The sequence below is a fragment of the Tachysurus vachellii genome, chromosome 14, assembly GCF_030014155.1.
Source record: "Tachysurus vachellii isolate PV-2020 chromosome 14, HZAU_Pvac_v1, whole genome shotgun sequence".
In the NCBI taxonomy this organism is placed as follows: Eukaryota; Metazoa; Chordata; class Actinopteri; order Siluriformes; family Bagridae; genus Tachysurus; species Tachysurus vachellii.
Window position 1 is genome coordinate 16760669 of NC_083473.1, and position 71695 is coordinate 16832363.

The 71695-nt window shown below is 37.1% G+C and overlaps 5 protein-coding genes across 17 annotated transcripts in view; all 5 read left to right on the forward strand.

The window, feature by feature from the left end:
- The window catches only part of myrf (myelin regulatory factor), a 21071-nt gene extending 16347 nt beyond the window's left edge, over positions 1-4724 (forward strand). For all 4 annotated transcript variants that reach the window (XM_060886556.1, XM_060886557.1, XM_060886558.1 and 1 more), the window contains 8 exons: positions 235-302; positions 430-549; positions 944-1162; positions 1255-1348; positions 1507-1569; positions 2158-2263; positions 2483-2557; positions 2631-4724. In XM_060886556.1, coding sequence (XP_060742539.1) covers positions 235-302; positions 430-549; positions 944-1162; positions 1255-1348; positions 1507-1569; positions 2158-2263; positions 2483-2557; positions 2631-2726 — 841 coding nt within the window. In that variant the 3' untranslated portion in view covers positions 2727-4724. The remainder of the gene's footprint in view (positions 1-234; positions 303-429; positions 550-943; positions 1163-1254; positions 1349-1506; positions 1570-2157; positions 2264-2482; positions 2558-2630) is intronic.
- Positions 4725-8284: 3560 nt separating this feature from the next.
- On the forward strand, positions 8285-22633 carry LOC132856725 (von Willebrand factor A domain-containing protein 5A-like). 3 transcript variants are annotated; one of them, XM_060886442.1, is made up of 25 exons: positions 8285-8419; positions 9140-9210; positions 9293-9495; positions 9616-9838; positions 10027-10193; positions 10706-10820; positions 11035-11204; positions 11300-11388; positions 11486-11630; positions 12192-12271; positions 12781-12895; positions 13146-13295; positions 13446-13555; positions 13966-14183; positions 14356-14415; positions 15393-15428; positions 15645-15659; positions 15810-15860; positions 16954-17001; positions 17378-17404; positions 18151-18198; positions 19182-19208; positions 19359-19498; positions 20582-20705; positions 20883-22633. In XM_060886442.1, exons 2-25 carry the CDS (start codon positions 9171-9173, stop codon positions 20960-20962), a joined length of 2481 nt encoding a protein of 826 aa, XP_060742425.1. In that variant the 5' UTR covers positions 8285-8419; positions 9140-9170; the 3' UTR covers positions 20963-22633. The 3 variants fall into 3 exon arrangements, with proteins under 3 accessions (XP_060742425.1, XP_060742426.1, XP_060742427.1); XM_060886443.1 differs by lacking the exon at positions 18151-18198; XM_060886444.1 differs by lacking the exons at positions 18151-18198; positions 19182-19208.
- Positions 22634-27377: 4744 nt separating this feature from the next.
- Positions 27378-51094, forward strand: LOC132857547 (von Willebrand factor A domain-containing protein 5A-like). 3 transcript variants are annotated; one of them, XM_060887547.1, is made up of 21 exons: positions 27378-27702; positions 30256-30458; positions 30579-30801; positions 30985-31151; positions 36516-36630; positions 36842-37017; positions 37117-37205; positions 37472-37616; positions 37694-37773; positions 38606-38720; positions 38938-39087; positions 39238-39347; positions 40044-40261; positions 40434-40466; positions 42398-42445; positions 43141-43191; positions 43565-43612; positions 47794-47820; positions 47912-48051; positions 49076-49199; positions 49374-51094. In XM_060887547.1, exons 1-21 carry the CDS (start codon positions 27666-27668, stop codon positions 49451-49453), a joined length of 2379 nt encoding a protein of 792 aa, XP_060743530.1. In that variant the 5' UTR covers positions 27378-27665; the 3' UTR covers positions 49454-51094. The 3 variants fall into 3 exon arrangements, with proteins under 3 accessions (XP_060743530.1, XP_060743531.1, XP_060743532.1); XM_060887548.1 differs by lacking the exon at positions 47794-47820; XM_060887549.1 differs by lacking the exons at positions 43565-43612; positions 47794-47820; positions 47912-48051; positions 49076-49199; positions 49374-51094 and adding an exon at positions 43336-43382 and having other exon boundaries at positions 27380-27702.
- A 1394-nt stretch (positions 51095-52488) lies between these two features.
- LOC132856595 (von Willebrand factor A domain-containing protein 5A-like) lies at positions 52489-70560 on the forward strand. The gene is made up of 24 exons (XM_060886218.1): positions 52489-52820; positions 55251-55453; positions 55574-55796; positions 56640-56806; positions 58499-58613; positions 58843-59018; positions 59118-59206; positions 59602-59746; positions 59823-59902; positions 60753-60867; positions 61085-61234; positions 61385-61494; positions 61907-62124; positions 62297-62353; positions 63087-63110; positions 63221-63250; positions 64547-64582; positions 64799-64813; positions 64964-65014; positions 66136-66183; positions 67123-67149; positions 67272-67411; positions 68485-68608; positions 68799-70560. The coding sequence occupies exons 1-24, from the start codon at positions 52784-52786 to the stop codon at positions 68876-68878; spliced, it is 2460 nt and encodes an 819-aa protein (XP_060742201.1). The 5' UTR covers positions 52489-52783; the 3' UTR covers positions 68879-70560.
- A 672-nt stretch (positions 70561-71232) lies between these two features.
- The window catches only part of LOC132857544 (von Willebrand factor A domain-containing protein 5A-like), a 24631-nt gene continuing 24168 nt past the window's right edge, over positions 71233-71695 (forward strand). For 3 of the 6 annotated variants that reach the window (XR_009649556.1, XM_060887541.1, XM_060887542.1), the window contains exon 1: positions 71234-71559. Coding sequence is in view for 4 of the 6 variants with exons in the window: in XM_060887541.1 (XP_060743524.1) it covers positions 71523-71559 (37 nt within the window). In the remaining 2 variants the exon portion in view is untranslated. Of the gene's footprint in view, positions 71560-71695 lie in introns of all 6 variants that reach the window. The other 3 variants (XR_009649555.1, XM_060887540.1, XM_060887543.1) reach the window with 2 other exon arrangements.

A 71695-nucleotide genomic window follows, 5' to 3' on the forward strand; every position in this document is an offset into this window, starting at 1 on the left:
CCAGCTTGTCTGGCACCCACATCCAGGCCAAGGTCAAAGTCACGAAGATCAGAATTTCCTCATTCTCTTGTTTGGTGTGAACACTGAAGCACGTGATTGGCTGTTTAGATGCATGTGTCAGTGTACCTAATAAAGTGGACAGTGAGTGTACGTACACATGTGACATGCAGGACATGCTGCAGATATTCTTAGCAGATATTGAGTGACTGCTCTCTTTTTCTTTTTGTCACTCAGGACTCGCTCTGCTCTGGGCTCATCTAGCAGAGCGGTTTTTTCACCCTCCATCTCTACAATCGCTTCAGGTGCCAATTAATTATAGTAAATATGCAGTTTTAGATGCATATAATGTGAGATACATATATAATTTAGGAGTTGAAAGATTATGCCTATGAAAAATGAAAATAAAATGCCTGTAACTGTCTCTTATAGACATATACTCCACCTCTCCAGCTCTGCCTAATCGTCTTATATGCTGCCCTCCAACAAGCGCCATGAACAACCAATCAGCTGCGGGCAGCCTGCAGCCGAGCACCAACCGATCCATGTCAGGTAAAGCATTTTCCTTATCTGTAAACCAAACTAAATGACTGAAATCTAAATATTTATTCCAAATACTTCAAATTTAACTGTATTTCACTGTAACAGAATGAAAAAATGGAGCTCACACCCCAGCTTTGCCCTCGGTGGGGGTTTAGTGCTGTATTCAGCTTGTCTGGCTCACGCTTGTTCTCTGTCTTACACTAAACTGCTTGTGTAATGAGGAAACTCATTCATGCTTTCATACCATCAGTCTTTCATTACATATCCCCTACGTAATTAGCTCCTACACAAAAACATCATTCTCAAAAGGACTGAAAACATTCATTATCAGTGTATGTGAAAGTGAGCTTAATTTCTCTGTGTTTCTCTCCCTCTCTCTCTTACTCACTCACTTTACTCTCAGACTATAGTAGTCCTGCTCCCACCATGGCCAGTATAAACAGGAAAGCAAAGTCTCGTGGATTGGATAAAGACAGTAGGAGTAGAAACAGGCTGAGCCACACTTCATCCCCTCTCTCTTTTAGCAAGTCCAAGAAAATGCCTCTACCCTCAGACATGGACACGGGAGGCAACAGTAACCGCCTGCCTGGGCCACGCAGGCAACGCAGCACACACACTCAGGGTATCTTTGATAATTAAACACACACACAAACACAAACATATATAGAAATAATGCACTTTATAAACTGTATCAACTGTTTTTTTCTCCCACAGGTGGACATTTCCTGCCTTCCCTAAATGAACTTTATATTATTGAAACTAATCAGGAATTGAAGACACTGAGCTGTGCCTCATCACACAGTTGCAGGTTTGTACATACATTTGTCAGATGTTCATTTAATTGATTATTTGATTGATTGGTTAATGTTTCGTAATTTCACTGCAATATCTCATGAAATATAGTCAATATTGAGATATTATTACCAACAGTCTCTCATTACTCCTGAATATGTCATTTGTCCACAGCTACACTTTATTTCTGCACAGGAGTCAAAATTCATCTATGAATCACGTCACTCTACATATGAGGTCAGTGCGTTTTGTTGTTTAAATGCAATGTGTGCTAGGGGTTTCCATGAGCACTGTTATTTACTAGCTGAACAGTCATTCAAAAAAGTAGTCGCCTTGTCATCTTTTGCATCGTTAAAAACTGTTTAAGGTCGTCACTATTTTTGGAAGGTTTCATTTGTGGAACAAAAAACACAACAAGCTACAGTTTGTTAACAGCAACACATAAAGACTACATATGAAATGTCTAGCTTTAAGCTTTTTAAGGACAAAGTGCTGTTGAAGAACGTGTATGAACGCACTGAACAACTCTTTAATAATTCTTAAAATGCGTTCACGTGGATGAGCTTGCAGTTCTATCGAGTTCAAAAACAACTGGATCAGACTCTCTGATCTGTCACTAAATTCACTGAGTGCAAATGAATACTGTCGTGCATTACAGGCTCTGAAAGTGCTCTTTCATACAGCTCTAGAACTGATTAAACACATTACAAGGATTTTATTTACATTTTATTTAGCTTTAAACTGTGGGAGAAATGTCCATTAAAGTCTCTGTGACTCCTAGTGTGCAGAGCCAAGTGTATTCACAGATGTTTACTTTTTGTTTAGGTTCTCTGAAATGGTGTGGGTGTGGCAGTGTGCTGTCACTAGAGGGCGTCTTTGCCCAAACCACACGGAGACTGACTTTTCTGCAAGCAAGAGTTCCTTCACAAAGGTAAAAAGCTTATTCATTTATTTATGATGTGTATTCCAATTAAAAATCAGTTGAATTTCTCTTTGGGAAAATATGAACATTTCTATTTTTATTATAATTATTATTATTATTATTTATATTATTATAATATATTGTATATTATTAAATATTTGTATTACTATTAAATATTTGTATTAATCTACGATTATAAAATATTATGTTGTATACTTTACTTTCCAGGCGATCAGTCACTTGTGGTCCATTCCATTGGCATCAGTCCAAGATGCCACCTATCATTTCCGGGTGTCAATCTATGTAAGCATTATATAATCACTGTCTCTGTCACGTTAAAGAAACGTGCTGCTGACCCACTCTCTCATTTCCACAGGGTGAGACGGGCTGCTCCTGGACAGAAAAACAGACGATGCAGGACACCGTTCCATTCATCGATTACTATTTTCTCATCCAAAGAAGATGCACTTAAAGGGGAGTGTCTATAATACCAAATATTGGTTTTCTCCCATACACACTTTCAACCATTTTCATTACTGCTTCTTTTCATTTGCAGTGTTGTAGCATGGGAAAAGAAGAATGTGATAGAAACTCTATTGTCAACACAAATATGACCATTACCTCAAAGAAAAATCTGACTCCATGACAGGAATACCCCTGTCCCATTGATTACTGACACTGCAAACACTAATATATATATTTAAAAAGATACTATAGCATTCCTTGTCCCATGGGTACATCTGCTGATACCTTCACCAGAAAATGTTGTAGGTTGCAAAATTAAAGACCATTACTGACCCTTATGCATAAGATCTTCCCAGTTATGAGATAAAGACTAGATGTACAAAAGATGTGTAAAGATGTATAAAAATGTGTAAAAAAGTGTACCCCATTGAAACCTTTACCCCATTTAATAACTTCTTTTCCTTGAGTGCAGATCATTGTATAATACACTGATGATTTGCACTGCTCTCTTATACAAGTGTAACACCATCTAATGTTGAAGAAAGTGACACACAATGGACAAACTACCTGGATGACTGGACCCTTATTTCAATGATTTTTCTAATCATGATTTAACTCTGTTTTGGCAATACCTAGTTTCTCAAAAGACATATTTTTTTTGTGTGTGTAAAAAATGCATCAGTATCATATCCTGAAGAAGTCAGTCTCTGACATTTAGTAATGAAGAATAATAACGGTGACCAATTAATACAGCATAATTAGTCAGCTGCTATTATTATTATTATTATTATTATTATTATTATTATTATTATTTTATGGTAGGTCTAAGCCACTGAAGCCATGCTCTTTAAGTATAGAATGAATCACTGGACCTTGAAGGAAATCACTGGATTTAATAAATTTATCCAAAAAAAAAAATGTTAAAAAAACTGGAACAGATTTTGCATAAACACTGGAACAAACCCATTCAATGTCTACTGACTCAGAAACACTGGATTATACTGGTATATGGTTGAATTCTTTGTTAAAAGAATAGAACGTATTGCCTTCATTTTCTAAAAATGTAAGTATTGTAAGTATTATTCATTTCTTAAGATTTCTTATACATTTCTAAATTGGTTTGTAGATGTAACCACCTTTTTTCTCACTTCTTTTTTTATATCATTTTACCATTTTTTAATCAACAGTTTCATTTCTAAAAAAAAAAAACAACAAAAAAAAAAAAACGGCATTTAGAACAAAGACCTTTCCTTTAATTAAGCACTATTTCCATCTAGACTTTTGTTCCTGTTTTTTTTTTTCTTGCTCTACGTGCATTAATAAATGTGTTCTACAGATTCTCAAGATATGTATGCAATACTTTTAAGCAATAAACTAAGCCATAGTAGTCTGTCATGGGATAAGCATGAAATAAGTCTTGAAATAAATGATGCCTATTGGATGACCACAATGAAACGACACTATGAATATGTGATGACAAATGTATTTTTCTAATCCTGAATATTTACTTAACTAACAGAATGTCTGAAATGTAATCACTATTGATCATTTTCAAATGCATATTATAAATATGCGATAAATAAAATAGGCAGCTTCAGACTATGCACTGTGCATTATATTATTATTCTAATGTCTTCATGTACACTCGACTGCTTCTAATGTTCTAGTGAGAATGCAGTGTGATCGTTTTAGTAACAGAGTTGTGTAGTAATCAACATTCATTACTGTCCATTGTCCCACGTACGTTTTGTCTTTTTACCCATCATTTAATGTTGTAATAATATGTAACTCAAATTCAATATATTAAATATAATGACACTGGATTTGTGTGTCTATAGTAAATATAAAAAAAAAATGTATTGTTCTTTCTGGTTTTAAAGCCCAGTGTGCACTAAAGTGTAACCAAAACTGCTTGTTGGAGCACTTCCTGCGTTCTTATGATGAAAGTGTACTGACTCAATGTAATGAATGCATGAAAATATGATTAAATGTTTCTGAAATTGTTTATTTATTTGTCTATTTATATTCTGTATTAGATTTTGCTTTTATTTCAACTTTTGTGAACCTCCATGGTTTGTGTTTGTGTGTAGAACAGCAGTGATGTAGAATTTACATATACGTAAGTCTGTCTCACAATCGAGGACAACTGTGGTGTTAAAAAAAAAACAGAAATAGGAAACAGGAAACGTTTATAATATAATAGAAAACTTTGAAAAATCAGAATAGAATCTAAATGATATTTCATAATAAACCAAATTAATGAACCAATTTCTAGACAGTTTCTATGTTAAGCTTGTCTTATTCTAATGACAGATCCTTTGTATGTACTTTATATACATATACACTGTATGACCAAAAGTATGTGGACACCCGAACATCACACTTTGTTCATGTGTTGTTGTTTTCTCCAAACTGCTGAGACAAAGTTGGAAGCACAGAAGGGTCTTGAAAGAAAAAAGGGCAAAAACATAGGCAATGCCAAAAAACATTAGAAAACACAAGACAAAGTTTATAGTCCAAAATCCTAACAGGTCCTGCAGTGTTGAACAATTCCTATTCCTTTATAAAAAATCTTCCTACATTTATACAAGGGACAAGTACGTCAGTATAATTACATCAGTCCATGTTTCCTCAAAAATTATTCACGGTCTTTCTGGATTTATTGTTGCATTGATTGTTTGTATTTACTCCTTCATTAATTAATTCCTTCATTCACCATGATAAATGGAGGGAGAATACAGGCTCTTGCTTTTACTCTCCTTTACTGGAGACGCCAAAGAAAACATTGCAAATCAGTGTGTATAAAACACCACCTGACTCGGAGAAAAAGTCTCTGTGAGTATCACCGTTTGGTGGAAGAGTTGCGCCTCAATGGAGAAGATTTTTGTCACGATCATCTAGTAATGGGTTTTCCGAGACCGCGAGAATTAACTTCTCTCCCATGTTGACGTCTACACGATCATATTGCATATTCCGTGCGACTGTCACTAGGGGGCGAAATCCGACAGTCGTGTCCGTTTGTCGTGTGCAGTGTGAAGGCGGCTTTAGCCTTATACTACTAATGGTAGTAGAACAAGTGGTAATAATAATAATAATAATAATAATAATAATAATAATAATAATAATAATAATAATAATTTCTTTTCAATAATTTACTGACCTTCCACAGTATTACAGCTTATCAACCCAGGACTGCTCTGGGTCTGTGATAAACACACTGCAGTCATGACATTGACTCAGAAACCCAGCTTTATGGTGTGACACGTTTGACTTGGGGTCAACACAAGTACACAAAATCACTTCCCACATTTATAAATAACTCGGATTTTATTACAAGTCAAGTCATGAAGCCTTTATTATGTTGGCTTTGTAGAAGCCAACATTCTGATTTCCTTTATAAGCTTATTATTATTATTATTATTATTATTATTATTATTATTATTATTATTCTTAGCCACAAATTTATCAAGAGTAACTCGTCCTAGGGCTTTCGAGCCACATGCACCAAATTCGGATATGTCGTAGACCCTGGTCTGAAGTTTGTTGCTACTACTTTTCTAAGCGATCGGAATTCCGGCATTCCCGGTACGGAAGCTCAAAGTGGCCTTTTTTCGTATCCGCTTCCATTATAAACTTTGGAGGTTTATAACTCGGCAAGTTTTCGAGCGATTTACACCAAACTCGGACAGGTTCTTTAGGACGTTACTCCGGACAAAGTTCCGGACTCGGCGTTCCGACGGAACTTTCGGTTTTCCCGTAGTCGACGATGGAACGTCCCATAGACTTGAATGGGGAATTCCTAAAATTCCTCTAAGCTTTCACACACGCAGCGTGCGCAGAGCTCAGGCACGGCTTCTCTCCTGTGTTCTATGCAGTATAATAATAAGTAGAATCCCATAATGACTGCAGTATTGACATGAAATGTCCAAACCCTCAGTAGCCACTTTTTGCCAAAAGTATTGGCACCCCACCGGGTATACTGGTGACGTCACGTGTAGCCCCGCCCCCAGAATAAGCGAAATCAAAAATGAGCACAATATGGACATGTCATATATCAAAACACTCAGCACAATGAGGGGAACTGCCCCACGTGTATTTTGGTAACGTCACGTGACGTCACGTGTAGCCCCGCCCCCAAAATAAGCGAAATCAAAAATTTGCACAACATGGACATGTCATATATCAAAACACTCAGCACAATGAGGGGAACTGCCCCACGTGTATTTTGGTAACGTCACGTGTAGCCCCGCCCCAAAATAAGCGAAATCAAAAATTTGCACAACATGGACATGTGACATATCAAAACACTCAGCACAATGAGGGGAACTGCCCCACGTGTATTTTGGTCACGTCACGTGACGTCACGTGTAGCCCCGCCCCCAAAATAAGCGAAATCAAAAATTAGCACAACATGGACATGTGACATATCAAAACACTCAGCACAATGAGGGGAACTGCCCCACGTGTATTTTGGTCACGTCACGTCACGTGTCGTCACGTGTCATCACGTGAAAATAAAAAATTTGCACAACATGGACATGTGACATATCAAAACACTCAGCACAATGAGGGGAACTGCCTCATGGGTATTCGGATCATGTCACATGCTCATGTCCGCTCGCCTCCAAAAGTATTGGCACCCTAGCGGTCCAGTAGCTTTCACAATCTTTCTGTCCACTTGCCTCCAAAAGTAACACTAACCCTTATGTCCACTCGCCTCCAAAAAGCACCGGCCTTTGCGAATACTTGCACCGTCAAAGCCAACATCAAAGTTTGTCTCGACGAACTTTACAAATCTAGTTGTCATTGCAGCCATATACTGTATAGCTGACGCAGTTCATGGTTGAAATGACAATAAAATTGTCCTGGTAAGCTTCCAAGCTCATTCATTTGCCTTACTCAATTACAAGCCACTGAATCAGCATAATAGCTAAATATTTAAGTTACCTGCAGGCACTATTAATAAACAGAGTGCTATAATGATGTCGTTTATAAGCTCTATCAGAGTCTGACTCCTCATTTTGTTTTAAATGTAGGACTAGTGAGCAGCGGCAAAAGAGTTGTTAATGTCGTAATGGAAATATGTATTATTATGAATTATGAATATGTAATATAGGGTTCTGTTTATAACATACATATTGTTATCATTTGCTTACTCTGGATCATGATCATGACTGTTTATACTGCTTTTACTCCTCTACTCTGTGCACCTTACTTTTCTAACAACCGTGTTGCTTGTCATTTGTAATTCGCTTTGGATAAAAGCATCTGCTAAATGACTAAATGTAAATTAAAATATCCCATATTCCAGTTTAATTTAGATTAAAGACATATCTCTTTAGTCAGGCGTACACATAATACTTCCCATAAGCTTGTGCTCTAGTACATGCACCATTAAGTGCTTGCTAATATTATAAACAGCAGATACGCTAATTCCTCTCCACTGCTTCTCTCTCTTTGTGTGTGTGTGTGTGTGTGACCTAATTAAACAGACAAGGAAGTAAACTTTGTGTGTGTGACCTAATTAAACAGACAAGGGAGTAAACTCGTGAGGTGAAACGAGAGAGAGAGAGAGAGAGAGAGAGAGAGAGAGAGAGAGAGAGAGAGAGAGAAGCATCTGTGACTAACAGAGTCAATCTATTGCTGCAACAAGTGGACATTTAACTCAACATTTAATTTTCCTTGAAGATCTTTCATTTGGTATGAACCGATTGTATGAATAAACATTTTTAATTGATTTATTCTAACCTGTAATTATATTATAATATGTAATTATTATATATTTTATATATTATATATACTAAAATTATATTGTAATATGGTATTACATATTATATATATTATAATTACATATTATAATACTGTATATAAAAATTATATTTGCTTACTGTTTATAGACACTCTGTTCATAAGCCTTAACAGTGTAAATAAAATAATAGCTTTTTAACAAACAAACAAAAAACTAAGACTAATAAATATGCTAATGAGACTACAATTGCAATACTTATGTCTAAATGAGACTAGAATTGTAATAAACCAAGTTTAAAAGAATTCAGAACAGATGAACAAAGGTCAGGTCAGACAGGCAAATTTAGAGCAAAAAACACAGAGAATTAAACCTCAAAAAAAGGGTAAGGGACTAAATAATATATAAGAGGAAAGACAACAGACAGAGGATTCATACTTCGTTCAGTTTTATTCTTTTTATTTATTGTGGTCTTTTTGAGAAGGGTTTATTCCTTGGTTACAAACCCAACCTGGTGTTTGGGGGACAAATAATTATGTTTTATTACTAGTTTTTACACTTTTTTGTTTTACACTAGCTTTACATGGGAGCTGACTTGATACTGTTGTTGGAGGAGTTTGTTACTTTCACTTTGTGTGTGGTTTTTACACCGCTGACTGTCTTTTCCTTTCAAGATTTTTTTCAAAGCTTCTCACAAAGAGCAAAATGGTGAACTGTGGTCTGTTGACAAACATGAATGAGCCAGGTAAGATTTTGTGCTTCTTCTTGTGAGTGTGTGTGTGTGTGTGTGTGCAGGTAAACATTAATATAAGGTCTTTTCTGTTCAGTTCCACTAAAGAACATCGAGGTGGATCTGCAGGTTCAGGGGCATGTAGCGACAGTGACCTCCACCCTGAAGTATATAAATGAGGAAGATAACACCCTGGAAGCAGTGTTTGTCTTCCCCATGCCTTCAGGAGCTGCTCTTTGCCATTTCAGTGCCAAGATTGCAGATCAGGAGATAGTGGCTGAGGTGCAGGAGAAACAGGAGGTGAGTAAAACAATAGTTTTACCTGTAGATGGGTTAACAGTAATAATGAATGTAGGTGGACAACATGGCTGATGCTCGGTGGGAATGTAACTTTAACACATGTATGTTGTCCTGGGTCAGGCGCGGGAGCAGTACGATGATGCACTGAGTTCAGGTGAACAGGCGTTTCTGCTGGAGGAGAGTGAGGAGTCTGCGGACGTGTTCAGGCTCAGTGTGGGCTCTCTGCCTCCACACCAGAGTGCCGCTGTCACCTTCATCTATATCATTGAACTGAGTGTGCAGGCTGACCATTCACTGCAGTTCTGTCTGCCTGCAGTACTCAACCCTCGCTACACACCAGCTGGTATTAAACACACAAATACACACACAGCCAGCAGAACACAACTTACTGTCACTTACTAAACATACCTTACTGAAATACATCTGACACACTTTACTGTCACATCTCAGTGTAACGATACAAATACCTAGCTAAATGGATCATCCTTCATGTGAATGAATCATATAATCTGTTGTGTGTTTTATTTTCAGGTACAGGGGGTGGTATAGTGTCAGAGATAACATCAAGTTCTACTGGTATCCCCTACTCCCTCTCTTTTACTGCACATATAAACTCTCCAAACCCCATTACTAAAGTGGAGTCCAAATGTCCTCTAGAGCCTCTGATGTTCGTCAACACAGACCACACCAAGGCAAAGGTGTGTGTATATGTGTGTGTGTGTGTGTGTGTGTGTGTGTGTGTGTGTGTGTGTTTGTTTGTGTGTGTGTGTGTGTGTGTGTGTGTGTTTGTTTGTGTGTGTGTGCGCATGCATGCGTGCGTGCATGTGTGTGTGAAAGAGGAACACAGAGAGGGGGAGAGAGAGAGAGAGAGAGAGAGAGAGAGAGAGAGAGAGAGAGAGAGAGAGAGAGCATCTTTAAACCAGCAGGTGTTGTGGTGTGTTTCTGGTATCTTGTGGTTAGTACTTACCAAAATTCTTCAAGGAAAAACAAGCAGTGAAGTAGTGAAGGCTAGCATGTCTGGTCCAAATCCACTTAAGAGCTACTGTAGTACAAATTGCTAAAAATCTAAATGTTGGCTCTGATAGAAGGACACCAAAGGAGGTCTTGCTGATTACTGACTTACTAGTGTGTTCAAACCTTGTCAGATGCCACATTTACTCTAATTTATGTTTATGAAATATGAAGTGCATTATATTGTGTGCGTGTTTAGGTAAGTCTTGGTGCAGGTCACATGTTTGATCGAGATGTCGAGCTGTATCTATATTATCAGAATCCCCATCAGCTCACTGCTATAGTGGAGGCTGGAGCTCCTGCAGCAGAGTCAGGTACAATTTCACAAATCTGTTCCCTAAACTATAATACAAGGAAAAACACACTGTTTATGGATTCAGACAATTTTGAGCCTCTTTGGAAAAGTACTACTGCTAAAACAATAAACACTAGAATAAACACTAACCTATTTTGGTTGGTCATGTGTTAGTTTCTTCTTTTCTTACTTTTGTTTCATTACAATTCTGTTGATTTTTTTTCTCTTTTTAGGATCTCTCATGGGAGATCCAGTGGTCATGGTCAGTTTCTATCCAGAGTTCCCTGAGTCAGTGATGTCCTCCATGTCGAAGTGTGGTGAGTTTGTGTTTGTTATGGACAGATCTGGCAGTATGTCCTGTAATATGCATAATGGACCAGGTGAACGCATCGACTGTGCTAGGGTAAGACAACACTTTACTGAACTGTAACACTTCTTTCTTTCTTTTTTGCCGTGTGAACTAAGAATAACACTGACTGTGTGTAATGATGTGTTTAGGACACTCTTCTCCTGCTACTGAAGAGTCTCCCCATGGACTGTTACTTCAACATCTATGGCTTTGGCTCTCATTATAGTTCCTTCTTCCCGTGAGTTCAAATCATATGAAGCAGTATATAGTTCTTATTTCTGTTACTAATCAGACAAACCAATGGATGAAATGAAAGAATGTTTCTCTGATTTTAGTAAAAGTGTGCAGTACAATCAGGACACAATGGAGAAGGCGATGCAGAAGGTAAAGGAGATGCAAGCAGACATGGGGGGCACAGAGATTCTGCCTGCTTTGAAACACATTTACAAGCAACCTTGCATCTCCAACCACCCAAGACAGGTAACATTATTTTTGCTGTGGTTTATCAGTGACACACACTGGCGTTCATTTTAATGACTTGTTTAGATTTAAATACATTTAGGCATGGCCAGTAGAGCCTCACTATACTATACTATACTACAGTATACAATACTATACTATACTATACTATACTATACTATACTATACTATACTATACTATACTATACTATTTAAAGCTCCATGCTTCACAGTAAGAAATCTGAAGGGTGCTCTTACATTTACATTTACATTTACAGCATTTGACAGACGCCCTTATCCAGAGCGACGTACATGTGCTTAAAGTCCTGCACTTACTGTAAAGTGCTTAAATCTCTAACAATGAATACATTAATGCTGGATCACTAAGTTACATACTTAAGATACCATGAGTTTAAAACATTTGTTCAAAGTTACAATGAAAAAGTGTCAAAGGTGTTTTTTATCAAAAGTGTTTTTTCTTCTATATTCTTAGAAAGAATAAGATTGTTTGTGGCTTGATTATTATTATTTTTTTGTAGGATTATTGTCCTGGATGTTTAATTATTCTCTATCTCTTTTCAGCTCTTCATATTTACAGATGGTGAAGTAGGAAACACCAAAGATGTTCTTCACTGTGTCAAGAGCAATGCTAAATTCCACAGGCATGTGCTGTTTATATCTTAAAACCTTCATAATGCAGACAGTTTATTTCCTGAAGTAGTAGCACTTAGTACCAGTTTTCCTTTCCCCACTTGTGTGTATGTATGAATGTGTGTCCTTGTGTGCACGTGTGCACACGTGCATGAGAGTGTGTGTGGGTGTTAGTTAGCATCTTCTAGTTTAACTCATTTTTGTACATCTGAGAGTTTAAGAGTAATCTTTTCTAGACTAACAGCTAAATTCTAGGGACTTGTATCACAGAAGCAAATATTATTCAGGCTCAAAAATTATTGGATTTTAAAAGAGAATAAAGTTATTTATCAATGTAAATAGTAATGTAATGCTTTGGTGGAGCTATTTATAGTAATATATAATATTTATTTAACATTTATGGATGAAGCATCATGACCAGTTGTGATTTAGTGTTCACTTGTTTACATGTTTTAAAGTTCTCCTCTGACCTAAACGACTCATAAAGGATATAATATAATCCACTCCTTTGTTTAAACAGATGCTTCTCATTTGGGATTGGTGAAGGTGCAAGTTCTGAACTCATTACAGGATTGGCTGAGAACAGCTGTGGCCACGCCCAGTTCATCACAGGAACTGATCGCATGCAGGCAAAAGTAAGACTGGTTTCTGCTCAAATAATATTAGTTAATAGTCAATACAGTGTCATTCAAATGATGTGATATTTGTCATTTATGTCATTTACAGAATAATGTAAAAATAAATAATGTAAGAATAATGTAATAATAAATAATTCTGCATGTTCTGGGTCTCATGTTCCCACTGACAAACAGATGAGAGATTTATTGGGAAATCTTACTACATTTCACACTTTTTATTGAACATGTCTTTCATTCCCAATGCTAGGTAATGCAGTCTCTTCGCTATGCTTTACAACCAGCAGTGACGGATATCACTGAGGACTGGTTTGGATTGTCTTTCTCTCATCTGAGCCCCAAAATTAAATCAATGTTCCATGGTCAAAGAGCACTGATTTATGCCCAGTTGAAAGGAAAGGTGAAAATGTAAACTTATTTCACTCTATGAATTTGCAATGATTTATGCAGAATTTTATAAATGGTTAAATTCAAACATTTGTTTATATTGTGGTTCTCCTACAAGAACATGACTGGATCTTTTAGTAATCACTGTTCACTCTGTCCCTAGGAATGTCAGAACCCAGATGCTAAGGGAAAAATATCAGTGCAGTATCGCTTAGGGGGTCAAAAGGTCACAAACAGTGTTGACTTCTTCCTGAAGCCTGTCGAGAACACAGGGTAAGTGCCTGGTGTACTCTCTAACACTTCTTACGTTTACAGCATTTAGCAGTCATCCTTATCCCATTTATAACTGTGAGCATCTGAGGGTTAAGGGCCTTGCTCATGGGCCCAGCAGTGGCAGCTTGGTGGTACTGGGATTTGAACCCACAACCTTCTAATCAGTAGTCCAACACCTTGATCACTGAGCCACAACTTTCCATATGACTGCATAATAAACCCTGGCTGGGTGTCTTTAGCTGTCATACTCATAATAGTAATAAATATCAGCTTTACAGTACTCAGTGTTAGTTTTGTGCAATAAGATGAACCAGCCACCAGTTTATGGAGGATTTCAGTCAAAACTGTGTGTGTTTGCGTACGTACACGTGTGTGTGTGTGTGTGTGTGTGTGTGTGTGTGTGTGTACAGGATGGCCATCCACAGGCTTGGTGCTCGCTCTCTGATCCGTTCTCTGGAAAGAGACGAGAGGGTTGATGGAGCTGATAAAGATGCTCTGAAGGCCAGAGTGGTGAAACTGAGTAAGCAGTGTGGAGTGAGCAGCTCACACACAGCCTTCATAGCTGTTCATAAGGGCAACAAACAAGCTGTGAAGGGGCCGCTGGTGAAGAGGAGAATTCCTACCCCGGGTAAGTATTCTTCTTCTTTATTTTGCAACTGCAATATAACATTTCTCTACATACTGTATACAAAAACATTACTTTGATCAGCATCCACAGTTTTAGTGCTTTTATGCATAAAAACACATTATACAGAACACACAGAGAAACTAACATCCTGTTTTTCTTTATATACTTACAGTAATGATGGGACGTTCAATACGATTAGGTTCTAGTCCATGGGCTCCATCTACATATTCCAGTAAGTAACTGAACACAGAAGTTAGTAAACACTTCTGGGCCATGAGACTAATAGAATATTGTGTTTTCTTCATCAAATATGTTGCTAATTTGATGGTACAGATTGAGAGTAATTTATAAAATAACATTGCTCAGTGAGTTAGATAGAATAATAAAGGTTAGTGTCCGTTTATATATGTTGTCAGCATAAAATCAAGCATATGGCCATGCAATCTTTATAGACAAACATCAGGCAGTAGAACGAGTTGTACTTAAAGTCTCATTGACTTTACATGTGCACATAGGACGGCTCCACTGACACCAGTCAGTCTGTGAAAATCAAGTTTAAGTGCTGTTTTTGTGAAATAGGAGTATCTATCATTAACACCAGCTCCACCATGAAGCAGTAGATCAGACACAGAGTGGGAGCTGCTGAGATCTAAATTGTGTAATGCATAGAAATCTCCTATCCTATGTTACATCATTCCAGTGAAGATTAATATTAATGCGACAAATTTTTGAGACCTGGATTGAATAAACATGAATCAATGCAGGTGTATTTTATTAACACTAAAACTATTAAGTTTGTCACACAACTTCTATTAATGATGTTAAGGCTTATTGATTGTTAAATATAAATAAAATGCAGTAATATGAACTACTGTAGTATTAGTGTTTATATTAGATAAATTAACCATAAATAATGTAATGAGTATGAAAAGGTATCTCTGTGACTGTGGACATAGAGTGTAGTCTGTTGTTTATTAATCACTATTTACTAGTCATGGATCCAAGAATTGTTTTTGTAAAAATAAATAAAGATAAAAAATTAAAAAAAAAATAAATAAATAAATAAATAAATAAATAAATAAATAAATAAATAAATAGCATTCTACATCTTTAGTCGCATCACTAAAACCTATCTGAGATTAATACTAGCTTTAGTCTTTTTGAGCAAATGTCTAAGTATCCTTGTTTCCTTCTGTTTCATTAAAATAGGTTTCTCTACAAAGATGAAAGGATTTTTTAGCTCTTGTAAGTAATTGAACATTATGCTTTCTAAATGCTTGTTGAACAGACTAAAAGAAAGATCAGACTATCATTCTTTTTCAGTTACTATAGTGCATTTATAAAGATTGTAGTAAAACATTTTTTACATATATACTGAACATATATTTATTTTCATAATTATGTTCCATTAACATATTTCTTAACATTTCTTTTTCACACATTCATGAAATTGTCTTATAGCGAAAAGGGAAAAGTGTGAGTATGCATAAACTTTATTTCTTTAACTACATACATGTCAGGATTGTAAGGCAGTAAAACTTATATTGTGTATCAGTCACTACTCCAGTTATGTGTGTATGGATATTTGACTCAGTGATTCATGTGTGTGTTTGGTTTATCCTACAGGTACCATCAAGTCCCAAGTCTGTTGTGCCACACCAAGTTACAGTTCTTTAAGTAAGTGGAACTCTAGGGGAAGTGGTAGCCCAGTGTTTAAGGTGTCGGACTACTGATCAGAAGGTCGGGAGTTCGAATCCCATGGCCACCTAGCTGCCACTCATGGGCCCCTTAGCAAGGCTCTTAACCCTCACTTGCTCAGCTGTATAAATGAGATAAATGTAAGTTGCTCTGGATAAGGGTGTCTGCCAAATGCCATAAATGTAACTTCAGAAGGTGACTTATTGATGAGAGAAGAGAAAAAACGTGATTACATATTGAAATACATAAAAAAAAAACTTTAAAAACCAAAAACTACAACCAGAGGTTACACCAAGTAATTTGGTCCAGTTTTCAAGAGAGTTATACTGTATCTGTGGCCACCAACAGATGGACCGAAAGACAGACATCCAGGTAGACAGACAGATAGGCAGTCAGAAAGACAGACAGGCAGACAGACTGACAGGCAGACAGACTGACAGGCAGACAGTCACCTCCTCTCATGAGCTCTAGAGATTCTTATTTATAAAGGACTTAGCCTGTTGCAAATGATCTAGCAGGGATTATATACACAATTATATACACTTATTATACACAAAATATAAATATAATGACCCACTAAACAAATACACAAATATAATCTGTATTAACGCATGGGAAACATGACAAAAGAAAGAATAATTCAGCTATTGTTCCCCTTCCCCCAGACAAAACTATAAATGTCCACTGCTGATGTTTTACAAGAGAATGATTGTTCTCTGTGACTATGAACATGGAGTGTAGCCTGTAATCACTAGAAACAAACTCTATACTTGAGCCAAATGTGACCCAGTTTAATAAGCTAAATAAATGTTGAAAAACATACAAATAAATAAAAGCATTTTAAATCTTAATATATTTGTAAATTTTCATATCTGATCTTTCCAATATTTATTGTAAATTGAGGAACTATTGTTGATGGAAAATTAAGTATGCCTAAACTTTTTTCCCTTTAACTACATACATGTCAGGGTTGTAAGGCAATAAATCTCATACTCTGTATCAGTTACTACTCCAGATATGTATATGGATATTAGACTCAATGATACATGCGTGTTTTTGGTTTGTCCCACAGCAATGAGTGATTCTATGGATATAGACTGTGGAACAACAGATTATAATAGTAAGTTTTACATTCTCACACAAGACTCTTATTTTATCTTTACTGTGTCTGTGGACTTTATCCTGTGGTAGACATTATGTGTATAGTCTTTTGTAAGTTTTGTAAGCAAACTTAAAAAGAAGTTTGAATGTTAATTTAAGGAGCCACTACGTACTGCAGTTCTAACTACCTAGTAGACCATATATATAAAACTTTATACATATATATATATATTCTGTTGACAGGCTGAAATGAGATCCAAAACGTACCTCATAAACTGCTTGACCTAAGAACTCTCAAATGAAATGATATTGATAATGCCAGATCGTCTTTATTTATGTACAATTACAATTCTCAAATGTTTGTCATAAATCTAAAACAAATTTCATTGCTTTAGGTTGCAGACGCTCAGATAACAACCGAGGTAATGTTGAACAGTGACTTTATAAGAAATGTATCTTGTGGATGTTGTGTGTGTGTGTGTGTGTGTGTGTGTGTGTGTGTGTGTGTGTGTGTGTGTGTGTGTGTGTGTGTGTGTGTGTGTGCGCGCATGTGTGAAAATTTTAAAGTTTGAAGATGAAATCTCAGACTCATTACACAGGTCAAAAATGTAGTAAATGTCTCACCCATGGGATCCTCTATGATACTCAGATAAGCCCAAAGCATTTTTGAAGTACTTTGGACTGATAAAGTTAAAATGGAACTCTTTTGACACAATCACCTTGTGCCTGAAGTAAAAAGGATTAACATTTGATAAATAACACCTTTCCAGGTTCATTAGGCTTTGAGATGTGTGACAATTCTGAAGCATGTGAGCCATATTCTGTTGACAGGCTGAAATGAGATCTAAAACTTACCTCATAAACTGCTTGACCTCAGAACTCTCAAAAAATGTTTAGAATCTCTGAACATCCCAAATATATACATTTTAATAATTTTGTTATTAAAATATGTCAAATAAATCCAAATATGATCTTTACAATATTTATTGTAAATTGAGGAAATATAGTTGATGGAAATATTAAGTATGCCTAAACTTTTTTCCCTTTAACTACATACATGTCAGGGTTGTAAGGCAATAAATCTCATACTCTGTATCAGTTACTACTCCAGATATGTATATGGATATTAGGCTCAATGATACATGCGTGTTTTTGGTTTGTCCCACAGAAAGGAAAGTTTTTATGGATATAGATTGTGGACCAACAGTTTATAATAGTAAGTTTTACATTCTCACACAAGACTTTCTTATTTGATCTTTACTGTGTCCATGGTTTACTTTATCCTGTGGTAGACATTATGTGTATAGTCTTTTGTAAGTTTTGTAAGCAAACTTAAAAAGACGCTTGAATGTTAATTTAAGGAGCCACTACTTACTGCAGTTCTAACTACCTAGTAGACCATATATATAAAACTTTATACATATATATGTGTGTGTGTGTGTGTGTGTGTGTGTGTGTGTGTGTGTGTGTGTGTGTGCTTGTGTGATAATTTTAAAATTTGAAGATGAAATCTCAGACTCATTACACAGGTCAAAAATGTAGTAAAAGTCTCACCCATGGGATCCTCTATGCCGCTGAGGATTTGAAAATGATGCTAATTGCTTGTTACAATTGTTTGAGAGAGGCTATAAAAAGATATTTAAAAAATACTGCCTTTTGAAAATACTACAGTTTAAAAAGGTCAAGGCAAGTTCTGGAAGAGATAAGAAAGAAAAACACTTTCAGACAGGATTGGCCATATGCTAGTTGCACCATTGTACTCTGCAGCATTGTTTGCATGATCTGCTTGAAGAGTCATGAGAAGATAACAACCTACAAACTAATCAGAAAAAGACAATGTCTGTTGTAAGCAAAACAATACTCAGACAAGCCTAAAGCATTTTTGAAGTACTTTGGACTGATAAAGTTAAAATGGAACTCTTTTGACAAAATCACCTTGTGTCTGAAGTAAAAAGGATTAACATTTGATAAATAACACCTTTCCAGGTTCATTAGGCTTTGAGATGTGTGACAATTCTGAAGCATGTGAGCCATATTCTGTTGACAGGCTGAAATGAGATCCAAAACTTACCTCATAAACTGCTTGACCTCAGAACTCTCAAATGAAATGATATTGATAATGCCAGATTGTCTTTATTTATGTACTATTACAATTCTCAAATGTGTGTCATAAATCTAAAACAAATTTCATTGCTTTAGGTTGCAGACGCTCAGATAACAACCGAGGTAATGTTGAACAGTGACTTTATAAGAAATGTATCTTGTGGATGTTGTGTGTGTTTGTGTGTGTGTGTGTGTGTGTGTGTGTGTCTGTGAATGTCTGTGTTTGTGCGTGTGTGTGCTGGGTCTATTTTTTTAATATGTATATCTCTGTAGAAACTCCAAAGACTCGAAAGGACCCAATGATGGAGCTCATCTCTCTCCAGAAGGCTTCAGGTTGCTGGGAAATTGGTTCTACACTTGCAGAAGTGTTTGGGAAAACAGAAAAAGAGCTGATCGAGAAGATTCCTGCACAGGTTTTTATACATTAAATATCTGTGTTAACATATGTGACCCTAAAGGAAATTTACCATTAACCCCTTCCACTCAGGCAGGACAAAAATTATGAATCCTTTCTTGAGCATACTAAACCTGACTGTATCTACACATGCAGCAAACCAGAAGTACTGGAAGACCACAAAGACTATTTCCACAATTCCAACACCAAGTGTGTCTGTGTGTGTTTGTGTTCCAATTATATGAATGAATATTTAAGATCATTCTTATATATAGATGCATATCATAAACACCTGCACATTCATACAGTTGTCTAATCTAATTAGTTAGCATCTAATCTTATGCACAAAAAAAAACATAAGAATGAGGGAAGTGTTTGATCTCTGTGATGGTGATTGTGACATGAATGTTGGCATAAAGCAGATGGGCTGGTTTGAGTATTCCTTAATCCACTGATCTCCTGGGATTTTCAGACAGAACAGTATGTAGAGTTCATACAGAATGGTGCAAAGGAGAATGAGGTGAAAAGTATCACACAACAGATCAAACCTTTTCAGTTGATGAGCTACAACAGCAGAAGGCCACCTCAGGTTCCTCTCCTGTCAGCCAGGAACAGGATCCTGGGGCTATTATGAGTACAAGCTCACACATCAGAACTGGAACAGTGAAGACTGGAAAAAGACCAGATGAATTTTTTTCCTAATCTCAAACTGTTGAATTTGGGGGAGTCTTTTCCCGTGAGTGCCTCATGAGAGTCCTTTTCTGGGCTAATAGATGTGGAAACTCAACATGATCTTCTGCTGTTGCATCTCATCAATTCAGCGTTTGATATTTTGTGCATGGTGAGATGCTTTTCTGCTGACCACCATTGTACAGAGTGATTATTTGAGTTAATATATCCTTGCAATTTAATCAAATGCCATGTTTGTTGTATAAAAATTCCAGGAGATCAGCACTTTCTGAAATGCTCAAACCAACCCTACTGGTACCAACATCATTAACACAATCAGTCACAGAGATCACACTTTTTCTTCATTCTTATGTTTGAGTGTATGTGTAGTGATGGTGATTGTATGTAAAAATCCTATTGTTTTTGTGTACAGGTGAAGCCAGATGTCTGGGCTACACTTCTGGCTCTTATTTGGTTGCACGGCTTTAAGATCGATGCTCAGGTTGAGTGGCAGTTTTTGGCCATGAAGGCAGTGTCATGGATCCATAGTCATAAAAGTAAATTCTACATTTAAATCATCAATTACGTAACTGTGATATAAAACATTTAAACAATGTAAAGCACTTTTTACAGCTCAAACATCTAAATTTCAAAGAAGCAGTTTTCTGATTAAGGGAAATGTCTAACCAGCACTGTCATGATGATGATGATGATGATGATTGTGTGTGTTTCAGTGGTCAACCAGTCAGAGTGTATACAGGCAGGAAACTCTTTGCTGGGCTGTCAGGTTACAGAAGATGCCCTTTGCCTCTGAACTCTTTCATCCCGCAGCAGCCACGAGAAAGTCTAATTCTTTAAAAAAAAAAAAAAAAAAAGCTTTCATTAGCCTGATTATCTCTATAAATGTATTGCAACAGCAAGGCAGGTTTTATTTTTTTTCTATAGACTGAATTCATTTGGATTTGAGATCAAAAATGTATGAGACAATAGATCAGAATTACAGCTTTAAATCCCTGATATGTCCATTTACATCTAGCTTAGAACATGCTCCTTTTGTTTGAACACATCCATTTATTAACTGATCAAAAATATTGGCACATGTAACTGTCAGGCATTTTGCATTGCCCAGTTAGTTAATAGTACTGAATATCTACTCTTGCTTTGAAAACCAGAGAGCTGTCAATTCGAGAAAAGCAAACTATTTTGAATCTGAGAATAGAGGGAAACAGATCAGAGTCATTGCACTAGCGTTGGGCATAGCAAATAAAACAATTTGGAATGTCCTGAAAAAGTAACCACTGGTGTACTAACAAGCAGATGTTCAACAAATGGGCCAAAGAAAACAACAGTATTTTAAGAGTTATGATGAAAAACCCAAATATGACAGTCAGTGATGTCTGTTCACGGGGCAGGTGTGAATGTATACCACAAGATCTAAACATCTTATAAGCAGTAAGGATCAGAAGGTCAGATTGAAATTCAAAAAGAAGTAAAGAGATAAGTCAAGTTCTGATGCAGTTATTGCAAATAAGGGCTATTTACATTTACAGCATTTGGCAGACGCCCTTATCCAGAGCGACGTACATAAGTGCTTAAGTCTCTAGCATTGAATACATTAATGCTGGCTCACAAGGTTACATTCTTAAGATACCATGAGTTTAAAACATTTGTTCAAAGTTACAGTGAAAAAGTGTCAGGTTTTTTTTTTTTTTTTTTTTTTTTTTTAAATAATGCAAAAGATAGGGAAAGAAGTGCTAGTTGAAGTGTTTCCTAAATAAGTAGGTCTTCAACCGCCGTTTGAAAATAGCCAGTGACTCAGTTGTCCGGACCTCTAGGGGAAGTTCATTCCACCACCTTGGTGCCAGAACAGAGAAGAGTCTTAAAGTAACCAAATATTAAGTGTTATTTACTTTTGTTATTTAAAGACAGTTTTTGACCTGCTATTATACTTTTCCTCACATAATTGGGTGGTCTGCCACCAAAGGTGTTGTGTTATTGAGTTTAACACATCTAGACGTAAATGTCATTAAATAAATGCTGAAATTCTGATCTATTATCTTATCGTATTCCATTAATAACAAAAACAAGAATACAAAAAAAGAGAATTTGCCTTACTGTACAGAACTTTTGAATATCTTTGCACAGATTTGTTTGTCAATTGCAAAGAATTCAGTTAAAATACAACAGTGACATTATGTTTATAAAATCTTTCCTTTAGTTCAGGTTTTAGTTTAACATGCACTGATGTTATCCAACAATTTCCAGATGTATAAAATTTAAAATAGTTAATGACAACAACAATATTGAAGTGAGGGAGTGACAGGAGAAAGAGGGCTGGGCTTTTACTATATACTTTACTTTTATTATATCTGCTAGCTAAAATACTGTATGTTTGCTTTACTTAAATCTTACTTTTTAAGAGCTTATTGTGAGAACGGATACATTCTGTTAATTGGTAATCATCTTAATAAAACTTATCTGTGCATTTGTGTTTGTAATGTCCATTTATTCACTTCAGTGTCAGGGTCCTTCTGTTCAAAATGTTTGTGTCCTCTCCGAGTTTGATTCTTTAAGTAGTTCTGGCAAATTTAGGAGGAACTCCTAAAAACTGGTGTCGTAATTGTAATATTAAGATTTAGATCATTTTTAATAATTATGAATAAAAAAAGATATTTAAAGCATGAAAATTAGTGTTAATTTCGTCAGACGAGACGAGACGAAATATGTTTGTCAACAACCTTTTTTTTCATGACTAAGACGCAGAGGTGAGAGTAAGTCACACATGTGCAAGTCACAAGTAAGTCTCAAGTCTTAACCTTCAAGTCTCAAGCAAGTCCGAGTCGATTTTTGTGAGTGTCAAGTCAAGTCAAGTCAAGTCACTGCTTTATGTCAAGCAAGTCAAGTCAAGTCGTAGCTTGAGTCAAGCAAGTCACTGGCAAGTCATACAGATGTTTGATGATTTAACTAAATGTATATATTAAACAAAGATAAATCTACAGTATTTATGGTATTTACAGTATTTAAAACTCTGTGAGAGTTTTATTTGCAACAAAAAATGATTATATGCATTTATTTTTAAAAGGTGTCCACATACAGGTGAGTTGTAAATACAATAAAAATCTAAAAATGAATAAAAATCAAAACTACAAAGCCTAAGATGTAAATGTAGCTGAAATAAGTCACCATGAAAGCATGAAAAGTTCAATATGCCTCAAACATGGCAAAAGACCATGGAAAAGTATATATAAAAAAGTGCAATGGTTTCTATGCAACCAAATGGCATTTTTTGAACAGGCATTCCCTTTTAATGGGACATGAACACATCCTTAAATTAGATCCTTCCTTTTTAACAACAGAATAACAACAATCAATCACGTCAATCAAAAAATGTAAATTATTGAATCACACAAACCTTGAAGTGAATTAACTATTGGGGGGAGAGAGAGAGAGAGAGAGAGAGAGAGAGAGAGATGATTGGAGTGAATGTAATTTATTAATATTAAAGGGATAGTTCGCCTAAAAATTAAAATTCTGTCATAATTTTCTCAGCCTCATGATGTTACAAACCTGTATAAATTTCTTTGTTTTGATGAACACACGTAGATATTTTGAGGAATGTTTGTAACATCATGAGGGTGAGAAAATGATGAAAGAATTTTTATTTTTGGGTGAACTATCCCTTTAAATTGAATGTGTGTGCGTGTGCATGCGAGACAAGAATATGACTGTGCTTGTAACGCTGAGTTTTCAATTTTTATATTTAGGTTTATGTATTTAGATATATATATATATATATATATATATATATATATATATATATATATATATATATATATATATATATATATATATATATATTACACTCAAAGCCTAACAATGAAGACCAATTATAAGTGATATTGCAAAAAAGCTGACACAGCTGAAACAGTGACCAACCATTTACACTACATAGCACTTGCAAAAAATTAAATTTGATAGAATTGTCACTCAATTGTGAGCGATGTGATCGCATCATCACCCCACCATGGCTGAATACACGTTCAGCAGGTGCACTTCATGCAGGGATGGTAAATAACTCTTACCGCTACCTTAAACAAAGAGGGGAGGGTGTGTCTGTTCACAGCCCAAAAATGCAGGGAGTCCTGTCCATCACAAAATCCCGGTACAGGAACTTTATTTTTGGTTAATTATTGCAGTGCCTTCCATGTTTCGTCACGACTGTTAAGGTTTATTAGTTAGTGCGCGCTCTCCATCTGCTTCAGTGGTGGAACTAGAGTTTTATACATGGGGTGGCCAGGGCAACTTTAGGTATATTATGTACATTATGTATATTATGTATATTATGGCTAAACTGGGGAACGAACCGATCTCTCTTGTCTGATTAATCTGTTAATAGCGTCTAACGTCAATTTATATAGCGACGTAACTTTCGAAATATTTTTCTGGAAAACTAAATCCTGATGTTTAATCTCAAAACTTACCGAAATTTGTATTAGTCTGTTACAGTATTCTTCTCTACCTCTCAACTCTTTCTTGTCATTGATTGATGGATTTGAAATGTTGATTTTTGAAATTTGAGACTTAAGTCTGACTCGAGTCAAGTCATATGACTCGAGTCCCCCATCTCTGCTAAGACTAGACGATGACAAGACTGCACCACTGTCCAAAAACGCTGACTAAGACTAAATTAACATGCATTATTGTTGACGAAAAAAGACGAGACGAAAATGTTTTGTATAAAATAAAAACTAAGATAAAATCTCTCTTCATTTTCGTCTACAATTGTCTCTGCTTTTTCATCAGCTGTTACGCCTTTAAAATATTCACAACGAGTTCGCAACTTCGCGCTGTTTCTCAAGTTACAGGTCCACGAAGCGGATCCCGCTTATTATATTGCTACCTACCAAATAAAAAGAAGTTTATTGATTTAAAAACAATTGTATTGTTTCCGCTAAAGAAAATAGTGCGCTCCGTCTCTACGGCTAGATTCCTGTGTGTCCATGGCAACGCTCTGTTTTTCATGGCAACGGTGTGTTATAGTTCGCAGCTGTTATCAAGAAATAAAATAGTGTGTGCGTAGAAAGAATTCGTCCACATGCCGCTCAAATAAATAAATAAATAAATAAATAAATAAATAATCCTGAGCACAAGTCCACCCCTGGTCTAGGCAGGCTTTTTCAATTATATTTCCTGTCGCTGCGCAGGCTCTTTTATTGTACATGACAGCTTATGTCCCGATGACCGGTCTTTGCATTACGATTAAAAGCAGTATCAATAAAGTAAAAAATGTGATGTGCGGTCAAGTTCGAGTGCACCGTTTAAATGAGTGTTCTCAACTTCTCACTGATACTTTTGTGATTCGCGGAGTTTTGACAAGTTTTATAGCCTTGATGTTGTTTCTTATTCAAAAGTGGTGACAGAAAAAACTCAGCACCCCCAACCTGAAACCTCTTCCCTGTCACAATCACATCATAATCAAAATTAATAATTAGGCTTAAAAGCAAATCTATATGTAAGGGAATCAAGTTTAACAATTACATGCATTGCTCCAAATATCATCAATAATGGTGTGTGCAATATATATATATATATATATATATATATATATATATATATATATATATATATATATATATATATACACACACACACACACACACACACACACACACCTACAGTTTTGATCTTAGGCTTTTCATTAAGTTATTTATTTCCACTATAACACTTCCTATTCCTGATATTATTGCATTTAATGAGGCCTTGTTGTATTTATTCTTACAATAGATTCCAGATGTGGTCAAGCTACAATTTTTTGACTAAAACTAGACAAAAATTAAAAGACTTTTAGTCGACTAAAACTAGACTAAGATACCTTGAGTTTTCTTTTGACTAAAACTAGCCTAAAATGCTGAGACTTTTAGTCGACTAAAACTAAGACTAACAAAAAAGATATGTGAATGACTAAATATGACTAAAACTAACAAGGACATTTGGCACAAGACTAAGACTAAGACTAAATTAAAAATAAGTGACGAAATTAACACTAATGAAAATACGAAAGCAATTGTGAGCAAAACATATTATAATGTTAAAATAATTCACTCATCTACTATATAGGTCTGCTTTAATTAAGAAATTAATTACTTAATTATGTTTGCATTTGCCAGAAGTAAGTGTGCACAAGCATCAAATGACTGTTTCATTACAACAAATTATACAGGCATTATAACAGAATGGCAGATTTTAGTATTTGTTTTTTTTAACAAATTATCTCTTGTTTTATTTTTCTTATTTATATTGAGAAATCTACAATCAATTCGGAAATAATAATGCCAAATAATGTTACAAAATGAATAACTTCTACCTATGTTTCAGTTAATCATTGTGTATATGTATATGTATATGTACGTATATGTATATTCTAGGATTTCATCTTTAGGGGGTTTTAGCCCTCAGTGAGTATTTAAAACAAGAAGAGATTTATATTATATATTATATGACTACATAGTAAGCCAAAAGTTATCGTATTGTTTAAAATGGCAAAAGTGGACACAAATTTTATGCATGATGTAATGATGCCAATCTTGAATCAAATCAGTTCATGTATGTGTGCATTCTCTACAAACAGTGTGTCCAATGAATGCAGTCATTAATAAACAAATATTCACAAGACAAAGAACAAATCAATAAATGTTATTTTTATTTAGTATTGAATGGATTGTTTGCATTAATATTTTGTTTGTGCTATCAACTCTGGTAATAAGAATAGTGACATTTCACTGCTGTTGGTTGCCGTATTTGCGGCTTTCCGCCGATTAACGTTATAGATAAATGCCTTCAGCTTTGACTGCGCGTGCACGCTGCACGTGCCTGTGCTTCTCCGTTCAAATAAAGCAGACAGCTGAAGACGCACTTTTGAAAGACTACAACGCACGCGCGTAAAAGCAAAGTAAAAAAAATCGCTCTTGGATCAAACTGATAAATAATTTTCTTTCCCATCGACGACATGTCTTGCATTTTAACGTAATTTTTATTGTTTATTTATGAAAGTAAAAAGTTTTAGGGTGGCTGAGATCACAGACACGGGGGCTGAAGCCACCCTAAGAAAGGTCTAGAACCGCCCCTGCATATTGGTGTATACACATTATTACTATAAACTAAGCCTCTTACTCTTTTGGCTTTCCATAGTTCCAAAGCCCCGCCCCTATTTTTGGAGTCAACACAAGAATCTCCAGTAGGAAGTCAGGCTGCAGTCCAGCGTTTTCCGTAAAGTCTCTTCAAGCTTGTGACGGACAAAATTCCCGTCTGCAGCTTTAATTTCACCCTGCTGTAGGTGTCTACTGACGGGAAACTGTTAGCTATTTCTGCTCTTTAACTGTCAGTTTCGTGTTAATGTTTATTCGTTTTTCGTACGTGAGATACTCGGCGTGTAATTTAATCTAATTCCACGTTGATAAATAGGTTTATTTTTAGGGATTTAACCTCAGAAGTGTGTAAAGATTCACAAGAGCAACAAAATGAACTGTGGCCTGCTGACAAACAAGAATGAACCAGGTAATGTGTTGTTTTTATTGTTTTTATTACAATTTCTTTTAAAATCAAAATCACTCACCGACTCACTCACCGTAACCACTTTATCCTTAACATTTATCCCGATCAGAGCTGAGCTGGATCCAGACACCGTCCCGGAAACAATGTCTCATTCAAAAAAATTAAATGTTCATGTTTTCAAGCTTGTACTCTTTGTGTACTGCTTGCTGTTGATCCCTTTAACTGTTTAAATGTTTATAAACTGCGTCATAGTGAAACTTCATGTACACATACATCTAATTGTATTGTCTGGATGTCTAGTTGTGTGCGCATAACGTATGACATAATTAAAATGTAAATGTAAATCCTCTATAGTTTACATTTGAACGTACACAGAAAGATGTCAGGCAGGTTGTAGTGTGAGGTTACACTATACACACAAGGAATTTGGTTCCAGCTGTCCAAAAGTACAGACGTGAATAACATTATACTATACAAGACAAGATAATACAGACTTTACAAGATAAAGCAGCCGATGTGATATGATATAGACATTATGAGTATTAAATATCAGTACAGAATATATGACATCAGTTATGTACATAAAGTGTGAGAAGGGCAGGGTAGTGCAAATAACAGATTGTGTAATATTTTGCGTTTGTCAGTTTGATGACTGACAGTCCTGATAATGCAGTACTTATAGATTTGAAGCAGGGAATATAATTATGGTGAATTGTTAATCAGTGTGATTGTCTGGAGAAAGAAACTGTTCCTGTTTCTGGCAGTTTTGGTAAACAAAGTTCTGTAGCACCTGCCAGAATTGAGGAACTGAAAGAGGTTGTGTCCAGGGTGTGAAGGGTCAGTAGTGATTTTTCCTGCCTGGCTGATGACAACACTAATACTCACTCCAACACTGATTGATACACAGACACACACACAATCAACTGTATGGACTGCAATGACCCACACCACATACACAATCTTACAATTTTACATCCATGTCCACAGCACCATCATATCAAACTGTTTACATGCTGTTTTGCACACTGTTTTTGTTCTTTGCACATGCTGTCTTACATTTCGGTCGATGGCTGTTTTGCACAATACTTTACAATACCTCATGTAGCTGCTGCTATAATACTGTGTTCATTCCAGTATTTCTGCACACACAATATTGTTTGAACATACAGTATTTACACTGGTCGGTGCTGTTTTTTGTGTATTGTCTTGTGTAGTGTCTTTTTTGTATTGTCTTGTACTTTTTGTTTGCACTGTCTTTTGTCCTGCGCTGTCTTTTTTTTATTTTTTATTTTTTTTTTGTCTTGTCTTGCACTGTTTGCACCAGGTTGCACAGATGCACTTTATGTGGCTAGGACTAACTTTCTAAGTCCTTAGCTCTGTCTTTGTTTTATGTAGCACCTTGGTCCTGGAGAAACATTCTCATTTCACTGTGTACTGCATCAGCTATATAAGGTTGAAATTACAATAAAAACTTCCTGACTTGACTTGACTTCTGTGCAAAGCATCGGAAATGCAGTTCAAACTAATATTTTTATTTTATTTTAATTTTTGCAGGTTTCAGCTAGATTTCTGCAATGCAATTTCAAATGGATTTTACTTTTCCTTGAAATTTCTCAGAGGTTTATTTTCTTGTCGACAAAAATGCAGTAACATTTGGCATTTTATTTTTTTATTTGTATATTTCACAATTATACAATTTGCAATTTGCAAACAGATCAGCCAGAGAAAACAACAGCATTTGTCACAGTTGATAGAGCTGGAAAGTAAATCCCCAAAACAAATGTCAGTGAGGTCATCAGCAAATTCCACAGAACAGGGCTGAAGTTATAACAGTCCTCCAGAGATGCCTGAAATACCTGATCTATTGTCTTATACTCATACTCATATTTTGACTTCAAGCTGTCTTCAGTGTATAGAGAAAACAAACGGGTTATTCTATGTTTTTGTATGTCAGTGGATTTAATAGTATCATGTAGCATAAATGGGGGGCATGGTGGCGTAGTGGTTAGCACGTTCGCCTCACACCTCCAGGGTTGGGGGTTCGATTCCCGCCTCCACCTTGTGTGTGTGTGTGTGTGTGTGTGGAGTTTGCATGTTCTCCCTGTGCCTCGGGGGTTTCCTCTGGGTACTCCGGTTTCCTCCCCCGGTCCAAAGACATGCATGGTAGGTTGATTGGCATCTCTGGAAAATTGTCCGTAGTGTGTGATTGCGTGAGTGAATGAGAGTGTGTGTGTGTGCCCTGCGATGGGTTGGCACTCCGTCCAGGGTGTATCCTGCCTTGATGCCCGATGACGCCTGAGATAGGCACAGGCTCCCCGTGACCCGAGGTAGTTCGGATAAGCGGTAGAAAATGAATGAATGAATGAATGAATGTAGCATAAATGATAAAACACACAGTGGTTGAACTGATGTGTAACTGCAATTTGCAGAAGTTTTGGGTTTAAAACATCTAGCTTTTATTGCTGACTGATTTTTGTATTAATGTCTTCTTTCAGGAAAAACTCAAAATGTGATATAAACTGTAACCTCAGTCATCTTTGTATGTTTTCTGTTCAGTTCCACTAAAGAACATCGAGGTGGATCTGCAGGTTCAGGGGCATGTAGCGACAGTGACCTCCACCCTGAAGTATATAAATGAGGAAGATAACACCCTGGAAGCAGTGTTTGTCTTCCCCATGCCTTCAGGAGCTGCTCTCTGCCATTTCAGTGCCAAGATTGCAGATCAGGAGATAGTGGCTGAGGTGCAGGAGAAACAGGAGGTGAGTAAAACAATAGTTTTACCCGTAGACAGGTTAACAGTAATAATGAATGTAGGTGGACAACATGCCTGATGCTCGGTGGGAATGTAACTTTAACACATGTATGTTGTCCTGGGTCAGGCGCGGGAGCAGTACGATGATGCACTGAGTTCAGGTGAACAGGCGTTTCTGCTGGAGGAGAGTGAGGAGTCTGCGGACGTGTTCAGGCTCAGTGTGGGCTCTCTGCCTCCACACCAGAGTGCCGCTGTCACCTTCATCTATATCATTGAACTGAGTGTGCAGGCTGACCATTCACTGCAGTTCTGTCTGCCTGCAGTACTCAACCCTCGCTACACACCAGCTGGTATTAAACACACACACACACAGCCAGCAGAAACAACTTACTGTCACTTACTAAACATACCTTACTGAAATATATCGGACACACTTTACTGTCACATCTCAGTGTAACGATACAAATACCTAGCTAAATGGATCATCCTTCATGTGAATGAATCATATAATCTGTTGTGTGTTTTATTTTCAGGTACAGGGGGTGGTATAGTGTCAGAGATAACATCAAGTTCTACTGGTATCCCCTACTCCCTCTCTTTTACTGCACATATAAACTCTCCAAACCCCATCACTAAAGTGGAGTCCAAATGTCCTCTAGAGCCTCTGATGTTCCTCAACACAGACCACACCAAGGCAAAGGTGTGTGTATGTGCGTGTGAGAGAGTGTACGCGTGTGAGGGTGTGCGCGCGTGTGTGTGTGAGAGAGAGAGTACAGAGCTATAAAGTTTAAAGGTATAATGATGAACTAAATCTGTTTAATGAATCAATTTGATCTTGACTGATGCAGTGATTTATCAGTGGGTGTATTGTACAAACACATGTAGTCATCTAACAGCTTTTCTTTGGTGTAACCCTTGTCAAGACTATATTCAATACAATTAGTATTCAGTAGCTCAAGACTTTATTCAATATAATTCATTTCAATTCAATTTATTTGTACTGTATAGCACTTTTAGCAATTCACATTGTCTCAAAGCAGCTTTACAGATAATGCATATAAAAATAAATACATTTAAAGTTTACAATTAATTTATAAATATTAATTTAAAATATAAAATACTTTATATCTATTCCTAATGAGCAAGCTGGAATGACTGTTGACAGACTGTTCCAACATGTTGACTACAAGAACTGAGACAGATACACACACACACACACACACACACACACACAGAGAATACATGGCTTCATGGCAACAATATTCCTTAATGGCAGTGGCCTCTTTCAGCATGACTTGGTTTCCATGTTCCCCAGCTCTCAAGCTGATCAAACATCTGTGGGAAGTCCTGGACAATCAAAACATATTTAGAATAAACCAAAGGCATTTTTGAAACATGTTCTGTGGCCTGATTAAGTAAAGATGTCACTGTGCCTCCCCACACCTCCGGGTTTGCGACCTTCACATCAGGTTTCAGTGACCACTTCTGGCCATCTTGGGAGTAGCACCACTTCCAGGGCATCAGCCATTTCATGCTTCCCTGCACTATTTAACACTCCGTCGACAAGCTTTCCTTTGCCATGTATTCTCAGTTTGCCTTGTGCTCCTGTCTAGTCCTCCCACCTTTTTCCTGTTCCTGATCTGCTTTGTTTGAACCTGCTTGCTCTCCCATTGCAAATTCTGCCTGCTATACGATACTGCTGCCTGGTTCGACCCTGACTTTTTTCCGTAGTTGTTTTTGCCTGCCCTGTATTACTTCATTACCGATATTTGGATTACACAGTTTGCCTGTGCTGAGGATCACAGGACTGTTTGACCCTGTTCACTTGTCTTGGATTATTGGCCTGTCTGTTATATTGAACTCTGCCACCCCTGTATTGTGCCAGCTTCCATTATTCAATTCAGTGCAGCCTTGAATTTAGGCCCTTGTGTGCCATCCCTGACAAATAATGGAACTTTTTAGCCACAATCACCAGAGAAGAAAACAGAGCAGCCTTTGATTGATGGAGCATCTTTCCAACTCAGAATCGATCTACTTTGCTTTAAAGTTGTGTGGCAACTGGTTGCACAAAAACATTGCACAAGTAGATGGATGGAAGAATGGGTTCCACAAAATTTCACATTTTGGAAGCAAACAGAAAAAAAACAGAAACATTTAAACCAACTATAAACAACATGGAGAAACGCAAGCTGGAGCTTTTGGAATGTCCCTCACTATCCCCTGACTGGATCCTATACACACACACACCATACACACCGAAGGATGTCTTTTATTAGGGTTCAAGCGCGAAGCGCTGGAAACCTATTGTTTTTGTTCTGATTTTTATTAGGGTTCAAGCACGAAGCGCTGGAAACCTATTGTTTTTGTTAGGATTTTTATTATTATTATTAGGGTTCAAGCGTGAAGCGCTGGAACCCTATTGTATTCGTTCTGATTTTTAGGGTTCAAGCGCGAAGCGCTGGAAACCTATTGTTTTTGTTAGGATTTTTATTATTATTATTATTATTATTATTATTATTATTATTCCGCCCTAGAAACGGTCGTGCAGCCCAAACCGTAAGGCCTAGAGAGCTCAAACTTGGTCAGATGGTAGTACTGGTCACAGTTACTCAGGGCCAAAGTCTCAGCGGAATCGGACAATTTGGGGCGCTTCAGCGCCCCAAAACGTGTTTGTCCCCATAACCCCTAAAACGCCTATGTCCAAATCTCAAGTGCTTTATATCATTGGAATCCTTGGCTCATGACTTGAAAAACGTATATCTCCAATTTCATTTCTGCCATTAAATTTTTTCGCTATCGCGCATTTTATCCGAAACCCACTTTTGCTAACTAGTCCTAGGTTTTTCGCCTGATCAAGACCAATCCAGTGCAGTAATATTCTCTGGAGTCTCAAAGACAATAATTTTCAAAAAAAAGTCGAAATTTGATTCAGGGTCCTTAAGGGGCCCCAAAAGGTTTGGACTGTGAGGAGCCAGTTTTAATAAAATGTCAATAACTCAAGAATTAAATGAGCTATCAACACCAAACTTGGGACACATGTGAAAGAGGTCAAACTGAGGTCACAGTTTAAAAACCGTGGCGATTGGCCACTTCGTGGCGCTATAACGGAAAAATCACTAAAAACAGCCATTTTAAAAAAAAAAGCTCTCTAGCGCCCCCAACAGTCCAAAAACCCAATTTTGTGCTGACTTGTAAGGCAAAGATTCTGATTCTGGTTCTGACTCGGAGTGGGTGGGGCTTGTCTTGCAATGGGTCGGGGCTTTAACCGGTAATAATTAATTTGTAATATTTATAACACTAGCTTACTAACTTTATGTTTTTATGAAATACAGCAAAAACGTGTCAGACACACAGTGTCTGGTTACTGGTTAGAGACAGCTGAAGGTTTAAAAAAGAAAAAAAATCTCCGACAGGCAGAGACACAATGCGAGTCGCATTCTACCAAGCAAGCACCACGTCTGGACGAACCCACGTTTACCAGAACTCTACTGGTTAGCAAGTACGTATTATTAACGTTACAACCCGAAGTAAAAAGCTGAAGAAACCCTAAACGTTAACGGAAAATACCCGCGAACCCGAGTGACTGAGGGAGAGACAGAGAGCTGTTCTGTGTGTGACTGTGAGTGAGCAGAGCGAGACACAGCAACACATACATCTGTATGTGTGTAGGGGAGGGGCGCTGTGACTAGCCTATCACTGTAGGGGAGGGGCGCTGTGACTAGCCTATCACTGTAGGGGAGGGGCGCTGTGACTAGCCTATCACAGAACGCTGACACAATCAGCTACCCAATGATGATTTTCATTCAATCCGAGCACAGATATTGACTCGTATTACTCGTATAATACTCGTACTCGGCAGAAGTGCTTTATCCGTACCGGATACTCGTTTCAGCCAAGTATCCGGCTCATCTCTAATGGATATGACTTTGTTTATTTTAGGGAAAACTGGACGGGTACTGAGTACTTCACATGACATATGTTGTGGCACCCTCTGTAGCATGACATATGTAGCATGACATGACATATATTGTCATGTTAATCCAAAGGCCTTAAACGCTTGAACCCGGGAAATGCTGCTTGCAGCTTTAATTATTATTATTATTATTATTCCGCCCTAGAAACGGTCGTGCAGCCCAAACCGTAAGGCCTAGAGAGCTCAAACTTGGTCAGATGGTAGTACTGGTCACAGTTACTCAGGGCCAAAATCTCAGCGGAATCGGACAATTTGGGGCGCTTCAGCGTTTGTCCCCATAACCCCTAAACCGTATGTCCAAATCTCAAGTGCTTTATATCATTGGAATCCTTGGCTCATGACTTAAAAAACGTATATCTCCGATTTCATTCCTCCCCCGAAAATTTTTTCGCTATAGCGCATTTTGTCCGAAACCTACTTTTGCTAACTAGTCCTAGGTTTTTTGCCTGATCGAGACCAATCCAGTGCAGTAATATTCTCTGGAGTCTCATTGTCAATAATTTTCGAAAAAAAGTCGAAATTCTGATTCAGGGTCCTTAAGGGGCCCCAAAACGTTTGGACTGTGAGGAGCCAGTTTTACTAAAATGTCAATAACTCAAGAACTAAATGAGCTATCAACACCAAACTTGGGACACATGTGAAAGAGGTCAAACTGAGGTCACAGTTCAAAAACCGTGGCGATTGGCCACTTCGTGGCGCTATAACGGAAAAATCACTAAAAACAGCCATTTTTTAAAAAAACAGTCCAAAAACCAAATTTTGTGTTGACTTGTAAGGCAAAGATTCTGATTCTGATTCTCGGAGTGGGTGGGGCCTAACCCGGAAGTAGGAAAAGACCCGCGAACCCGAGTGCAACACAATACATCTGTATGTGTGTAGGGGAGGGGCGCTGTGACTAGCCTATCACAGAACGCTGACACAATCAGCTACCCAATGATGATTTTCATTCAATCCGAGCACAGATATTGACTCGTATTACTCGTATAATACTCGTACTCGGCAGAAGTGCTTTATCCGTACCGGATACTCGTTTCAGCCAAGTATCCGGCTCATTTCTAATGGATATGACTTTGTTTATTTTAGGGAAAACTGGACGGGTGAGTACTTCACATGACATATGTTGTGGCACCCTCTGTAGCATGACATATGTAGCATGACATGACATATATTGTCATGTCAATCCAAAGGCCTTAAACGCTTGAACCCGGGAAATGCTGCTTGCAGCTTTAATTATTATTATTATTATTATTCCTCCCTAGAAACGGTCGTGCAGCCCAAACCGTAAGGCCTAGAGAGCTCAAACTTGGTCAGATGGTAGTACTGGTCACAGTTACTCAGGGCCAAAATCTCAGCGGAATCGGACAATTTGGGGCGCTTCAGCATTTGTCCCCATAACCCCTAAACCGTATGTCCAAATCTCAAGTGCTTTATATCATTGGAATCCTTGGCTCATGACTTAAAAAACGTATATCTCCGATTTCATTCCTCCCCCGAAAATTTTTTCGCTATAGCGCATTTTGTCCGAAACCTACTTTTGCTAACTAGTCCTAGGTTTTTTGCCTGATCGAGACCAATCCAGTGCAGTAATATTCTCTGGAGTCTCATTGTCAATAATTTTCGAAAAAAAGTCGAAATTCTGATTCAGGGTCCTTAAGGGGCCCCAAAACGTTTGGACTGTGAGGAGCCAGTTTTACTAAAATGTCAATAACTCAAGAACTAAATGAGCTATCAACACCAAACTTGGGACACATGTGAAAGAGGTCAAACTGAGGTCACAGTTCAAAAACCGTGGATGGATATTACTTTGTTTATTTTAGGGAAAACTGGACGGGTGACTACTTCACATGACATATATTGTGGCACCCTCTGTAGCATGACATATGTAACATGACATGACATATATTGTCATGTCAATCCAAAGGCCTTAAACGCTTGAACCCGGGAAATGCTGCTTGCAGCTTTAATTATTATTATTATTATTATTATTATTATTATTATTATTATTATTCACTGTTTTTAATTGTTTTATCAGAACACTGAGTATTGTGTGTGTGTGTGTGTGTGTGTGTGTGTGTGTGTGTGTGTGTTTAGGTAGGTCTTGGTGCAGGTCACATGTTTGATCGAGATGTCGAGTTGTATCTATATTATCAGAATCCCCATCAGCTCACTGCTATAGTGGAGGCTGGAGCTCCTGCAGCAGAGTCAGGTACAATCTCACAAATCTGTTCCCTAAACTGTAGGACAAGGAAAAACACACTATTTATGGATTTCAGACAATTTTGAGCTTCTTTGGAAACGTACTACTGCTAAAACTAGAATAAACTCTAAGCCTATTTTGGTTGGTCATGTGTTAGTTTCTTCTTTTCTTACTTTTGTTTCATTACAATTCTGTTGATTTTTTTTTTTTCTCTTTTTAGGATCTCTCATGGGAGATCCAGTGGTCATGGTCAGTTTCTATCCAGAGTTCCCTGAGTCAGTGATGTCCTCCATGTCGACGTGTGGTGAGTTTGTGTTTGTTATGGACAGATCTGGCAGTATGTCCTGTAGCATGCATAATGGACCAGGTGCACAGGGACGCATCGACTGTGCCAGGGTAAGCCTTAACACTTAACTGAACTGTAACACTTCTTTTCTTTCTTTTTTTGCCGTGTGAACTAAGAATAACACTGACTGTGTGTAATGATGTGTTTAGGACACTCTTCTCCTGCTACTGAAGAGTCTCCCCATGGACTGTTACTTCAACATCTATGGCTTTGGCTCTCATTATAGTTCCTTCTTCCCGTGAGTTCAAATCACATGAAGCAGTGAATAGGTCTTATTTTTGTCACTAATGAGATACACCAATGGATGAAATGAAAGGATGAAGGGCTGGGTGGTAGAAACAAGTAGCTTTGCTTCCTTCCAGGTCTTGATTTTGAGCTCAGGTTTCTGTCCCTGTAGTGACAAGTTTATCTCATGTTCATGTTTTTTACGTTTTTAGTATGTGAGAGTGATACAGGGCAGGTTAGCTAATTTGTTGTGTCTGCTGTATGTTTCTCTGATTTTAGTCAAAGTGTGCAGTACAATCAGGACACTATGGAGCAGGCGGTGCAGAAGGTAAAGGAGATGCAAGCAGACATGGGGGGCACAGAGATTCTGCCAGCTTTGGAACACATTTACAAGCAACCTTGCATCTCCAACCACCCAAGACAGGTAATATTAGTCTTTATCCACAGTGAGAAATTTTCAAGGGAGCTCGTCTTTAAATTTCTCTCTCTCTCTCTTTTCAGCTCTTCATATTTACAGATGGTGAAGTAGGAAACACCAAAGATGTTCTTCACTGTGTCAAGAGCAATGCTGATCTCCACAGGCATGTGCTGTTTAGATCTTAAAACATTCATAATGCAGAACTGAATATCTAATAGTTTACATATGGAAAGCATTTCAATTATTCCTAATACATAATAGCTAACTGAGTTGTACAAATATTTAATTATTTTATTTCATGAGAATTAACATTAGATTTTCAGAAGGAAGGAGCAAAATAGTTTAAACCGCAATTCACTAAAGTGGACCAGATATTAATATAAAAAAAGGAAAATGTATCACACCACAACACTGATTGGAATAAAGAAACTGACAGTTTTATAATAATTTTATAATTATTATAATATATATATTTATAATATTAGACTGTTAGTAGCGCTTAATACCAGTTTTCCTCTCACTACTTGTGTGCGTGTCTGCGTGTGTGCACTTGTGTCAATGTGTGTGCATACGTGTATGTGTGCGTGCGTATGTGTGCGTGAATGTGCATGTGCGAGGGGGTGCACATGCGTGAGCTAGTGTGTGTTAGTTGGCATCCTCCAGTTTAACTCATTTTTGTACATCTGAGAGTTTAATAGTAATCTTTTCTGAAGTAACAGCTTAATCTAAGGGACTTGTATAACAGAAGCAAATATTATTCAGCCATGAAAATAATTGGATTTTAAAAGAGAATAAAGTTATTTATCAATGTAAATAGTAATGTAATGCTTTGGTGGAGCTATTTATAGTAATAAAAAATATTTATTTAACATTTATGGATGAAGCATCATGACCAGTTGTGATTTAGTGTTCACTTGTTTACATGTTTTAAAGTTCTCCTCTGATCTAAACGACTCATAAAGGATATAATATAATCCACTCCTTTGTTTAAACAGATGCTTCTCATTTGGGATTGGTGAAGGTGCAAGTTCTGAACTCATTACAGGATTGGCTGAGAACAGCTGTGGCCACGCCCAGTTCATCACAGGAACTGATCGCATGCAGGCCAAAGTAAGACTGGTTTCTGCTCAAATAATATTAGTTAATAGTCATTACAGTGTCATTCAAATGATGTGATGTTTGTCAATTATGTCATTTACAGAATGTACAGATAATTCTGCATGTTCTGGGTCTCATGTTCCCACTGACAAACAGATGAGAGATTTATTGGGAAATCTTACTACATTTCACACTTTTTATTGAACATGTCTTTCATTCCCAATGCTAGGTAATGCAGTCTCTTCGCTATGCTTTACAACCAGCAGTGACTGATATCACTGAGGACTGGTTTGGATTGTCTTTCTCTCATCTGAGCCCCCAAATTAAATCACTGTTCCATGGTCAAAGAGCACTGATTTATGCCCAGTTGAAAGGAAAGGTGAAAATGTAAACTTATTTCACTCTATGAATTTGCAATGATTTATGCAGAATTTTATAAATGGTTAAACTCAAATATTTGTTTAAATTGTGGTTCTCCTACAAGAACATGACTGGATCTTTTAGTAATCACTGTTCACTCCGTCCCTAGGAATGTCAGAACCCAGATGCTAAGGGAAAAATATCAGTGCAGTATCGCTTAGGGGGTCAAGAGGTCACAAACAGTGTTGACTTCTTCCTGAAGCCTGTCGAGAACACAGGGTAAGTGCCTGGTGTACTCTCTAACACTTCTTACATTTACAGCATTTAGCAGTCATCCTTATCCCATTTATAACTGTGAGCATCTGAGGGTTAAGGGCCTTGCTCATGGGCCCAGCAGTGGCAGCTTGGTGGTACTGGGATTTGAACCCACAACCTTCTAATCAGTAGTCCAACACTTTGATCACTGAGCCACAACTTTCCATATGACTGCATAATAAACCCTGGCTGGGTGTCTTTAGCTGTCATACTCATAATAGTAATAAATATCAGCTTTACAGTACTCAGTGTTAGTTTTGTGCAATAAGATGAACCAGCCACCAGTTTATGGAGGATTTCAGTCAAAACTGTGTGTGTTTGCGTACGTACACGTGTGTGTGTGTGTGTGTGTGTGTCAGGACTCTGCCCGGACTTTGGCCATGTGCCTTTTGTTTATGTTTCTTGTTCACGTGTCTGCCCTGCCCTCGTCTCTTCCTGCCCATTTCTGCACACCTGTTCCTCATGTTTCTGATTGTCTTGTCTATTTATTTGATCCGCGTTGCCTTGTGCAGCGCGGAATCCTCTGATGTCCTTGTCTGCTGTTGTCTACGTCCTGTTTCGTGTTTAAGTTAATAAATCCTGTTTTATTTAGCTGTCCTGCATTTGGGTCCATTTTTATCCCGCGCCCATGACAGTGTGTGTGTGTGTGTGTGAGTACAGGATGGCCATCCACAGGCTTGGTGCTCGCTCTCTGATCCGTTCTCTGGAAAGAGACGAGAGGGTTGATGGAGCTGATAAAGATGCTCTTAAGGCCAGAGTGGTGAAACTGAGTAAGCAGTGTGGAGTGAGCAGCTCACACACAGCCTTCATAGCTGTTCATAAGGGCAACAAACAAGCTGTGAAGGGGCCACTGGTGAAGAGGAGAATTCATACCCCGAGTCAGTATTCTTCTTCTTTGTTTTGTAACTGCAATAGAACATTTCTCTACATACTGTATACAAAAACATTACTTTGATCAGCATCCACAGTTTTAGTGCTTTTATGTGTAAAAACACATTATACAGAACACACAGAGAAACTAACATCCTTTTTGTCTTTATATACTTCCAGTGCTGATGGCGTGTCCAATGATGTATTGTTTTGGTAAGTAACAGAACATAGAAGTTTGTGAATATTTTTATGTCCTGAGAAAAATATTGTGTTGTTTCATTCATTAAATGTGTTGTTACTTGTTTTTAGATTTTGTAAAGTTGCATGTAAATTATAGGACCTTGATTTGAGAGTAGAAAAGTCTTATGTTACTTTACATTACTACCTTTTATCTATCTAGTAATTAACAGAAGATTAAGGTTTTGGTCATTATAAATGTGCAGAAATGTGCAATAATATAAAAACACCATTGGGCTGGATAATATGAAAATGTAATATTAGTCATAATAAATTCTCAAAAAAGTTTTTGTTTTAAACTGTACAGTGTCAAGGAAAAAAAGAGGTAAGTTTATTTTTTGGTCAGTTGCTCAATTTTAGACTAAAACCGATCCAATTGGAAATTGTACTCCAGCCTGCAACAGTACTGTAGCAACTTCTTTTGGTTTCTGAAAGTTCAGCACCCTAATTGTTCAGATCTCACAGCAGTTCAGTAATTATTAACCAAATTAAGGTAAGAAATAACATACAAGTGGGTGTGATTGATGTTACAGGAAAATAATTGTAAATACAATTACTTAGAAGTAATTGTAAAGTAAAGTACAATTTAAAGTATTGTAAAGTACACTTTATTTTGACAAAAACTAAAATTTAAAATGAGCAAAACTAAATAGTTTTATAAGCATAGATTTCTGAGCCAAAAACAAAGGTACACAACCTAAAAAACACAAATACAGTACACAAGGTGTGAATCCACTAAGGAGACCGACTCACCAGACAGTAAGCATTTGTGGGGGTTTTTTGTTTGTTTGTTTGTTTGTTTTTAGATGTTGAAATGTAAATAAAGTATAACAATTTATTTTTAATGCCACACAACTATATTGAGTTTTTGCATGCTTGTGCCTATAATTTTCACATCCAGTCCTCTAAGTTTATTTTAATTATTGTCATTTTTTGTTCACATAGAAAGCACATGAATACTCTAACATCTTGTTATTGTTTTACTCTATACAGCATGTTGTATAGGTAAGGTGCTAATCATAATACAAAAAACTTATTGTCAGTTAAGTATGACTCTGTTGAGACTTTCAAGCTGTTTTTGTCGTATTCAGACTTTGCAATTTATGTTGATTAAACATTTGTCATGGGGGGCACGGTTAGTGGTTAGCACGTTTGCCTCACACCTCCAGGGTCGGGGTTCTATTCCCGCCTCCGCCTTGTGTGTGGAGTTTGCATGTTCTCCCCGTGCCTCGGGGGTTTCCTCCGGGTACTCCGGTTCCTCCCCCGGTCCAAAGACATGCATGGTAGGTTGATTGGTTGATCTCTGGAAAATTGTCCGTAGTGTGCGAGTGAATGAGAGTGTGTGTGTGTGTGTGTGTGTGCCCTGCAATGGGTTGGCACTCCGTCCAGGGTGTATCCTGCCTTGATGCCCGATGACTCCTGAGATGAATCCGAGAAGTTCGGATAAGTGGTAGAAAATGAATGAATAAACATTTGTCAGTGCACTTGTATTTAATTTATATTTAAAGAAATTCCAAATGAATGAATTCCAACAGTGATGTGACTCAGCATATATTTATGTTTGAAGCTCTTCTACCTTTGTTAACATAACAGTAGTATGTATTATTATTAATAATAATAATAATAATAATAATAATAATCTGTGGCAACTGATGTGCTTTTAATCTTTTACATTGTAAAGTGTTCTTACTTTTAGTTTTAATTATTATAAATAAAAATGTAAAGTCTGCAGAAATTATTTTTTTTGTAGATGTTGACAATTTATTTTTAATGCAACATTACTATATTGAGTTTCTAGATGCTTGTACTTAATTCTACACATCCAGTCCTCTAAAAGGTTTATTTTAATTCTTCTGTACTTTTCTAGAAAGCACATAAATAATCTAACATTGTTTATTTCATTACAGCGTCTCTTCATGCACCACCGGATGTTATGCTCTGTCAACAATCCCTTGGTTAGTTGATGTTAATATCTTATTTTATACATCTAGCTTTAGTCAAGTTTAAGTTGTCATTATGTCTATCTGCCAGTGTACAGTACCACCCATGATAAGAAAATGAAGCACATGATTAACAAGAAAGATTTGTTTGTTTGCTTCTACATAGACCGGTCTTTATGTCCAATGTGCAAGTTACCAAATTTATTAGTTTCTACACAGTACAATTCATACACACATGCAACTACATCAAGGGCTACATTCAAACAGCAGAGTCTTAAAGAGATTATTTTTCTTCATTTATTAAAATATGGATTAATAGTAAATTCTAAATGTGTAACACTGAGTGTTTAGGATTATATAACCATATTCAGAGTAGAAGTTCTTTTACCATTGTCAAGCTACTGTATACATACTGTAACAGTAATAATAATATAAATAATAATAATAATCTGACTGGGTCAGCTGATGTGATTTAATCTTTTACATTGTAAAGTTTTCTTATTTTCAAAAATGTAAAGAAATTAATACTTTTTTCTATTTGTTAAAGTATGACAATTTATTTTTAATGCAACATTCCTATATTGAGTTTCTAGATGCTTGTGCTTAATTCTACACATCCAGTCCTCTAAAAGGTTTATTTTAATTTTTCTGTACTTTTTTAGAAAGCACATGAATAATCTAACATTATCTTATTGTTTATTTCATTACAGCGTTTGCTCCACCAATGCCAATGCTTGGTGTGCCCTGTGCAGACTCCCTTGGTTAGTTAATGTTAATATTTTATACATCAAGCTTTAAGCTGTCTTTATTTCCATCCGCCAGTGTACAGTACATTCCATGATGAGAAAATTAAGCACATGATTTATGAGGAATATTTGTTTGTTTGTTTGCTTTTACATATACAGGTGTGCAAGTTACCAAATATAATAGTTTGTAATTCTTACACTACACAGCACAATTCATATACATCAAAACATGCAATTACAATAAGGGCCACATTCAAACAGCAGAGTCTTAAAGAGATTATTTTTCTACATTTATTAAAATATTGATTAATAATAATGAATTTTTTTGTAAACATTGCAGAAAGCAGATGAATAATCTAACATTATCTTATTGTTTACCTCATTACAGCGTTTCCTGGTGCAGCAATGTGTGACATGTTCGGTACAGACTCCCTTGGTGAGTTAATGTTAATATCTTATTTTATACCATAAATTCCGGACTACTGAGTGCACCTGAATGTACTGTAAGCCGCACCCACTGAATTTTAAAAAAAAATATTATTTTGAACATAAATAAGCCACACATGTCTATAAGCCGCAGGTGCCAACAGGTACATAGAAAAAAATTAAAGGTAGGGTCTCCGATTTTTGAGAAATGTTCCAGAAAACTGAGTCGGAACGACAAACTAAAAATCAAAACAAAAACAAAACAAACGTGTAGCCAATGAACAGAAAGGGTCGGGTCTTGTCAATATGCGGCGGAGAGAGTGTTCAGTGCGCATGTGTGACATTAGCAGAAAGCGGTTTTAACATTGACATGAAGGATAAAAACAAAGAAAGAAAGCGAAGAAATGCTAAACGCTGTTACTAGCAAAATGCAGTTGTAGCTGCCTCTCTACATTACTGCGATAGAAAAGAGAAAAGAGGTGTTATTTGTGTAGTAACAGCGTTTAGCTCAGGAGTTATTGACTCGGGGAAACTCCAATCTGTGAATATGTGGCCAATTTCCCACTCCTTCAGTTCTCTCCAGTGCTGGAAAGCTGATCCTATATTAACACGGGTCCTACTTCTTGTCTTATCGTAAGCCTTTCTTCACTTTCTTTCTTTGTTTTTATCCTCCATGCCATTGTTAAAACCGCTTTGAAATGCGCACTGAACACTCTCTTCGCCCATATTGACAAGACCCACCCCTTTCTGCTCATTGGGCTACCTTTAACTTTACACAAGCTTTAACAAAACACGGCTTGTCACAAAAATAAATAGGCTTTAACGAAACACTGAACACATTAACAAAAAATAAAAAATTTGCAGTAAACAGTAGCCTACCAAGAAAGTCATTGGTCACTATCTTCCTCCTCCTGTGCACTGAAACCACTGAAGTCATCTCCTTCGGTGTCGGAGTTAACCCGTTCGGCAATTTCATTGGTCTATTGAAAGCTTCATGCCGGCAAAAAACTGACCACGTCATAGAATGAATTTGGAAAAAAAAAAGTGAAAAATCCATATATTAGCCGCGTCATTGTTTAAGCTGCAAGGTTCAAAGCGTGGGAAAAAAGTTGCGGCTTATAGCCCGGAATAATTCTTACATTACACAGCATAATTCATACACATCAATTCATCAACGCTGCATCATGGCTCATGTTATGGGAACACTTTGTTGGGAAGCAGTGTCTCAAGGTCTTTTGCACAAACACACCAATTTAATGGCTCAGAGCAGATGCATGATTAAAATAGCTAGAAGACTGCTTCCTGAGTTCAGTCGAAATGCCACCCCATGCAGGCAACTGCCATTTTTCCTGGACCTACATGCCAAGGTATCAGGGTCCTGGGGGAATCCCTATACTGCCCGTCTTTTTTCTCCGGCCACATCTAATTATTTGGCCATTGTAGGGCTTGAAAATCATGGGAATGCTCACAAGCTATTTCTCCCCCAAGTTGCTTGTTTAGAGGAAGCCTGCACTCCCTACTAAGCCATGTAGAATCACTTCAGCCGTTGTTGGGAAGGCCTACATGGCAGCAGGCAAAAGGCCGTGGTAGCCCTGCACACCATGGTGGTCTTGCAGGCCTACCAGGCTGTCCTGCTAAAAAAGCTTAACTGTGGCGAGGGATTGAAACCTGAGGCAAAATCTGAGCTCTGCCGAGCCACAGATCTCGCACTCCATGTCACAAAGCAGACAGGTCATCACAGGCACCTGTGTCCTAAAGTAATGGGGATTAAAGACAGAGAGGGGTCCTTTTGTTCTGGATTCCTCCATTTTTCCTTATGGCCTGTTTGACGTTGCAGCTGAGTACTGTCACTGACAGGCACCAGGGGGTGAAGCGCCAGTCTGCAGCATTTATGGAATTTATCTCTTGCCACTGTAAGAAGCCTGGGCTGTCTTCCTAGTCAGAGTGTGCAACCATCAAGTCCACCTAATTCTAGTGGCTCCTTGGCCTACTCGAGTTTGGATGGTGGATCTAGTCTCCCTTCTATACAGTTCTCCATGAAAGATTCCTGACAGGAAAGATATTCTCTCTCAGCCGCAAGGGGCAATCCTATAGCCCCACATGTGGAAGAGATGTGGAAGCTTTTGGTTTGGCCCCTGAGGGGAACCAGTTCCTAGATGCAAGCCTCTCATCTGAGGTGATAGAGACTATTGAATGCTAGGGCTTCCTCCACTAGAAGTCAGTATGATCTGAAGTGGAGGCTTTTTTGCCTCTGGTTCGGTCAGCACTGTCAGGACCCAGTTCACTGCCTGGTCAGTACAGTGCTGGAGTTTCTGCAGTCTCACCTTTCTCTGAGCCTGTCCTCCTGTTAATTTTTCCTTGAATTTGACTGCAAAGTCGTTGGGAGGCTTGCCAACATACTAGAATGCTTCTAATACGTAAAAGAAAAGTAAGCTGGTTCAAGTTCAGGGGAAAAGTGTTTATTGAAGATGTCTGGAACTTAACCCAAAGATACTGTTTGTGTCCAGACTTTATATCTGGTAACAAATGGCCTTCAAACAATAGACAGATACAGTTAGGACCTTCTACTGGAAAACTTACAATGAACAGGACAGAGGGGCCACCCTGTGTATTGATCAGTTGATTGTTTTACAGGCACAATATAATCAGTGATTTGGTTCCCCCTTTACAGTTATACAGTATGTTAATTACAGGTGAGGCACATAAACATCAGACATTTAAATATGAATGTCAGGCGTTGATTATGCATGAAAGAACTAGACACAAAATCCTTCAGCCCTCTACTTTAAAAGTGTACAAGGCAGCCATTGCTGCAAACCACGAACCTGTACTCGGGACCTCCTTGGGTAGACAAGGGCCTCCTGATCTTTTGTTTTCTGCATGGTGCCAGATGGCTGAGGACATCCTGCAGACCGTGCCTTCCTTCCTGGGACCTCTCTGCGGTCCTAGAAAGACTGCTGGAAGCTCCCTGTGAGCCCATAGTGAGCCTTTGAGGAGTTTCTGACCCTGAAGACAGCTCTGCCCTTTGCCTTGGCCTCACTTAAAAGAGTGGGAGACCTGCATGCCCTATCAGTCGCCCCACCTGCTTAGAATTTGCCCCTGGCATGTCAGTGGCTATCCACTAGTGCTTCATATCTGAGCCAATAAATTGGCATGTGCACACAGAGCTTCAGACACAACTTTCCAGTGAAATATTCCAATAGCATCAGCCGTGCCACAGCATCACGTTCCCTTCTCAGGGAACCGGGTTAAATACATAACCTGGTTTAGTTCTTTAATATTGATTGTTGAATATAACTAATATATTTTTTTCCCCATTTTTACTTTTTTCAACTGATTTTATTTTCACTGTGTTGGTGGATTTCTTCAAGTAGATGAGTGTAAGTGTACACCCTCTGGATATCTCTGTCTTGTAGTGTGTGAATGTTTAATCAAGTTTAATTGGTGAGCTGTTCAATTCTCAATGCATTTAAGTAATTGGTCAAATTAGATAAGAGAAAAACCAACAGGATGTGCAGTTAGAGAAAAATAAACAATGTTGAAGTGAAATGACCCAACACAAAGTGTAGAGTCTTTACCTAAAGTGGATTATTGTCTGATAACAAAGCGCCTGCCTCAAAGTAGCTTATTCCTTATATGGTGCAACAATTTGCCAAAATTACAATTATGTTTGAATAAAATTTTACATTGTACATTTTTAACCATTTGGAGTTCCACAAGAGTTCTCACTGGTACGGTAATTCTCTTGGAGATAATACAACAAAAACAAGATACAGCTTGTCGTATTCCAGATGCATCAGAAAGCCCAAATTTCTGTCCTGAAGCCTTGCCATGTTAGAAAACTGGCTGTTACAAAGCTCAGAAATCCTGGTGTTGGCCACCATGTAAGACGATAATAATAAGTCAATAATTCAACAACTACTTTTAGATTAAGAATTCAACAGCTCTGTTGTATAAAACTATACTGTTCAGTTTTCTTTTAGCTTTAAATAGACAATAGACAAATAGACAAACTCAAAATAGAAATATTAGAACATGCTGGACAATTATTTTTAGATGATAATCATTTATTCTGTGGTTATTATAGTGCTATAGTGGTAGGATAATTTTAAAACTGGTGTGCTTCATACTGTTAAATGGTAATAGTTCTGAAATGTTTGTGTTAAAGCTAAAATTGTTTCATTGCTTTAGGTGATGCAGGATCTGACACAAGCCCAGGTAATGTTCAGCAGTAAGGCCAGGTTCTTAGTGAGATGAATGTGTTTGTATGTCTATACTGATCTATCTGTTTATATTATTGTCTCTGTAGAAACTTCAGGGACTCCAAAGGACTTACTGATGGAGCTCATCTCTCTCCAGAAGGCTTCAGGTTGCTGGGAAATTGGGTCTTCACTTGCAGAGGTGTTTGGGAGAACAGAAAAAGAGCTGATCGAGAAGATTCCTGCACAGGTTTTTACACATTAAATATCTCTAATGTGTGAACCCAAAGTAAATTTACCATTGAAGCCTTAATCAATACTGTTTTTTTTTTTTCTTACTTTAAGCTTAAATTATGTAATTTTAATTACTTTTTTCTTTATTTTTCTTCACTTGAAATGCATCATGGTAGTGTACAGAGGCAAAATGATGAAAATTGTCTTGCTGTACAGATACTTATGGACCCAACTGTACAGTTCCGTCCAAAAGTATTGGACCATTAAGGACAATTCTATTGCTTTTGCTATACACTGAAAACATTTGGGTACAATGAGACAATATTTGATCTTAGATCAGAATTCCTGATACTTGCATCTAAATGCCACAAGATGCAAAACTCTCCTCAGCAGAAGGTCAGACTGGAGTTCACAAAGATTTCTTATGATCTCATACTCAAATTTGTCATTGTACAGCAAAAAAATAATAATAATTGGCCTTGCTGTTCCTTTCGGAAAGGCTAAAAACAAGAAAGATAGAAAATACACAATTACTTCTGTTTAGAACTTGCTATATAAACTAAAACAAATAAAATTGACTTTGTCTGATATACCAGTTCTAATATAAATATATATTTTTTTAAATGAATTTTTTTTAAAGTTTTTTTTTTTTACTTATTTTTTTAAGCTATATATTTGCACTAATCTAGTTTATCCCAGCTGATGCATGATGTTCTCACACATTCTCATAGTATGAATATTGCTCTTGTCTGATGGCTTGAGATACGACATGGTTAAGCGGGTTGGTTTGGGTAGATAAGGACGGGACGCCCTTACTGAGGTCTCTCATTTTGTAAAACAAAACACAAGCCCTTACAATGCAGCAGACTTTTGCTATACTGTATGTAGATTAGCGAGAACAAAACCTGAATGTATTCTAATTTATTTCTCAACTATATGTGAAAATAGTTAACGGGACTTTATTCATTCACTCATTCATGTATATTGACATCGCTTTATCCTTCATTGGTGTTAGTTTCCTATTTGTTTTTTGTGTACAGGTGAAGCCAGATGTCTGGGCTACACTTCTTGCATTGATTTGGTTGCACGGCTTTAAGATCGATGCTCAGGTTGAGTGGCAGTTTTTGGCCATGAAGGCAGTGTCATGGATCCGCAGTCAGAAAGGTAAATTCTACATTTAAATCATCAATTACGTAACTGTGATATAAAACATTTAAACAATGTAAAGCACTTTTTACAGCTCAAACATCTAAATTTCAAAGAAGCAGTTTTCTGATTAAGGGAAATGTCTAACCAGCACTGTCATGATGATGATGATGATGATTGTGTGTGTTTCAGTGGTCAACCACTCAGAGTGTATACAGGCAGGAAACTCTTTGCTGGGCTGTCAGGTTACAGAAGATGCTCTTGGCCTCTGAACTCTTTCATCCCACAGCAGCCACGAGAAAGTCTTATTCTTTAAAAAAAAAAAAAAAAAAGCTTTCATTAGCCTGATTATCTCTATAAATGTATTGCAACAGCAAGGCAGGTTTTATTGTTTTTTCTATTTGGATTTGAGATCAAAAAATGTATGAGACAATAGATCAGAATTACAGCTTTAAATCCCTGATATGTCCATTTACATCTAGCTTAGAACATGCTCCTTTTGTTTGAACACATCCATTTATTAACTGATCAAAAATATTGGCACATGTAACTTTCACGCGTTTTGCATTGCCCAGTTAGTTAATAGTACTGAATATCTACTCTTGCTTTGAAAACCAGAGAGCTGTCAATGGGAGAAAAGCAAACTATTTTGAATCTGAGAATAGAGGGAAACAGATCAGAGCCATTGCACTAGCGTTGGGCATAGCAAATAAAACAATATAGAATGTCCGGAAAAAGTAACCATTGATGTACTAACAAGCAGATGTTCAACAAATGGGCCAAAGAAAACAACAGTATTTTAGAAGAGTTATGATGAAAAACCCAAATATGACAGTCAGTGATGTCTGTTCACGGGGCAGGTGTGAATGTATACCACAAGATCTAAACATCTTATAAGCAGTAAGGATCAGAAGGTCAGATTGAAATTCAAAAAGAAGTAAAGAGATAAGTCAAGTTCTGATGCAGTTATTGCAAATAAGGGCTATTTACATTTACATTTACAGCATTTGGCAGACGCCCTTATCCAGAGCAACGTACATAAGTGCTTAAGTCTCTAGCATTGAATACATTAATGCTGGCTCACAAGGTTACATTCTTAAGATACCATGAGTTTAAAACATTTGTTCAAAGTTACAGTGAAAAAGTGTCAGGTCTTTTTTAATTTTTAAAATTTTTTTTTAAAAATAATGCAAAAGATAGGGAAAGAAGTGCTAGTTGAAGTGTTTCCTAAATAAGTAGGTCTTCAACCGCCGTTTGAAAATAGCCAGTGACTCAGTTGTCCGGACCTCTAGAAGAAGAGAAGAGTCTTGAAGTAACCAAATATTAAGTGTTATTTACTTTCGTTATTTAAAGACAGTTTTTGACCTGTTATTATACTTTTCCTCACATAATTGGGTGGTCTGCCACCAAAGGTGTTGTGTTATTGAGTTTAACACATCTAGATGTAAATGTCATTAAATAAAAGCTGAAATTCTGATCTATTATCTTATCGTATTCCATTAATAACAAAAACAAGAATACAAAAAAAGAGAATTTGCCTTACTGTACAGAACTTTTGAATATCTTTGCACAGATTTGTTTGTCAATTGCAAAGAATTCAGTTAAAATACAACAGTGACATTATGTTTATAAAATCTTTCCTTTAGTTCAGGTTTTAGTTTAACATGCACTGATGTTATCCAACAATTTCCAGATGTATAAAATTTAAAATAGTTAATGACAACAACAATATTGAAGTGAGGGAGTGACAGGAGAAAGAGGGCTGGGCTTTTACTATATACTTTACTTTTATTATATCTGCTAGCTAAAATACTGTATGTTTGCTTTACTTAAATCTTACTTTTTAAGAGCTTATTATGAGAACGGATACATTCTGTTAATTGGTAATCATCTTAATAAAACTTATCTGTGCATTTGTGTTTGTAATGTCCATTTATTCACTTCAGTGTCAGGGTCCTTCTGTTCAAAATGTTTGTGTCCTCTCCGAGTTTGATTCTTTAAGTAGTTCTGGCAAATTTAGGAGGAACTCCTAAAAACTGGTGTCATAATTGTAATATTAAGATTTAGATAATTTTTAATAATTATGAATAAAAAAAGATATTTAAAGCATGAAAATACGAAAGCAATTGTGAGCAAAACATATTATAATGTTAAAATAATTCACTTATCTACTATATAGGTCTGCTTTAATTAATAAATTAATTACTTAATTATGTTTGCATTTGCCAGAAGAAAGTGTGCACAAGCATCTCTGACCAAATGACTGTTTCATTACAACAAATTATACAGGCATTATAACAGAATGGCAGATTTTAGTATTTGGTTTTTTTTTTTAACAAATTATCTCTTGTTTTAGTTTTCTTATTTACATTGAGAAATCTACAATCGATTCAAAAATAATAATGCCAAATAATGTTACAAAATGAATAACTTCTACCTATGTTTCAGTTAATCATTGTGTATATGTATATGTACATATTGGCAGGGGCGGTTCTAGGATTTCATCTTTAGGGGGTTTAAACCCTCAGTGAGTATTTAAAACAAGAAGAGATTTATATTATATATTATATGACTACATAGTAAGCCAAAAGTTATCGTATTATTTAAAATGGCAAAAGTGGACACAAATTTTATGCATGATGTAATGATGCCAATCTTGAATCAAATCAGTTCATGTATGTGTACATTCTCTACAAACAGTGTGTCCAATGAATGCAGTCATTAATAAACAAATATTCACAAGACAAAGAACAAATCAATAAATGTTATTTTTATTTAGTATTGAATGGATTGTTTGCATTAATATTTTGTTTGTGCTATCAACTCTGGTAATAATAATAGTGACATTTCACTGCTTTTGGTTGCCGTATTTGCGGCTTTCCGCCGATTAACGTTATAGATAAATGCCTTCAGCTTTGACTGCGCGTGCACGCTGCACGTGCCTGTGCTTCTCCGTTCAAATAAAGCAGACAGCTGAAGACGCGCTTTTGAAAGACTACAACGCACGCGCGTAAAAGCAAAGTAAAAAAAAATCGCTCTTGGATCAAACTGATAAATAATTTTCTTTCCCATCGACGACATGTCTTGCATTTTAACGTAATTTTTATTGTTTATTTATGAAAGTAAAAAGTTTTAGGGTGGCTGAGATCACAGACACGGGGGCTGAAGCCACCCTAAGAAAGGTCTAGAACCGCCCCTGCATATTGGTGTATACACATCATTACTATAAACTAAGCCTCTTACTCTTTTGGCTTTCCATAGTTCCAAAGCCCCGCCCCTATTTTTGGAGTCAACACAAGAATCTCCAGTAGGAAGTCAGGCTGCAGTCCAGCGTTTTCCGTAAAGTCTCTTCAAACTTGTGACGGACAAAATTCCCGTCTGCAGCTTTAATTTCACCCTGCTGTAGGTGTCTACTGACGGGAAACTGTTAGCTATTTCTGCTCTTTAACTGTCAGTTTCGTGTTAATGTTTATTCGTTTTTCGTACGTGAGATACTCGGCGTGTAATTTAATTTAATTCCACGTTGATAAATAGGTTTATTTTTAGGGATTTAACCTCAGAAGTGTAAAGTAAAGTAAAGATTCCTTCAGAAGAGCAACAAAATGAACTGTGGCCTGCTGACAAACAAGAATGAACCAGGTAATGTGTTGTTTTTATTGTTTTATTACAATTTCTTTTAACTCACGCACTGACTCACTCACCGACTCACTCACCGACTCACGCACCGACAGTAACCACTTTATCCTTAACATTTATCCCGATCAGAGCTGAGCTGGATCCAGACACCGTCCCGGAAACAATGTTTGATTCAACAAAATTAAATGTTCATGTTTTCAAGCTTGTACTCTTTGTGTACTGCTTGCTGTTGATCCCTTTAACTGTTTAAATGTTTATAAACTGCGTCATAGTGAAACTCCATGTACACATACATCTAATTGTATTGTCTGGATGTCTAGTTGTGTGCGCATAACGTATGACATAATTAAAATGTAAATGTAAATCCTCTATAGTTTACATTTGAACGTACACAGAAACCTGTCAGTCAGGTTGTAATGTGAGGTTAAACTATGGGGCGTGGCTGAATTTGGAAATGACGTCACAGTCCATCAAGAAGAACAAGAAGGAGTCAGAAGGAGTTAATAATATTTCAAAACTCAATGGTCTCCACTGCAGATTGTATTGTTTTTCAGGAAGAGACTGATCTCGATCATACCAAAACAAATACTTATTGGTAAACTAATAATTGACACAATTGTCTTTTCAAGCACTTTTCTTAGTCATTGACTGTGACATCAGAATCAGAATACAAATCAGGTTTATTGGCCTGTTGACACACAAGGAATTTGGTTCCAGCTGTCCAAAAGTACAGACGTGAATAACATTATACTATACAAGACAAGATAATACAGACTATACAAGATAAAGCAGCCGATGTGATATGATATAGACAGTATGAGTATTAAATATCAGTACAGAATATATGACTGATCAGTTATGTACATAAAGTGTGAGAAGTGCAGGGTAGTGCAAATAACAGATTGTGTAATATTTTGCGTTTGTCAGTTTGATGACTGACAGTCCTGATAATGCAGTACTTATAGATGTGAAGCAGGGAATATAATTATGGTGAGTTGTTAATCAGTGTGATTGTCTGGAGAAAGAAACTGTTCCTGTTTCTGGCAGTTTTGGTAAACAAAGTTCTGTAGCACCTGCCAGAATTGAGGAACTGAAAGAGGTTGTGTCCAGGGTGTGAAGGGTCACTAGTGATTTTTCCTGCCTGGCTGATGACAACATTAATACTCACTCCAACACTGATTGATACACACACACAGACACACACACAATCAACTGTATGGACTGCAATGACCCACACCACATACACAATCTTACAATTTTACATCCATGTCCACAGCACCATCATATCAAACTGTTTACATGCTGTTTTGCACACTGTTTTTGCTCTTTGCACATGCTGTCTTACATTTCGGTCGATGGCTGTTTTGCACAATACTTTACAATACCTCATGTAGCTGTGCTATAATACTGTGTTCATTCCAGTATTTCTGCACACACAATATTGTTAGAACATACAGTATTTACACTGGTCGGTGCTGTTTTTTGTGTATTGTCTTGTGTAGTGTCTTTTGTGTATTGTCTTGTATTTTTTGTTTGCACTGTCTTTTGTCCTGCGCTGTTTTTTTTTTTTTTTTTGTCTTGTCTTGCACTGTTTGCACCAGGTTGCACAGATGCACTTTATGTGGCTAGGACTAACTTACTAAGTCCTTAGCTCTGTCTTTGTTTTATGTAGCACCTTGGTCCTGGAGAAACATTCTCATTTCACTGTGTACTGCATCAGCTATATAAGGTTGAAATTACAATAAAAACTTCCTGACTTGACTTGACTTCTGTGCAAAGCATCGGAAATGCAGTTCAAACTAATATTTTTATTTTATTTGAATTTTTGCAGGTTTCAGCTAGATTTCTGCAATGCAATTTCAAATGGATTTTACTTTTCCTTGAAATTTCTCAGAGGTTTATTTTCTTGTCGACAAAAATGCAGTAACATTTGGCATTTTATTTTTTTATTTGTATATTTCACAATTATACAATTTGCAATTTGCAAACAGATCAGCCAGAGAAAACAACAGCATTTGTCACAGTTGATAGAGCTGGAAAGTAAATCCCCAAAACAAATGTCAGTGAGGTCATCAGCAAATTCCACAGAACAGGGCTGAAGTTATAACAGTCCTCCAGAGATGCCTGAAATACCTGATCTATTGTCTTATACTCATACTCATATTTTGACTTCAAGCTGTCTTCAGTGTATAGAGAAAACAAACGGGTTATTCTATGTTTTTGTATGTCAGTGGATTTAATAGTATCATGTAGCATAAATGATAAAACACACAGTGGTTGAACTGATGTGTAACTGCAATTTGCAGAAGTTTTGGGTTTAAAACATCTAGCTTTTATTGCTGACTGATTTTTGTATTAATGTCTTCTTTCAGGAAAAACTCAAAATGTGATATAAACTGTAACCTCAGTCATCTTTGTATGTTTTCTGTTCAGTTCCACTAAAGAACATCGAGGTGGATCTGCAGGTTCAGGGGCATGTAGCGACAGTGACCTCCACCCTGAAGTATATAAATGAGGAAGATAACACCCTGGAAGCAGTGTTTGTCTTCCCCATGCCTTCAGGAGCTGCTCTCTGCCATTTCAGTGCCAAGATTGCAGATCAGGAGATAGTGGCTGAGGTGCAGGAGAAACAGGAGGTGAGTAAAACAATAGTTTTACCTGTAGACAGGTTAACAGTAATAATGAATGTAGGTGGACAACATGCCTGATGCTCGGTGGGAATGTAACTTTAACACATGTATGTTGTCCTGGGTCAGGCGCGGGAGCAGTACGATGATGCACTGAGTTCAGGTGAACAGGCGTTTCTGTTGGAGGAGAGTGAGGAGTCTGCGGACGTGTTCAGGCTCAGTGTGGGCTCTCTGCCTCCACACCAGAGTGCCGCTGTCACCTTCATCTATATCATTGAACTGAGTGTGCAGGCTGACCATTCACTGCAGTTCTGTCTGCCTGCAGTACTTAACCCTCGCTACACACCAGCTGGTATTAAACACACACACACACACACACACACACACACACACACACACACACACACACACACACACACACACAGCCAGCAGAACACAACTTACTGTCACTTACTAAACATACCTTATAGGGATGAGCGAGTACAGCATTATCTGTATCTGTATCTGTTAATCATATGAATTATCCATATCTGTATCTGTACTCGGAGTGGATGGGGCCTAATCCGGAAGTAGTCGGGGCTTGTCTTAAAATGGGTGGGGCTTTAACTGGTAATAATTAATTTGGTAATAAAAATAACCACGTCTGAACGAACCCACGTTTACCAGAACTCTACTGGTTAGTAAGTATGTATTTATTAACGTTACAACCCGAAGTAAAAAGCTGAAGAAAAACTAAACGTTAACGGAAAAGACCTGCGAACCCGAGTGACTGAGGGAGAGACAGAGAGCTGTTCTGTGTGTGACTGTGAGTGAGCAGAACGAGATACAGCAACACAATACATCTGTATGTGCGTAGGGGAGGGGCGCTGTGACTAGCCTATCACTGTAGGGGAGGGGCGCTGTGACTAGCTTATCACAGAACGCTGACACAATCAGCTACCCAATGATGATTTTCATTCAATCCGAGCACAAATATTGATTCGTATTACTTGTATAATACTCGTACTCGGCAGAAGTGCTTTATCCGTACCGGATACTCGTTTCAGCCGAGTATCCGGATCATCTCTAATACTTTACTGAAATACATCTGACACACTTTACTGTCACATCTCAGTGTAACGATACAAATACCTAGCTAAATGGATCATCCTTCATGTGAATGAATCATATAATCTGTTGTGTGTTTTATTTTCAGGTACAGGGGGTGGTATAGTGTCAGAGATAACATCAAGTTCTACTGGTATCCCCTACTCCCTCTCTTTTACTGCACATATAAACTCTCCAAACCCCATCACTAAAGTGGAGTCCAAATGTCCTCTAGAGCCTCTGATGTTCCTCAACACAGACCACACCAAGGCAAAGGTGTGTGTATGTGCGTGTGAGAGAGTGTGCGCATGTGAGAGAGTGTGCGCATGTGAGAGAGTGCGCACGCATGTGAGAGCGTGCGCGTGAGAGAGAGAGAGAGTACAGAGCTATAAAGTTTAAAGGTATAATGATGAACTAAATCTGTTTAATGAATCAATTTGATCTTGACTGATGCAGTGATTTATCAGTGGGTGTATTGTACAAACACATGTAGTCATCTAACAGCTTTTCTTTGGTGTAACCCTTGTCAAGACTATATTCAATACAATTAGTATTCAGTAGCTCAAGACTTTATTCAATATAATTCATTTCAATTCAATTTATTTGTACTGTATAGCACTTTTAGCAATTCACATTGTCTCAAAGCAGCTTTACAGATAATGCATATAAAAATAAATAAATTTAAAGTTTACAATTAATTTATAAATATTAATTTAAAATATAAAATACTTTATATCTATTCCTAATGAGCAAGCTGGAATGACTGTTGACAGACTGTTCCAACATGTTGACTACAAGAACTGAGACACACACACACACACACACACACACACACACACACAGAATACATGGCTTCATGGCAACAATATTCCTTAATGGCAGTGGCCTCTTTCAGCATGACTTGGTTTCCATGTTCCCCAGCTCTCAAGCTGATCAAACATCTGTGGGAAGTCCTGGACAATCAAAACATATTTAGAATAAACCAAAGGCATTTTTGAAACATGTTCTGTGGCCTGATTAAGTAAAGATGTCACTGTGCCTCCCCACACCTCCGGGTTTGCGACCTTCACATCAGGTTTCAGTGACCACTTCTGGCCATCTTGGGAGTAGCACCACTTCCAGGGCATCAGCCATTTCATGCTTCCCTGCACTATTTAACACTCCGTCGACAAGCTTTCCTTTGCCATGTATTCTCAGTTTGCCTTGTGCTCCTGTCTAGTCCTCCCACCTTTTTGCTGTTCCTGATCTGCTTTGTTTGAACCTGCTTGCTCTCCCATTGCCAATTCTGCCTGCTATACGATACTGCTGCCTGGTTCGACCCTGACTTTTTTCCGTAGTTGTTTTTGCCTGCCCTGTATTACTTCATTACCGATATTTGGATTACACAGTTTGCCTGTGCTGAGGATCACAGGACTGTTTAACCCTGTTCACCTGTGTCTTGGATTATTGGACTGTCTGTTATATTGAACTCTGCCACCCCTGTATTGTGCCAGCTTCCATTATTCAATTCAGTGCAGCCTTGAATTTAGGCCCTTGTGTGCCATCCCTGACAAATAATGGAACTCTTTAGCCACAATCATCAAAGAAGAAAACAGAGCAGCCTTTGATTGATGGAGCATCTTTCCAACTCAGAACCGATCTACTTTGCTTTAAAGTTGTGTGGCAACTGGTTGCACAAAAACATTGCACAGGTAGATGGATGGAAGAATGGGTTCACATTTTGGAAGCTTCAGTCAAAAAAACAAACATTTAAACCAACTAAAAACAACATTGAGAAATGCAAGCTGGAGCTTTTGGAATGTCCCTCACTATCCCCTGACTGGATCCTATATACACACACACACACACCATACACACAGAAGGATGTCTTTTATTATTATTATTATTATTATTATTATTATTATTATTATTCACTGTTTTTAATTGTTTTATCAGAACACTGAGTATTGTGTGTGTGTGTGTGTTTAGGTAAGTCTTGGTGCAGGTCACATGTTTGATCGAGATGTCGAGCTGTATCTATATTATCAGAATCCCCATCAGCTCACTGCTATAGTGGAGGCTGGAGCTCCTGCAGCAGAGTCAGGTACAATTTCACAAATCTGTTCCCTAAACTATAATGCAAGGAAAAACACACTGTTTATGGATTCAGACAATTTCGAGCTTCTTTGGAAAAGTACTACTGCTAAAAGTAGAATAAACACACAGTCTATTTTGGTTGGTCATTATTTTCTTGGTCATTGGTTCATAGTTTCTTCTTTTCTTACTTTTGTTTCATTACAATTCTGTTGATTTTTTTTTTTTTCTCTTTTTAGGATCTCTCATGGGAGATCCAGTGGTCATGGTCAGTTTCTATCCAGAGTTCCCTGAGTCAGTGATGTCCTCCATGTCGACGTGTGGTGAGTTTGTGTTTGTTATGGACAGATCTGGCAGTATGTCCTGTAATATGCATAATGGACCAGGTGCACAGGAACGCATTGACTGTGCCAGGGTAAGACTTAACACTTAATTTAACAGTAACACTTCTTTTCTTTCTTTTTTTGCCGTGTGAACTAAGAATAACACTGACTGTGTGTAATGATGTGTTTAGGACACTCTTCTCCTGCTACTGAAGAGTCTCCCCATGGACTGTTACTTCAACATCTATGGCTTTGGCTCTCACTATAGTTCCTTCTTCCCGTGAGTTCAAATCACATGACGCAGTGAATAGGTCCTATTTTTGTCACTAATGAGATGCACCAATGGATGAAATGAAAGGATGAAGGGCTGGGTGGTATAAACAAGTAGCTTTGCTTCCTTCCAGGTCTTGATTTTGAGCTCAGGTTTCTGTCCCTGTAGTGACAAGTTTATCTCATGTTCATGTTTTTTTCTCTGGGTTCTTCCAACCTCCCAGAACATGGTAGTTGATATACAGACAAAGCCTACATTTAGGCCCTAGGACTGGCGTTTCATCCAGGTTGTGGTTTCACCTCATGCCCAGTGTTGTAACTGACCTGGAGTGAGTGAGTATGTGAGAGTGATACAGAGCAGGTTAGCTAATTTGTTGTGTCTGCTGTATGTTTCTCTGATTTTAGTCAAAGTGTGCAGTACAATCAGGACACTATGGAGCAGGCGGTGCAGAAGGTAAAGGAGATGCAAGCAGACATGGGGGGCACAGAGATTCTGCCTGCTTTGGAACACATTTACAAGCAACCTTGCATCTCCAAACACCCAAGACAGGTAATATTATTCTTTATCCACAGTGAGAAATTTCAAGGGAGCTCGTCTTTAAATTTCTCTCTCTCTCTCTTTTCAGCTCTTCATATTTACAGACGGTGAAGTAGGAAACACCAAAGATGTTCTTCACTGTGTCAAGAGCAATGCTGATCTCCACAGGCATGTGCTGTTTAAATTTTAAAACATTCATAATGCAGAACTGAATATCTAATAGTTTACATATGGAAAGCATTTCAATTGTTCCTAATACATAATAGCTAACTGAGTTGTACAAATATTTCATTATTTTATTTCATGAGAATTAACATTAGATTTTCAGAAGGAAGGAGCAAAATAGTTTAAACCACAATTCACTAAAGTGGACCAGATATTAATATAAAAAAGGAAAATGTATCACACCACAACACTGTTAGTTTCTTTATTCCAATTAGTCAGCTGTTGATTAATTAGCTCTGGCTGTAATACTGGGAAAATTATAGATTTTTTATAATTATTATAATATATATAATATATAATTTTAGACTGTTAGTACCAGTGATATACTTAATACGCTTAATACCAGTTTTCCTCTCACTACTTGTGTGCGTGTCTGCGTGTGTGCGCTTGTGTCAATGTGTGTGCATACGTGTATGTGTGCGTGCGTATGTGTGTGTGAATGTGCATCCTCAAGCATCCTCCAGTTTAACTCATTTTTGTACATCTGAGAGTTTAATAGTAATCTTTTCTGGAGTAACAGCTTAATCTAAGGGACTTGTATAACAGAAGCAAATATTATTCAGCCCTAAATATAATTGGATTTTAAAAGAGAATAAAGTTATTTATCAATGTAAATAGTAATGTAATGCTTTGGTGGAGCTATTTATAGTAATAAAAAATATTTATTTAACATTTGTGGATGAAGCATCATGACTAGTTGTGATTTAGTGTTCACTTGTTTACATGTTTTAAAGTTCTCCTCTGATCTAAACGACTCATAAAGGATTTAAAATCCACTCCTTTGTTTAAACAGATGCTTCTCATTTGGGATTGGTGAAGGTGCAAGTTCTGAACTCATTACAGGATTGGCTGAGAACAGCTGTGGCCACGCCCAGTTCATCACAGGAACTGATCGCATGCAGGCCAAAGTAAGACTGGTTTCTGCTCAAATAATATTAGTTAATAGTCATTACAGTGTCATTCAAATGATGTGATGTTTGTCAATTATGTCATTTACAGAATGTACAGATAATTCTGCATGTTCTGGGTCTCATGTTCCCACTGACAAACAGATGAGAGATTTATTGGGAAATCTTACTACATTTCACACTTTTTATTGAACATGTCTTTCATTCCCAATGCTAGGTAATGCAGTCTCTTCGCTATGCTTTACAACCAGCAGTGACTGATATCACTGAGGACTGGTTTGGATTGTCTTTCTCTCATCTGAGCCCCCAAATTAAATCACTGTTCCATGGTCAAAGAGCACTGATTTATGCCCAGTTGAAAGGAAAGGTGAAAATGTAAACTTATTTCACTCTATGAATTTGCAATGATTTATGCAGAATTTTATAAATGGTTAAACTCAAACATCTGTATAATTTGTGGTTCTCCTACAAGAACATGACTGGATCTTTTAGTAATCACTGTTCACTCCATCCCTAGGAATGTCAGAACCCAGATGCTAAGGGAAAAATATCAGTGCATTATCGCCTGGGGGGTCAAGAGGTCACAAACAGTGTTGACTTCTTCCTGAAGCCTGTCGAGAACACAGGGTAAGTGCCTGGTGTACTCTCTAACACTTCTTACATTTACAGCATTTAGCAGTCATCCTTATCCCATTTATAACTGTGAGCATCTGAGGGTTAAGGGCCTTGCTCATGGGCCCAGCAGTGGCAGCTTGGTGGTACTGGGATTTGAACCCACAACCTTCTAATCAGTAGTCCAACACCTTGATCACTGAGCCACAACTTTCCATATGACTGCATAATAAACCCTGGCTGGGTGTCTTTAGCTGTCATACTCATAATAGTAATAAATATCAGCTTTACAGTACTCAGTGTTAGTTTAGTGCAATAAGATGAACCAACCACCAGTTTATGGAGGATTTCAGTCAAAACTAAAGCGAAATATAGATTTATCTGTGTAATTGTTAATCAGTGTGTGTTTGTGTGTATGTGTGTACAGGATGGCCATCCACAGGCTTGGTGCTCGCTCTCTGATCCGTTCTCTGGAAAGAGACGAGAGGGTTGATGGAACTGATAAAGATACTCTGAAGGCCAGAGTGGTGGAACTGAGTAAGCAGTGTGGAGTGAGCAGCTCACACACAGCCTTCATAGCTGTTCATAAGGGCAACAAACAAGCTGTGAAGGGGCCGCTGGTGAAGAGGAGAATTCCTACCCCGAGTCAGTATTCTTCTTCTTTATTTTGTAACTGCAATATAACATTTCTCTACATACTGTATACAAAAACATTACTTTGATCAGCATCCACAGTTTTAGTGCTTTTATGCGTAAAAACACATTATACAGAACACACAGAGAAACTAACATCCTGTTTTTCTTTATATACTTACAGTGCTGATGGGATGTTCAATGGGTTTCTATTCTAATTTGCCTACATCTACATCTTTCAGTAAGTAACTGAACACAGAAGTTTGTAAACACTTCTGGGTCATGAGACTAATATTATATTGTATTTTCTTCATCAAATATATTGCTAATATGATGGTGGCGTAGTGGTTAGCTCTTTCGCCTCACACCGCCAGGGTCGGGGTTCGATTCCCGCCTCCGCCTTGTGTGTGTGGAGTTTGCATGTTCTCCCCGTTTCTCTCCGGTTTCCTCCCCCGGTCCAAATGCATGGTAGGTTGATTGGCATCTCTGGAAAAATTGTCCGTAGTGTGTGATTGCGTGAGTGAATGAGTGTGTGTGTGCCCTGCGATGGGTTGGCACTCCGTCCAGGGTGTATCCTGCCTTGATGCCCGATGACGCCTGAGGCACAGGCTCCCCATGACCCGAGGTAGTTCGGATAAGCGGTAGAAAATGAGTGAGTGAGAGAGATATAAATAATAAGAATAAGAGTATGAATAAAAATAATAATAAGAAGAAGAAGATCAAAAACAACAATAATAATAATATACAGTAATATGAGCATTTAAACATTAATGCTTTTTAACTCTTATCAGAGCACATAGAGAAACTTATTTCCTGTTTTTCTTTTGTATATGTGCAGTGATATTACAGGATCTACATTACAGTCTAAATAACAGTATTCATGGAATTCTGATTAACATTCATGGTTTTATGCATGAAAACATTACACAGAGCACATGAAGAAACTAACATCTTGTTTTTGTTTGTATGTACAGTGAGTTCAAACGGAATAGCTGCCCGTAAGTAACAGAACACAGCATTCAGGGCATTTCGATTAGTAATCATGGTTTTAGTGCTTTTATTCCTAAACACACCAAAAATCTAACATGTCCTGTTTGCTTATTTGCAGCGAGGAATTCGGCTCCATCTAAATATTCCAGTAAGTAACTGAACACAGAAGATTGTAAACACTTCTGGGCCATGAGACTAATATTATATTGTATTTTCTTCATCAAATATATTGGTAATTTGATGGTACAGTTTGAGAATGATTTATAAAATAACATTGTTCAGAATAATAAAGGTTAGTGTCAGTTTATATATGTTGTCAGCATAAAATCAAGCATATGGCCATGCAATCTTTATAGACAAACATCAGGCAGTAGAACAAGTTGTACTTAAAGTCTCATTGACTTTACATGTGCACATAGGACGGCTCCACTGACACCAGTCAGTCTGTGAAAATCAAGTTTAAGTGCTGTTTTTGTGAAATAGGAGTATCTATCATTAACACCAGCATGAAGCAGTAGATTATATAAACACAGAGTGGGAGCTGCCGAGATCTGAATTGTGTAATGCATAAAAATCTCCTATCATATGTTACATCATTCCAGTGAAGATTAAGATTAATGTTAATGAGACAAACATTTTAGACATTTGTAGGCTTTTAGTTTGGGAAAGATCAATCCTTTTAAAGCATGACTGGGTTCCTCTGAGCATAGAAGAAGTAGTAGGAATTAAATGTCTTTATTTATTACATGCACCACACAGTGAAATTCATTTCTTCACATATCTCAGCTTGTTAGAAAGTTACGATAAAATCTCAAAAGAGTCAACTATAACATAGAAGCAAAGAAGGATAAGGGCTTTCCTTATGGACTTAGTTTTTTCACTTGGGCCTTAACTTTAATGCTATGACACAACTCAAAATTGTGGCTTAATACCAATTTCCAGCATAAACATCCAAGATTAAAACATTACATTTTAGTACAACACACAAATACAGCTTTTATTACCTGATGCAGACTTTTGAGACCTGGATTGAATAATCATTGATATTGTTGTGTTGATAATTGATATTAACTTTGCCAAACAACTTTATTTAATGATATTAAGGTTTATTGATTGTTAAATATAAATAAAATGCAGTAATATGAACTACTGTAGTATTAGTGTTTATATTAGATAAATTAACCGTAATGTAATGTGTGTGAAAAGGTATCTCTGTGACTGTGGACATAGAGTGTAGTCTGTTGTTTATTAATCACTATTTACTAGTCATGGATCCAAGAATTGTTTTTGTAAAAACAAATAAAGATAGATAGATAAATAGGTAGATAGATAGCATTCTACATCTTTAGTCGCATCACTAAAACCTATCTGAGATCAATACTAGCTTTAGTCTTTTTGAGCAAATGTCTAACTATCCTTGTTTCCTTCTGTTTCATTAAAATAGGTTTCTCTACAAAGATGAAAGGATTTTTTAGCTCTTGTAAGTAATTGAACATTATGCTTTCTAAATGCTTGTTGAACAGACTAAAAGAAAGATCAGACTATCATTCTTTTTCAGTTACTATAGTGCATTTATAAAGATTGTAGTAAAACATTTTTTACATATATACTGAACATATATTTATTTTCATAATTATGTTCCATTAACATATTTCTTAACATTTCTTTTTCACACATTCATGAAATTGTCTTATAGCGAAAAGGGAAAAGTGTGAGTATGCATAAACTTTATTTCTTTAACTACATACATGTCAGGATTGTAAGGCAGTAAAACTTATATTGTGTATCAGTCACTACTCCAGTTATGTGTGTATGGATATTTGACTCAGTGATTCATGTGTGTGTTTGGTTTATCCTACAGGTACCATCAAGTCCCAAGTCCGTTGTGCCACACCAAGTTACGATTTTTTAAGTAAGTGGAACTCTAGGGGAAGTGGTAGCTCAGTGTTTAAGGTGTCAGACTATTGATCAGAAGGTCGGGAGTTCGAATCCCATGGCCACCTAGCTGCCACTCCTGGGCCCCTGAGCAAGGCTCTTAACCCTCACTTGCTCAGCTGTATAAATGAGATAAATGTAAGTTGCTCTGGATAAGGGTGTCTGCCAAATGCCATAAATGTAACTTCGGAAGGTGATTTATTGTGGCCTCCAACAGACGGACCGAAAGACAGACATCCAGGTACACAGACAGACTGACAGGCAGAAAGACAGACTGACAGGCAGAAAGACAGACTGACAGGCAGAAAGACAGACTGACAGGCAGAAAGACAGGCAGAAAGACAGGCAGACAGACTGACTGACAGGCAGACAGACTGACAGGCAGAAAGACAGACTGACAGGCAGAAAGACAGGCAGAAAGACAGGCAGACAGACTGACTGACAGGCAGACAGACTGACAGGCAGACAGACTGACAGGCAGACAGTCACCTCCTCTCATGAGCTCTAGAGATTCTTATTTATAAAGGACTTAGCCTGTTCCAAATGATCTAGCAGGGATTATATACACAATTATATACACAAAATATAAATATAATGACCCACTAAACAAATACGCAAATATAATCTTTATTAACGCATGGGAAACATGACAAAAGAAAGAATAATTCAGCTATTGTTCCCCTTCCCCCAGACAAAACTATAAATGTCCACTGCTGATGTTTTACAAGAGAATGATTGTTCTCTGTGACTATGAACATGGAGTGTAGCCTGTAATCACTAGAAACAAACTCTATACTTGAGCCAAATGTGACCCAGTTTAATAAGCTAAATAAATGTTGAAAAACATACAAATAAATAAAAGCATTTTAAATCTTAATATATTTGTAAATTTTCATATCTGATCTTTCCAATATTTATTGTAAATTGAGGAACTATTGTTGATGGAAAATTAAGTATGCCTAAACTTTTTTCCCTTTAACTACATACATGTCAGGGTTGTAAGGCAATAAATCTCATACTCTGTATCAGTTACTACTCCAGATATGTATATGGATATTAGACTCAATGATACATGCGTGTTTTTGGTTTGTCCCACAGCAATGAGTGATTCTATGGATATAGACTGTGGAACAACAGATTATAATAGTAAGTTTTACATTCTCACACAAGACTCTTATTTTATCTTTACTGTGTCTGTGGACTTTATCCTGTGGTAGACATTATGTGTATAGTCTTTTGTAAGCTTTGTAAGCAAACTTAAAAAGAAGTTTGAATGTTACTTTAAGGAGCCACTACGTACTGCAGTTCTAACTACCTAGTAGACCATATATATAAAACTTTATACATATATATGTGTGTGTGTGTGCGTGAAAATTTTAAAGTTTGAAGATGAAATCTCAGACTCATTACACAGGTCAAAAATGTAGTAAAAGTCTCACCCATGGGATCCTCTATGCCGCAGAGGATTTCAAAATGATGCTAATTGCTTGTTACAATTGTTTGAGAGAGGTAATAAAAAGATATTTAAAAAATACTGCTGTTTGAAAATACAACATTTTAAAAAGATCAAGCGAAGTTCTGGAAGAGATAAGAAAGAAAAACACTCTCAGACAGGATTGGCCATATGCTAGTTGCACCATTGTACTCTGCAGCATTGTTTGCATGATCTGCATGAAGAGTCATGAGAAGATAACAACCTACAAACTAATCAGAAAAAGACAATGTCTGTTGTAAGCAAAACAATACTCAGATAAGCCCAAAGCATTTTTGAAGTACTTTGGACTGATAAAGTTAAAATGGAACTCTTTTGACACAATCACCTTGTGTCTGAAGTAAAAAGGATTAACATTTGATAAATAACACCTTTCCAGGTTCATTAGGCTTTGAGATGTGTGACAATTCTGAAGCATGTGAGCCATATTCTGTTGACAAACTGAAATGAGATCCAAAAGTTACCTCATAAACTGCTTGACCTCAGAACTCTCAAATGAAATGATAATGATAATGCCAGATTGTCTTTATTTATGTACTATTACAATTCTCAAATGTTTTGTCATAAATCTAAAACAAATTTCATTGCTCTAGGTTGCAGACGCTCAGATAACAACCGAGGTAATGTTGAACAGTGACTTTATAAGAAATGTATCTTGTGGTTGTTGTGTGTATAGGTGTGTGTGTTTGTGTGTGTGTGTGTGTATGCTGGGTCTATTTTTTTAATATGTATGTCTCTGTAGAAACTTCAAAGACTCGAAAGGACCCACTGATGGAGCTCATCGATCTCCAGAAGGCTTCAGGTTGCTGGGAAATTGGTTCTACACTTGCAGAAGTGTTTGGGAAAACAGAAAAAGAGCTGATCGAGAAGATTCCTGCACAGGTTTTTATACATTAAATATCTGTGTTAACATGTGACTCTAAAGGAAATTTTAACCATTGACCTCTTCCACTCGGGCAGGACAAAAATTATGAATCCTTTCTTGAGCATACTAAGCCTGACTGTATCTACACATGCAGCTAACCAGATGTACTGGAAGACTACAAAGACTATTTCCACTATTCCAACACCAAGCGTGTTTGTGTGTGTTTTTGTGTTCCAATTATATATATATGAATGAATATTTAAGATCATTCTTATATATAGATGCATAGATCCACTGCCGATATCATAAACACCTGTACATTCATACAGTTATCTAATCTAATTAGTTAGCATCTAATCTTATGCTTCATATCAAACATAAGTGATTGTGACATAAATGTTGGCATAAAGCAAATGGGCTGGTTTGAGTATTCCAGAATCCACTGATCTCCTGGGATTTTCAGACACAACAGTATGTAGAGTTCATGCAGAAGGAGAATGAGGTGAAAAGTATCACACAACAGATCAAACCTTTTCAGTTGATGAGCTACAACAGCAGAAGGCCACCTCAGGTTCCTCTCCTGTCAGCCAGGAACAGGATCCTGGGGCTATTATGAGTACAAGCTCACACATCAGAACTGGAACAGTGAAGACTGGAAAAGGACCAGATGAATTTTTTTCCTAATCTCAAACTGTTGAATTTGGGTGAGTCTTTTCCCGTGAGTGCCTCATGAGAGTCCTTTTCTGGGCTAATAGATGTGGAAACTCAACATGATCTTCTGCTGTTGCATCTCATCAATTCAGCGTTTGATATTTTGTGCATGGTGAGATGCTTTTCTACTGACCACCATTGTACAGAGTGATTATTTGAGTTAATATATCCTTGCAATTTAAACAAATGTCATGTTTGTTGTGTAAAAATTCCAGGAGATCAGCAGTTCCTGAAATGCTCAAACCAACCCTACTGGTACCAACATCATTAACACAATCAGAGTCACAGAGATCACACTTTTTCTTCATTCTTATGTTTTTTGGGTGTATGTGTAGTGATGGTGATTGTATGTAAAAATCCTATTGTTTTTTGTGTACAGGTGAAGCCAGATGTCTGGGCTACACTTCTTGCTTTGATTTGGTTGCACGGCTTTAAGATCGATGCTCAGGTTGAGTGGCAGTTTTTGGCCATGAAGGCAGTGTCATGGATCCATAGTCAGAAAGGTAAATTCTACATTTAAATCATCAATTACGTAACTGTGATATAAAACATTTAAACAATGTAAAGCACTTTTTACAGCTCAAACATCTAAATTTCAAAGAAGCAGTTTTCTGATTAAGGGAAATGTCTAACCAGCACTGTCATGATGATGATGATGATGATGATGATGATGATGATGATTGTGTGTTTCAGTGGTCAACCAGTCAGAGTGTATACAGGCAGGAAACTCTTTGCTGGGCTGTCAGGTTACAGAAGATGCTCTTGGCCTCTGAACTCTTTCATCCCGCAGCAGCCATGAGAGAATAATTCTTTAAAAAAAAAAAGCTTTCATTAGCCTGATTATCTCTATAAATGTATTGCAACAGCAAGGCAGGTTTTATTGTTTTTTTCTATAGACTGAATTCATTTGGATTTGAGATCAAAAAATGTATGAGACAATAGATCAGAATTACAGCTTTAAATCCCTGATATGTCCATTTAAATCTAGCTTAGAACATGCTCCTTTTGTTTGAACACATCCATTTATTAACTGATCAAAAATATTGGCACATGTAACTTTCACGCGTTTTGCATTGCCAGTTAGTTAATAGCACTGAATATCTACTCTTGCTTTGAAAACCAGAGAGCTGTCAATGGGAGAAAAGCAAACTATTTTGAATCTGAGAATAGAGGGAAACAGATCAGAGCCATTGCACTAGCGTTGGGCATAGCAAATAAAACAATTTGGAATGTCCTGAAAAAGTAACCACTGGTGTACTAACAAGCAGATGTTCAACAAATGGGCAAAAGAAAACAACAGTATTTTAGAAGAGTTATGATGAAAAACCCAAATATGACAGTCAGTGATGTCTGTTCACGGGGCAGGTGTGAATGTATACCACAAGATCTAAACATCTTATAAGCAGTAAGGATCAGAAGGTCAGATTGAAATTCAAAAAGAAGTAAAGAGATAAGTCAAGTTCTGATGCAGTTATTGCAAATAAGGGCTATTTACATTTACATTTACAGCATTTGGCAGACGCCCTTATCCAGAGCAACGTACATAAGTGCTTAAGTCTCTAGCATTGAATACATTAATGCTGGCTCACAAGGTTACATTCTTAAGATACCATGAGTTTAAAACATTTGTTCAAAGTTACAGTGAAAAAGTGTCAGGTTTTTTTTTTTTATTTTTTTAATTCATTTATTTTTTTTAAATAATGCAAAAGATAGGGAAAGAAGTGCTAGTTGAAGTGTTTCCTAAATAAGTAGGTCTTCAACCGCCGTTTGAAAATAGCCAGTGACTCAGTTGTCCGGACCTCTAGGGGAAGTTCGTTCCACCACCTTGGTGCCAGAACAGAGAAGAGTCTTAAAGTAACCAAATATTAAGTGTTATTTACTTTTGTTATTTAAAGACAGTTTTTGACCTGTTATTATACTTTTCCTCACATAATTGCGTGGTCTGCCACCAAAGGTGTTGTGTTATTGAGTTTAACACATCTAGATGTAAATGTCATTAAATAAAAGCTGAAATTCTGATCTATTATCTTATCGTATTCCATTAATAACAAAAACAAGAATACAAAAAAAGAGAATTTGCCTTACTGTACAGAACTTTTGAATATCTTTGCACAGATTTGTTTGTCAATTGCAAAGAATTCAGTTAAAATACAACAGTGACATTATGTTTATAAAATCTTTCCTTTAGTTCAGGTTTTAGTTTAACATGCACTGATGTTATCCAACAATTTCCAGATGTATAAAATTTAAAATAGTTAATGACAACAACAATATTGAAGTGAGGGAGTGACAGGAGAAAGAGGGCTGGGCTTTTACTATATACTTTACTTTTATTATATCTGCTAGCTAAAATACTGTATGTTTGCTTTACTTAAATCTTACTTTTTAAGAGCTTATTGTGAGAACGGATACATTCTGTTAATTGGTAATCATCTTAATAAAACTTATCTGTGCATTTGTGTTTGTAATGTCCATTTATTCACTTCAGTGTCAGGGTCCTTCTGTTCAAAATGTTTGTGTCCTCTCTATGTTTGATTCTTTAAGTAGTTCTGGCAAATTTAGGAGGAACTCCTAAAAACTGGTGTCGTAATTGTAATATTAAGATTTAGATCATCTTTAATAATTATGAATAAAAAAATATTTAAAGCATGAAAATACGAAAGCCGTGCAATTGTGGGCAAAACATATTATAATGTTAAAATAATTCACTTATCTACTATATAGGTCTGCTTTAATTAATAAATTAATTACTTAATTATGTTTGCATTTGCCAGAAGTAAGTGTGCACAAGCATCTCTGACCAAATGACTGTTTCATTACAACAAATTATACAGGCATTATAACAGAATGGCAGATTTTAGTATTTGTTTTTTTAACAAATTGTTTTTTGTTTTAGTTTTTGTATTTACATTGAGAAATCTACAATCGATTCGGAAATAATAATGCCAAATAATGTTACAAAATGAATAACATCTACCTATGTTTCAGTTAATCATTGTGTATATGTATATGTACATATTGGTGTATACACATTATTACTATAAACTAAGCCTCTTACTCTTTTGGCTTTCCATAGTTCCAAAGCCCCGCCCCTATTTTTGGAGTCAACACAAGAATCTCCAGTAGGAAGTCAGGCTGCAGTCCAGCGTTTTCCGTAAAGTCTCTTCAAACTTGTGACGGACAAAATTCCCGTCTGCAGCTTTAATTTCACCCTGCTGTAGGTGTCTACTGACGGGAAACTGTTAGCTATTTCTGCTCTTTAACTGTCAGTTTCGTGTTAATGTTTATTTGTTTTTCGTACGTGAGATACTCGGCGTGTAATTTAATCTAATTCCACGTTGATAAACAGGTTTATTTTTAGGGATTTAACCTCAGAAGTGTAAAGTAAAGTAAAGATTCCTTCAGAAGAACAACAAAATGAACTGTGGCCTGCTGACAAACAAGAACGAACCAGGTAGTGTGTTGTTTTTATTGTTTTATTACAATTTCTTTTAACGAACCTCACTCACCGACTCACTCACCGACTCACTCACCGACTCACTCACCGACTCACTCACCGACTCACTCACCGACTCACTCACCGACTCACT

What these genes read in the sequence shown, in the direction of transcription:
- LOC132856725 (XM_060886442.1), top strand. Translation starts at nt 9,171, where the DNA reads ATGGTGAACTGTGGTCTGTTGACAAACATGAATGAGCCAG. An exon ending in AGGTGCAGGAGAAACAGGAG is followed by an intron (nt 9,496 to 9,615) that starts GTGAGTAAAACA and finishes GTCCTGGGTCAG; the next exon opens with GCGCGGGAGCAGTACGATGA. An exon ending in TCTCCAACCACCCAAGACAG is followed by an intron (nt 11,631 to 12,191) that starts GTAACATTATTT and finishes ATCTCTTTTCAG; the next exon opens with CTCTTCATATTTACAGATGG.
- LOC132857547 (XM_060887547.1), top strand. Translation starts at nt 27,666, where the DNA reads ATGAACTGTGGCCTGCTGACAAACAAGAATGAACCAG. An exon ending in GCTCTGTCAACAATCCCTTG is followed by an intron (nt 42,446 to 43,140) that starts GTTAGTTGATGT and finishes ATTTCATTACAG; the next exon opens with CGTTTGCTCCACCAATGCCA. An exon ending in GTTCGGTACAGACTCCCTTG is followed by an intron (nt 43,613 to 47,793) that starts GTGAGTTAATGT and finishes TCATTGCTTTAG; the next exon opens with GTGATGCAGGATCTGACACA.
- LOC132856595 (XM_060886218.1), top strand. Translation starts at nt 52,784, where the DNA reads ATGAACTGTGGCCTGCTGACAAACAAGAATGAACCAG. An exon ending in ATGCCCAGTTGAAAGGAAAG is followed by an intron (nt 61,235 to 61,384) that starts GTGAAAATGTAA and finishes CTCCATCCCTAG; the next exon opens with GAATGTCAGAACCCAGATGC. An exon ending in TCGAGAAGATTCCTGCACAG is followed by an intron (nt 67,412 to 68,484) that starts GTTTTTATACAT and finishes TTTTGTGTACAG; the next exon opens with GTGAAGCCAGATGTCTGGGC.